We start from the raw sequence: 72089 nt of genomic DNA on the forward strand, positions 1-72089 counted from the left end.
ATTTTTCTTCCCATTTCTACTGCTAATTACAGCAGTCCTTTTAACATTTCTTGCAGTGCTGGTTTGGTGCTAATGTATTCCCTTAGCCTTTTTTTGTCTGGGAAGCTCTTTATTTGATCTTCTATTTTGAATGATAGCCTTGCTGGGTAGAGTAGTCTTGGATTCAGATTCTTGTTTTTCATGACTTTGATTACTTCATGCCATTCTCTTCTGGCCTGTAGTGTTTCTTGTGAGAAGTCAGCTGAGAGCCTTATGGGGTTCCCTTTGTAGGTAACCTGTTGCTTATCTCTTGCTGCTTTTAGGATTCTCTCTTTGTCTTTAATTTGTGGCATTTTAATTACTATGTGTCTTGGTGTGGGCCTGTTTGGGTTCTTCTTACTTGAGACTCTCTGTGCTTCTTGAACTTGAATGCCTTCTTTCTTCACCAAATTAGGGAAGTTTTCTCTCACTATTTTTTTGAATATATTCTCTATCCCTTGCTCATTTTCTTCTTCTTCGGGGACTCCTGTGATGTGAATATTATTACGTTTCCAGTTGTCCCATAGTTCTCTTAAGCTGTCTTCCTGTTTTTCAATAGTTTTTTTCCTTTTGTTTTTCTGATTGGTTGATTTTTTCTACCCTGTCTTCTAATTCACTGATCCGGTCCTCAGCTTCCTCTACTCTGCTTTTTAAACCTTCCAATGTGTTTTTCATTTCTGATATGTCATTTTTTATCTCTTCTTGATGGTTTTTAATTTACAATTGGCTTATTTTCAGTGTCTTTATGTCCTTACTCATGCTGTTCAGCTTCCTCGAGATCATGGCTGTGAATTCTAGCTCTGTTAACATGCCTAATTGCTCCACGTTGATCTCATCTTCGGTGGAGGTGTCTTGCTCTTTCATTTGGCTTCTGTTTCTGTGTTTCACCATTTTGGCTATCACTGTGGGCTTTGGAGCCTGTCAAGTTCTCCCTGTGGGTGTTGGTGTTCTGCTGTTTTTGGCTCCCTCTCTTGTGTTTAGATGAGCGAGGGAGGACCCACTTTGAACACCACTGTCAAGTGTTACTTTCCTGGTTAAAGTTGCCAGCCCAGGAAAGGTACTGTTATCCTCTAGCTTTTTGCCTGGAGGCTAGCAGTCTAGGTTACTTGATGAGTTTTGGGTTGTCAGTTGATTGAAAAGCTCCCTCAGGTGCTTAGCACATGGGGCTTTCACGAGGGTGGGGCAGATGCTGGTTGGTAATGAGCCTCAATTAGCACTTCAATGGCCCACAGGGTGGGGTTGGATCTCCAAGGGAGGGGCTGCTGCCTCTCTCAGAGCCCTTGGAAGGAGCAAGGTGGCCACAGTCCTGAATGGCTGCACTCAGCCAAAGCTCTGAGCGCCCTCCAGATCCCGAGTGTCCCGACACAGCTCCAATCAAGTCTGCCCTCCCTCTGGGGGAGCCCAAAGTGAGTGGCTGTGGCTGTTTTAGCCTCTGTCCCGCTCTGCGCTGTGGAGCTGCCTGGGAGTGTAACAGGAGGGCGCTGCTCCCAGCTAAGGCCGCTGCTGAGCTGCCGACCGTGGGCTCCCAGCCCCCGTCTCGCACCTTCGCAAGCCTACCGGGATGGAGTCAGTGTCCCTCGTTATATGGTCCTCCAAGCTGCTTTTCTGTTGGTTTTTCCTGTCGATTTGTCTGTGTTATAGTTGTAATTCCAGTTTGGATCTGAGAGACGGTCTGTGTAGCTTCCGTTCATTCCACCGCCATTTTTCCTCTCAGTTTTTTATTGTTTTATTAAATTTATTTATATATATTTTATTTCTTTTTTAATTAATTAATTAAGTAATTTTTTATTTTTATCTTTTTATTTAATGAATTCATTTATTTATTTTACAGATGTTTCTCCTTTTTTACCCACTGATTCCCCCCTCACCCTGCCTCCCTGCCCTCTCCCCAGCTTTGTTGTCCTTGTCCGTTGTTCATGCATACATGCATATAAGTTCTGTGGTTTATCTCTCCCCCACCCCCTTTCATGGGGATTGTCAGTCTGTACCCCACTTCCATGTCTCTGGGACTACCCCATTCCTCAGACTGTTCTATTCATTATATTCCACAAATAAGTGAGATCATGTGATATTTGTCTATCTCTGCTTGGCTTGTTTTGCTTAGGATAATACTCTCCAAGTCCCTCCATGTTATCTCAAAGGATAAGAGATGTTTCTTTCTTATAACTGCATAGTACTCCACTGTGTATATGTACCACAGCTTTTTTATCCATTCGTCTACTGATTCACATTTGGGCTGTTTCCAGTTCTTAGCTACTGTAAATAGTGCTGCTATGAACATGGGGGTACATATATTGTATCTGATTGGTGTTTCAGGATTCTTAGGGTATATTCCTAGAAGTGAAATCACTGGGTCAGATGACAGTTCAATTTTTAATTTTTTGAGGTAACACCATTTTGTTTTCCACAGTGGCTGCACCAGTCTGCATTCCCACCAGCAGTGCACTAGAGTCCTCTTTTCTCCACACCCTCGCCAACATTTTGACAAAGGTGGCAAGAGCATACAGTGGAGTAAAGACAGCCTCTTTAATAAATGGTGTTGGGAAAATTGGACAGCTACATGCAAAAAATGAAACTAGACCATCAACTCACACTATACACAAGAATAAACTCAAAATGGATAAAAGACTTAAATGTGACTCATGAATCCATAAAAATCCTAAAAAAGTGTAGGCAACAAAATTTCAGACATCATATGCAGTAGAATTTTCACTGATACATCCCCTTAGGCAACAGAAACAAAGGAGAAAATGAACACAAGGGACTACATCAAACTCAAAACCTTCTGCACAGCAAAAGATACAATCATCAAAATGGAAAGGCAACCCACTGTATGGGAGAGCATAATTTCCAATGATATATCAGATAAGGGGTTAATCTCAAATATATAGAGAGAGTGCTCATACAACTCAACAAAAGGAAGACAAAGAACCCTATTAAAAAATGTGCAGAGGAACTAAATAGACACCTCTCCAAACAGGACATACAAATGGCTAAGAGACATATGAAGAAATGCTCAACATCACTAATCATCAGAGAGATGCAAATTAGAACAACAATGAGGTATCACCTCACACCTGTTTTATTTTTTTAATTAATTATTTTTATTACAGATATCCCTCCTTTTTTTCCCCATTGTCCCACTCCTCCCTGCTTCTGTGCCCCATCTCCATCTGTACCGCGCTGTTGTCTGTGTCCATTGGTTATGCATATATGCAGATAAGTTCTTTTTTTTTTCTCTTTCTGCCCCCCACCTCCCTTTCCCTCTGAGGTTGTTCAGTCTAGTATCATTGACAATACAAAAATTTTTAATTTTGATGAAGTCCAAATTATATATATATTTTGTCAGGTGTTTTTTGTCATGCATCTAAGAAACCATTGCCTTATCCACGATAGTAAAGATTACATCTATATTTTCTTCTTAGATTTTTATAGTCTGAGCTCTTACATGTAGGTCTGTTATCTGTTTCAAATTTATTTTGTTGTATCGTGTGAGGTAGGAGTACAAATGAATTAATTTGCATGTGGATATGTTGTTGTCCCAGCACCATTTGTTGAAAAGACTATTTCTCCCTGTTAAATTGTCCTGACTCTTTTGTAGAAAATCAATTGACCATAAATATATGAGTTTATTTCTAAGTACTAAATTCTATTCCATTGATCTACATGTCTGTCCTCATGCCAATTCTATACTGTCTTAATTACTGTAATTTTGAAAACAGAAAGATTGAATATTTCTATTTTATTCTTCCTTTTTATGTTTGTTTTGGCTATTCTGTGCCCCTTGCATTTCCATATGAATTTTAGTAGTCAATTTCTATAAATAATTTGTCCGAAAATTTGATAGGGATTTGTTGAATCTGTAAACCAATTTTGGGAGTATTTCCCTTTTTTTTTTTTTTTTTTTTAGTATTTTCATCTTAATAATATTTAATCTTCTAATCCATGAAGATGGGAAGATAGAATGTGTTTCCATTTATTTAGGTGTTCTTTAATTTCTTTCAACATTTATAGTTATTTTTTTTGTGTGTACAAGATCTTATACCTTGCCACCTAACTGAACTCATTTATTAGTCCCAAATATGTGTGTGTGTGTGTGTGTGTGTGCACATGTATGTGTGTATGTTTTCCTTTGGGATTTCTATATACAAGTTTATGTCATCTTTAAATAGTTTTACTTCTTCCTTTCAGATATGGATGCCTTTTGTTTTTCTTGCTTATTTGTTCAAACAGAACCTTCAATGAAATGTTAGATAGAAGTAAGGGGAACAGACATTTTTATCTTTCTTGTTTTTGCTCTTAGAGTAAAAGCTTTCTGTCTTCCACCATTAAGTATGATATTAGCTGTGGGTACTTTATAGCTGAGGAGGTGAGGAAATTCCTTTCTATTCCTTGTTTGTTGAGTGTTTTTATAATGAAAGGGTGTTAGATTTTTTCAGATGCTTTTTTCTGCATCTGTTGATACAATCATGTGTTTTCCCCCTTCATTTTATTAATATGATATATTACACTGATTGATTTTCATATCTTGAATGACCCTCTTATTCTTTGGATAAATTGCACTTGATCATTGTGTATAATCCTTTTAATGTGCTCCTAGGTTCAGTTTGCTAGTTTTTTAGTTGAGGACATTTGTAACTGTATTCATAAGGGATATTGGTATGTAGTTTTCTTTTCTTGTGATAGTTTTGCCTGGTTTTGGTATCAAGATAATACTAGCCTAATAAAATCAATTGGGAAGTGTGTCCTCTCATTTGCTTATTAGGAGAGTTTATTAATAATTGGTGTTAATTCTTTAAATGTGGTAGAACTTTCAGTGAAGCCCTCTAGGTTGGGCTTTTCTTAATGGAATTTTTAAAAATTATTAATTCAATCTCTTTATTTTTTTATGAGTCTATGAAGATACGCTATTTTATTTTTAATCTCTTTGAATGCTTTGTATTTTTCTAAGAATTTGTCCATTTTATCTAAATTATCTAATTTGTTGCATATACCTGTTCATAATATTCCCTTATAATTCTGTTAATTTCCCTATGGTTGGTAGTGAAGTTGTCTCTTCTTGGTTTTAATTATTTGAGTCTTCTCTTTGTAACCCTTGATCAGTCTATGTAAAGGTTTATCAATTTTGTTGATACCAAGCTTTGGATTCATTTACTATTTTTTCTAGTCTCTATTTTATTAATTTCTGTTTTAATCCTTACTATATCTCTATTTTATTTCATAAATATGTCACTCTTCACATCTTTGGCCTTTTTTAAATTTTATTTTTGTTACATATGTTTCTCCTTTTTTACCCCATTGACACCCTCCCTCCATCCCCCTGCCCCGTCCCCAGCTTGGTTGTCCATGTCCATTGGTTATGCGCCTTCTTTTCTTTACTGTAAATCATCCTTGTACTGCCCATTGATTTGCCCTTGGCCCTGAAAGTAAGACATTTAGGAAATAAACAAGATAGAGATGTGAAGCCTGTAGCCTGAAGAAGTCACACTTAAGGAAGTGTGTCCTGTGTAAGAGATGATAAGTTTATTGTATTGGATCCTAGGACATAAATTAAAACAAAAGGTGGAGGAAATTACACAGAATTAGATTTCAGATCAATTATAAAGAACTTTGTAACTATTGGAGCTGTATGCTTTTATTGTACCTGTGAGGAAATAGACCCAGAGTGGGGAAGGAAATTTCATAAGGTCATATAATGAGTTAGTAGAATCAAGAACTTTTAAGTGTATAACTACACAAAAGCCTGGATACAGTCTTGCCTCTGAACGTTCTTTGTAAAGATAACTTCTACAATGCTGAAAGTTATGTTTTCTTAGCTTAGACTTGTCATTAAATGATTGTTCAGGGTCACTTTTTATTCATGAATGCACTAATTCTTTGCAGACCAACCACTTGTGCATCTTCCCTAGTCCCTGACTTTGTTGCTCTAATTGTTTTTTTAGTAGATAGAGATGCAGGAGTTTAATTTCTTCAATGAGCTGTATCACACTGTAAAATTATACACAATGATCTCTGTGAGATCTGTTATTAATATTTGGTAACCCTAATGTGATCATATATAATTAATAAACACAGAAATGTATCTTTCTCTTAGATTTTCTGTTTGTTTTTTTTTTCACTCTTTCAGCCAAGCATTTCTCTATTTCTTCTTATATTTTGTTTATTCATATATCTTTAATTTTATATTACAGTCATGAGCCAAATAAGAACATTTTTGTCAATGATGGACTGCATATATGACAGTGGTCCTATAAGATTATAATGGAGCTGAATTTACTGTTAGACATGGAAGGACATGTGGTTCAGGAGAAATTGTTTTCTCTATAACAGTAATACCTGTAGGGCTTGACAATAGATTCCTTCTCACTCACAGCCCCTCAATTTTGAGTATACAGATTACATCCCAGTCAGCCAGCCACAGACCTATTTCAACACAGAAGAGCCTGTCCCCCCAGCATTACATGTTCAGAGGGTGTTACAGCCCTCTCAGATCCAGCTTAATGCTTTTTAGAGGACATTGCTGTAAATTCCCTGTTGAGGACCTAAGATCCTGTGCACACACAGAGGTCTACAGCAGCTATTTTAACAAGTATTAAAGGCCACTGCCACTTAAGTAAAAGCTTTCTGTGGTAGGGTCAAGCCAGCCTGCTCCTATATTTTGGGAATATTTTCAGGTTGCAATGACATAAAACATAGATAAGTTTTATTTTTTCCATCAGTTAAATGCCAGAGACAGAGCCCTTTGTACCAGATGGGGTCAATGGAACAAAAAGACAATTTTTCAAAGTCAAAATATTAAGTCCTCAGTTCTACACTCTTCATGTTAAACACTATTTTTTTTTTTTATGAATAACACAAAGTTCCTTAATCTGACCACTGCTCCAACCTGCAGTAGTCAAGACCAAGTTACCCTGATAAGCCCTATGTTTCTCTATCTCTCCATTTTGATTTTATATTCCTACTGATCCTCAGGCCACCTTTCACTCTCTCCTGATAGTCACTGTTATGGTGATCTACATCTTACCAGTCAGTTTCTCCTTGATATTTCCAGTCTATGCAACCCACATCCCTGTTCACAGAGCAGCATTGACAGATTCAATGTTCTATTTCTGATATGGTAGAAAGGAAGCAGGAAAGGGCCTGTGACATAGTGTTTATAAAGTCTTCAGTAGTTTCCAGTAATGTCCTAGGCCTTCACATTCACTCATCACTTGCTTGCTCACTGACTCACCAAGCAACTTCTAGTCCTGCAAGCTCCATTCATGGTAAGTGCCCTGTACAGCTGTGCTGTGACCTGTACTGCTAGTCAAACCAGACCTGAGGAGGGGCGACGGGATACTAAGAAAAGCACAGAGACATTATAGAGAGAAAAGCTGGGGCCAGATGGGACACTGCTCTCTGATGGAGAAACAGTGACCCTGAGCTAGCTCAGCAAGTTTATTATATAGTCACCTGAAGAGGAGGGTGCAGTTTAAAAGCTTCATTATTTTTAAACATCAAATGTTTCCACCGGCCTCTGAGCTCAAGGTCCAGACTGTCGATACATTCTTGCCCGCAGCTCAGAAAACTTCTGTGTGGGCCTTGCCAGCACACAGGAACAACAAGAGACCTTGGGCAGAATGTTCCTGCGTGGGCCTTGCCAGCATGCAGGATCAACCAGTGGCCTTGGGCAGACAGCTCGTGGGTGAGCCTTGCAAACACCACAGGGCCTTGCCCATAGCACAGAATGCTCCTGGGTGAGCTTTGCAAACATCACAGGAAAAACAAGAGACCTTGGCTCAACTGCCCTCCACACAGGTGTACCATTTTTTATCTTTTATACTGTATTTTTACTGTAACTTTTCTATGTTTAGATACACAAATTCTTACCATTGTATCACAATTACCTACAATATTCAGTACAGTAACATGCTGTACAGGTTTATTGCTTAGGAGCATATAGCCTAGGTACACATGTAGTAGGCTATGTCATCTAGGTTTGTGTAAGTGCAACGTATGATTTTCACACAATGACGTAATCACCTAACCATGCATTTCTCAGAATGCATCCCTATCATTAAGCAATACGCATGACTGTATATTTATATTCCTTCCTTTTCACATTTGAAACAGAAAAACCTGAATTGATTTTGGTTACCTGAAATCTACATTATCCTCTTTTAATCCTGTTGAGTGAAGCTTTTAAGTTTACTCTTTCTGCCTTTGTTTCTGGCCATATGAAAGCAGACTCCCTAGGAAATTTTCTACCTTGATCCTCTTCTGATAGTAGTTATGTTTTTCATCCTTGGGTAGGTTTTTTTTTGTTTGTTTTTTTTCCCTTTATCAAGGTGTGCTTTAGATTTTCAGTAAGTCTTATTTTATTCAACTCAGGAATGGCATCTTCTAATATTTCTTTCATGACGTCTTCATTTTGTTTCACTCCTATCATATATTCTTTCCTGACTATAACAGCCTTCTCAAATTGAGTTGCATCGGTATAATGTTTCATTAAATACAGTTAATAAAATTTTAAAACTTTTTCTAAAATGCTGTTTTACTTTTTGCAATGATCTATTTTATAGGAATATAATTATTTATAAGATCCCTTCTTCTAAATTGTCAAAACTTTTCATGTCTAACATTTCTGTTTTTTGAGCCTTACTAAGGTAACATAGTAAGGCATAGAATTGGGATATAAGACAAGTTTATTCATACATTAAAGGTAGCCCTTTGGAATTTTTCAAACCCAAATGATGAAGAGAGGATATATTTAGGGTTATAGGAGTTTTACATTGCTAGTTCAGAGATCCAGAAACCTGGAGTATGATGAGATAGTTGGAAAGATGGGATGGTCAACTAGAGCTAGAATTGATGGCATCCACAGAAATTTTTTGCTGTGTTTTTTTTTTTTTTTTTTTTTTTTTTATATTTTGTTCAGATAGAGTGGGAGGGGGAGAGAGAGAGAGAAACATCGACGTGAAAGGGACACATCGAGTGGTTGCCACCCACACAACCCAACCAGGGCCGGGGACAAGCTGCAACCGAGGTACATGCCCTTAGCGGGAACCGAACCCGGGTCTCTCGGGACCACAGGCCGATGCTCTAACCGCTGAGCCAAACCGGCCAGGGCTTTTTGCTGTGTTTTAAAATGCTAGGAACATAACCTCTCATTGGGAAGTTGAAGAAGATGTGCTCTCACTCTTTGGTGTTTAAGTCTAGGCAATTTGGATGTAAATCTTCCTTTATAGCATGGCCTCCAGCATATGGAGTACTCTCCAAACGTTCTGATAAGACAGATGGGCCCTCTTGATTACCAATTGGCTAGTCTTCAAATACATCATTTGCTATAAAAGTAGAATTCTAAGGAAAGCTATTATTTTGTACATGGGACCTAACAAGAATATTGGCTTTGCTTTCAGTTTATTTGAAAAACTCCAAAAACTTTCTGGTATGTGAATATCACTTTCCCCCAGTTTCTAACTTTTGTGACCCATTGATCATGTTAATGAGAATTAGTGGGTGTGAGGTATGAGGAGTCAGATTTCTATATTCAAGTTACCATACTACCATTCTTATTTCTAATTTTGAAGGAGTTATTTGCTTAATCAAATTTTCAATTATATTTATTGTATTTAACATTTGTGTTTTTTCTCATTTTACCTGTTAGTAGATTTGTAACATAACTATATTTATTCCCCTGTGATAAAACCAACTTGATTGCCTGGGCCGGTGTGACTCAGTGGTTGAACATCGACCCCTGCACCAAGAGGTTGCCAGTTCAATTCCAAGTCAGGGCACAAGCCCAGGTTGTTGGCCAAATTCCCAGTGATGGGCATGCAGGAGGCAGCCAATTGATGTTCCCTCTCATTGATGTTTCTATCTTACTTTCCTTCTCCCTTCCTATCTAAAAATCAATAAAGAAAAAAAAATTTAAACTCAACTTGATTATAGTACATTATTATTTTTAATATACTGTTCAATGCAACTTGTATTTTATTTATTTATAATTTTATCACATATATTTAGAAGCAAACTAAATTTATAATAACCTTATTGGTAATATATATCTTAGTATTTCATGTCAGGGTTTTGCTAGCTTCATAAAATGAATGATATTTTCTTTAATATTTTCCTGATTTGGGGGATATTTTTATAGGCTTTGAATTAACTGTTACTTTGATCTTTTCTAAAATTTACCCATAAAGTTTGTAGGGCTCAGAACTCCCTTTTTCTTTCTTGGTTATTGCTCTTTATATTTTGTATATTTCTTTACTTAATTTAGGTAATTTATATTTTTACAAGATTATCCCTTTGAAAATTTCAAAAATGCATATTTTATATATTATAATTTTTTTTCTGAACCTACTATTTTATCTGTTCTAATGATTAATATTGTTTTTTACTGAGTACATTTCCCTGAGGTTTCTCCATATAATTACCTTTGTTCTAAGAACACCTTGGAATTATTTAGAAAACAACTATTTTTCTGTTTTTTAAATTTATTTATTTAGCTTTTTTATTTTAAATAATCTTATTTATTTATTTATTTATTTTTGGTACAGATGTTTCTCCTTTTTCCCAAACGGATAACTCCCTCCCCCTCCCTCCCCGCCCTGTCCCCAGCTTTGTTGTCCATGTCCATTGTTCATGCATACATGCATATAAGTTCTGTGGTTTATCTCTCCTCCCCACTCCCTTTTCTGGGAATTGTCAGTCTGTACCCCACTTCCACGTCTCTGGGATTACCCTGTTCCTCAAACGGTTATGTTCATTATATTCCACAAATAAGTGAGATCATGTGATATTTGTCTTTCTCTGCTTGGCTTGCTTCGCTTAGGATAATACTCTCCGGGTCCCTCCATGTCCTCTCAAAGGACACGAGATCTTTCTTTCTTACAGCTGCATAGTACTCCATTGTGTATGTGTACCACAGCTTTTTTATCCATTTGTCTACTGATGGACATTTGGGCTGTTTCCAGAATTTAGCTTTTTTTATTATTTTTTTTTTATTTTTATTTTTTAATCCTCACCCGAGGACATTTTCCCATTTTTTTGTTCAGGTGGAGTGGGAGGGAGAGAGAGGAACAGAGAGAGAGAGAAACATCGATGTGAAAGGAACACATTGAGTGGCTGCCACCTGCACGACCGACCAGGGCCGAGGACAAACTGCAACCGTGGTATGCGCCCTTAGCGGGAACCAAACCCGGGTCTCTCAGGGCCGCAGGTCGACGCTCTAACCGCTGAGCCAAACCGGCCAGGGCGAATTTAGCTTTTTTAAAAAATTATTTTTAATAATTTAATTTTGTTACAGATGTTTCTCCTTTTTCCCCTCTTGACACCCTCCTCCCCATTCCCCTGTCCCCAGCTTTGTTGTATATGTCCATTGGTTATGCATACATTCATATAAGTTCTGTGGTTCATCTCTTCCCTCCCCCCACCCCCTCCTCTGAGGTTTGTCACTCCGTACCCTACTTCTATATCTCTGGGTCTATTTTGTTCATCAGTTTGTTTTGTTCATTATATTCTTCAAATAAGTGAGATCAAATGGTATTTGTCTTTCTCTGCTTGGCTTGTTTTGCTTAGGATAATACTCTCCAGGTCCCTCCATGTCATCTCAAAGAATAAGAGATCTTTATTTCTTACAGCTGCATATTATTCCATTGTGTATATGTACAACTGCTTTTTTCTTTATCCTCACCGAGGACAATTTTGCATTTAACTTCAGATAGAGCAGGGGAAGGAGAGGGAAAAAGAGAGAGAGAGAGAGAAACATTGACGTGAAAGAGAAACATCGAGTGGTTGCCACCCACACGACCCCAGCTGGGGCTGGGGACAAACTGCAACCAAGGTACGTGCCCTTAGCGGGAACCAAACTTGGGACTCTCTGGTCCAAAGGCTGACACTCTAACAGCTGAGCCAAACCAGCCAGGGCACCACAGATTTTTTTATCCACTCGTCTACTGATGAACACTTGGGATGTTTCCAGTTCTTAGCTATTGTAAATAGTGCGGCTATAAATGTGGGGTACATATATTCTTAGTGATTTGTGTTCAGGCTTCTTAAGTTATATTCCTAGAATAGGGATAATTGCGCCAAGCAGCAGTTTAATTTTCAATTTTTGGGGGTAACCCCATAGTGTTTTCCATAATGGCTGTACCAGTCTGCATTCCCATCAGCAGTGTACCTGAGTCCCCTTTTCTCAACACCCTCGCCAATACTTCTTGTTTGATGAGTTGTTGATGGTGACCATTCTGACAGGTGTCAGGTGATACCTCCTTGTTGTTTTAATTTGCATCTCTCTGATGATTAGTGACGTTGAGCATTTCTTCACATGTTTCTTGGCCATTTGTATGTCCTGTTTGGAGAGGTGTCTATTTTTATTTATTTATTTATTTTTTGTGGTACATGCCCCTAGCAGGAACTGAACCTGGGACTCTCTGGTCCACAGGCCGATGCTCAACTGCAGAGCCAAACTGGCCAGGGCCTTTGCCCATTTTTAAATTGGGTTCTCTGTCTTCCTTTTGTTGAGTTGTATGAGCACTCTATAAATTTTGGAAATAAACCCCTTATCTGATGTAACTTTGGTAATTATGGTCTCCCATATAGTGGGTCCCTTTCCATTTTGATGGTTATTTCTTTTGCAGTGCAAGAGCTTTTTAGTTTGATGTAGTCCCATGTGTTCATTTTTTCCTTTCTTTCGCTTGCCTTAGTCGTTGTATCAATGGAAATTCTGCTGTGTATTATGTCCAAAATATTGTTGCCTACATTTTCTTCTAGGATTTATCTGTATTCATGAGTTACATTTAAGTCTTTCATCCATTTTGAGTTTATTCTCGTGTAAGGTGTAAGTTAGTGCTCTAGCTTTCAATTTTTGCACGTTGAGTATGATCTTGGCTGTAGGTCTTTCATACATGGCCCTCACTATGGAGAGATATGATCCTTTTATTCTCAGATTGCTGAGCATTTATATCAGAAATGGGTGCTGGATTTTGTCTAATGCTTTCTCAGCATCTATTGATATGATCATATGATTTTTATCTTTCATTTTGTTTATGTGGTGTATCACATTTACTGATTTGCAAATATTGTACCACCCTTGCATCCCTGGGATGAATCCCATTTGGTCATGGTGAATAATTTCTTGGATGTATTGTTGGATTGGATTTGCTAGTATTTTGTTCAGGATTTTGGCATTGTTGTTCATCAGGGATATTGGTCTGTAGTTTACTTTCTTTGTAATGTCTTTTTCTGGATTTGGAATTAGAATTATGTTGGCCTCATAAAACAAGTTTGGAAGTCTTCCTTCTTCTTGAGCTTTTTTAAATAGTTTGAGGAGAATGGGTATTAGTTCTTCTTTGAATGTTTGGTAAATTCCCCGTGAAGCCATCTCGACCTGGTCTTTTGTTTGCTGGGAGAGTCTTAATTACATCTTCAATTTCTTTTGTTGTTATTGGTTTGTTCCAGTTTTCTATCGCTTCCTGGTTCAGTTTTGGGGGACTATGTGTTTCTATAAATTTGTCCATTTTGATTAGATTGTCAAATTTGTTGCCGTATAACTTCATAATATTTGTTAACAATCCTTTGTATTTCTGTGGTATCAGTTGTTATTTCTCCTTTTTCCTTTCTGATTTTGTGTATTTGGGTTCTCTCTCTTTCTTTCTTGGTTAGTCTAGCGAAGGGTTTATCAATCTTATTTGTCTTTTCAAAGAACCAGCTGTTTGTTTTATTGATTCTTTGAATTGTTGTTGTTGTTGTTGTTGTTTTTGTTCCATGTCATTTATTGCTGCTCTGATCTTTACTATTTCTTTCCTTCTACTTGCTCTGGGGTTTTCTTTTTGTTCGCTCTCTAGTTCTTTAAGTTGTGAAGTTAGATAGTCTATTAGAAATTTTTTTTGCTTCTTGAGGTAGGCCTGCAGTGTTATGATCTTTCCTCTCAGAACTGCTTTTGCTGTATCCCATAGATTTTGTGTTGTTGTGTGTTCATTTTCATTGGTTTCCAGGAAGTGTTTCATTTCTTCCTTGATCTCCTCGGTAACCCATTTGTTGTTTAATAACATGCTATTTAGCTTCGATGTATTCAAATGTCTGTGCTTGTTCTTATTGTAATTGATTTCTAGTTTCATGCCATTGTGGTCTGAGAAGATGCTTGATATGATTTCAATCTTCTTGAACTTGTAGAGACTTAGTTTGTGTCCTAACATGTGGTCTATCTTTGAGAATGTTCCATGTGCACTTGAGAAGAATGTGAATGCTGTAAGTTTGGGGTGTAATTCTCTGTAAATATCTACTAAATCCATTTGGTCAAGTGCTTCATTTAGAGTCTCTCTTTTCTTGCTAATTTTTTGTCTAGAGGATCTATCCAGTGGTGTCAGCGGTGTGTTAAATTCCCCTGCTATGATTGTATTGCTATTGATTTCCCTTAGAAGTCCTCCAGAAGATTTTTAATATATTTTGCTGCTCCTATATTGGGTTCATATATGTTTATCAAGGTTATATCTTCCTGTTGGATAGATCCTTTCAATATTATGTAGTGGCCTTCTTTGTCTCTACTTATGGCCTTCATTTTGAAATCTATTTTATCAGATATGAGTATTGCTACCCCAGGTTTTTTTTCCTTTCCGTTTGCTTGGAAGATTTTTTCCCATCCCTTCACACTCAACCTATGTGCGTCTTTTGATGTGAGGTAGGTCTCTTGTAAACAACATATAAATGAGTCATGCTTTCTTGTCCAATCAGCTTCTCTCTGTCTTTTTATTGGAGCATTCACTCCATTTACATTTGAGGTGATTATTGATATGTAGTTATTTATTGCCATTTTTGTTTAGTGTGGTTATGTTTTTCTTCCTATTTCTTCTGCTAATTACAACAGTCCTTTTAATATTTCTTGCACTGCTGGTTTGGTGCTAATGTATTCCCTTAACCTTTTTTTTTTTTTTTTTTTTTTGTCTGTGAAGCTCTTTATTTGACCTTCTATTTTGAATAATTGGGTAGAGTAGTTTTGGATTCAGATCCTTGTTTTTCATGACCTTGATTACCTCATGCCATTGCCTTCTGGCCTGTAGTGTTTCTGTTGAGAAGTCAGCTGAGAGCCTTATGGGGTTTCCTTTGTAGGTAACCTGTTGCTTATCTCTTGCTGCTTTTAGGATTCTCTTTTTGTATTGAATTTTTGGCACTTAGATTAGTATGTGTCTTGGTGTGGGTCTGTTTGGGTTATTCTTATTTGGGGCTCTCTGTGCTATTTGAATTGGAATACCTTCTTCCTTCACCAAATCAGGGAAGTTTTCTGTCACTATTTTTCAAATATATTCTCTAACACTTGCTCATTTTCTTCTTTTTTGGGGACTCCTATAATGCAAATGTTATTATGTTTTAATTGTTACAAGGTTCTCTTAAGCTTTCTTCCTGGTTTTTAATTTTTTTTTTCCTTTTGGTTGTCTGATAGTTTGAGTATTTTCTGCCCTGTCTTCTAATTCACTGATGTGGTCCTCAGCTTCCTCTACTCTGCTGTTTAGTCTTTCCAATGTGTTCTTTATTTCTGCTATTTCATTCTTCATTTCTTCTTTGTGGATTCATTTCCAAATGGTTGGTTTTCAATGTTTCTATGTGTTTACTTATGGCACTCATGTCCTTACACATGTTGTTGAGCTTCCTCAAGATCATGGCTCTGAATTCTAGCTCTGTTAACTTGCTTAACTGTGTTTCTTTCTTTCTTTTTTTTAAATGAATTTTTATTTATTTTTTTGTTACAGATATTTTACCTTTTTACCCCATTGGCACCCCCCACCCCTTCCCCCCTCCACCCTGTCCCCGATTTAGTTGTCCATGTCCATTGGTCATGCATACATGCATATAAGTTCTGCGGTTCATCTCTTCCCACCCCCCCACCCCCCATCCCCTCTTCTGAGGGATGTCAGTCTGTGCCCTACTTCCATGATTTTGGGTCTACTGTATTCCTCAGACTGTCATGTTCATTATATTCCGTATATAAGTGAGATCATGTGGTATTTGTCTTTTTCTGCTTGGCTTCTTACACTTAGGATAATACTTTCCAGGTCCCTCCATGTCATCTCAAAGGATAAGAGATCTTTCTTTCTTACTGCTGCATAGTACTCCATTGTGTATATGTACCACAGCTTTTTTATCCATTCCTCTACTGGTGGACACTTGGGCTGTTTCCAGATCTTAGCTATTGTAAATAGTGCTGCTATGAACATGGGGGTACATATATACATATATTCTTCCTGATTGGTGTTTCAGGCTTCTTAGGGTATATTCCCAGCAGTGGGATCACTGGGTCAAATGGACGTTCAATTTTTAATTTTTTGAGGTAGCACCATATTGTTTTCCATAGCGGCTGCACCAGTCTGCATTCCCACCAGCAGTGTATTAGAGTCCCCATTTCTCCACACCCTCGCCAACACTTGTTGTTTGATGATTTGTTGATGGCGGCCATTCTGACAGGTATGAGGTGATACCTCACTGTTGTTTTAATTTGCATCTCTCTGATGATTAGTGATGTTGAGCATTTCTTCATATGTCTCTTGGCCATTTGTATGTCCTGTTTGGAGAGGTTTCTATTCAGCTCCTCTGCCCATTTTTTAATTGGGTTCTTTGTCTTCCTTTTGTGGAGTTGTATGAGCACTCTATATATATTGGAAATTAACCCCTTATCTGATACATCATTGGCAATGATGTTCTCCCATACAGTGGGTTGCCTTTCCATTTTGATGATTCTGTCTTTTGCTGTGCAGAAGCTTTTTAGTTTGATGTAGTCCCATGTGTTCAATTTTCTCTTTTATTTCTGTTGCCTTAGGTGATGTATCAGTGAAAATTCTGCTCCGTATGATGCCCAAAATTTTGTTGCCTACATTTTCTTCTAGAATTTTTATGGATTCACGGGTCACATTTAAGTCTTTTATCCATTTTGAGTTTATTTTTCTGTATGGTGTAAGTTGATGGTCTAGTTTCATTTTTTTGCATGTAGCTGTCCAATTTTCCCAACACCATTTATTAAAGAGGCTGTCTTTACTCCACTGTATGCTCTTGCCACCTTTGTCAAATATTAATTGAACATATTGCATTGGGTCCATTTCTGGGTTTTCAGTTCTGTTCCACTGGTCTATATGCCTGTTCTTGTGCCAGTACCAGGCTGTTTTGGTTACAGTCGCTTTGTAGTATAACCTGATATCTAGTATTGTGATCCCACCTACTTTGTTCTTCTTTTTCAAGATTGCTGTGGCTATTCGGGGTCTTTTTTGGTTCCATATGAACTTTTGAAGTATTTGTTCTAGTTCTATGAAATATGTCGTTGGTATTTTGATGGGGATTGCATTGAATCTATAGATTGCTTTGGGTAGTATGGACATTTTAATGATGTTAATTCTTCCAATCCATGAACAGGGTATGTGCTTCCACTTTTTTATATCTTCCTCTATTTCTTTTTTCAATGACCTGTAGTTTTCTGCAAATAGGTCCTTTACTTCTTTGGTTAAGTTTATTCCTAGGTATCGTAATTTTTTTGGCGTGATGGTAAATGGGATTGTTTTTTCAGTTTCTCTTTCTGTGAGTTCATCATTGGTGTACAAGAATGCCGTTGATTTCTTGACGTTAATTTTGTATCCTGCTACTTTGCCAAATTCATTTATTAAGTCTAATAGATTTTTGATGGAGTCTTTAGGGTTTTCTATGTACAATATCATGTCATCTGCAAATAATGACAGTTTCACTTCTTCCTTTCCAATTTGGATCCCTTTTATTTTTTCTTCATGTCTGATTGCTGTGGCTAAGACTTCCAGTACAATGTTAAATAAGAGTGGCGAAAGTAGACATCCCTGTCTTGTTCCTGTTCTTAATGGAAATGTTTTTAGTTTCTGTCCATTGAGTATGATGTTGGCTGTAGGTCTTTCATATATGGCCTTTATTATGTTGAGATATGATCCCTCTATTCCTACATTGCTGAGCGTTTTTATCAGAAATGGATGTTGGATTTTGTCGAATGCTTTTTCAGCATCTATTGATATGATCATGTGGTTTTTATTCTTCATTTAGTTTATGTGGTGTATCACGTTTATTGATTTGCGAATATTGTACCAGCCATGCATCCCTGGAATGAATCCCACTTGGTCATAGTGAATAATTTTTTTGATGTATTTCTGGATCCGATTTGCTAATATTTTGTTCAGGATTTTGGTGTCTATGTTCATCAGGGATATTGGCCTGTAGTTTTCTTTCTTCGTAGTGTCTTTTTCTGGTTTTGGAATTAGAATTATGCTGGCCTCATAGAACGTGTTTGGAAGTCTTCCTTCTTCTTGAATATTCTGAAATAGTTTGAGGAGAATGGGTGTTAGTTCTGTTTTGAATGTTCGGTAAAACTTTCCTGTGAAACCATCTGGGCCTGGGCTTTTGTTTGTTGGGAGAGTCTTGATTACTTCTTCAATTTCCCTGGTTGTTATTGGTCTGTTCAAGTTTTCTATGTCTTCCAGGAATAGTTTTGGGAGACTATGTGTTTCTAGAAATTTGTCCATTTCGCTTAGATTGTCGAATTTGTTGCCATATAGTTGTTCATAGTAGTTGTTAATGATCTTTTGTATTTCCGTGGTGTTCGTTGTTACTTCTCCTCTTTCATTTCTGATTTTGTATATTTGGGTTCTCTCTCTTTGTTTCTTGGTGAGTCTAGCTGAGGGTCCATCAATCTTGTTTATCTTTTTGAAAAACCAGCTCTTTGTTTCTTTGATCCTTTGAATTGTTTTTTTGGTCTCTATGTCATTTATTTCTGCTCCGATCTTTACTATTTTCTTCCTTCTACTTGCTCTGGGGTATTCTTTTTGTTTGCTTTCTAATTCTTTAAGTTGTGAGGTTAGACAGTCAATTAGAAATTTTTCTTCTTTTTAGGTAGGCCTGTAGTGCTATGAACTTCCCTCTCAGAAATGCTTTTGCTGCATCCCTTAGATTTTGTGTTGTTGTGTTTTCATTTTCATTGGTTTCCAGGAAGTGTTTAATTTCTTTTTTGATCTCCTCGGTGACCCATTCATTGTTTAATAACATGCTATTTAGCCTCCATGTGTTCAAATGTCTTTGCATGTTCTTGTTGCAATTGATTTCTAGTTTCATGCCATTGTGATCTGAGAAGATGCTTGATATGATTTCAATCTTCTTGAACTTGTAGAGATTTAGTTTGTGTCCTATCATGTGGTCTATCTTTGAGAATGTCCCATGTGCACTTGAGAAGAATGTGTATTCTGCAGTTTTTGGGTGTAATTCTCTGTAGATATTTAATAAATCCATTTGGTCTAGTGCTTCATTTAGAATCTCTGTTTCCTTGCTAATTTTTTGCCTAGAGGATCTACCCAGTGCTGTCAACGGGGTGTTGAAGTCCCCTGCTATGATTGTATTGTTGTCGATTTCTCCTTGGAAGTCCTCCAGAAGATTTTTAATATATTTTGGTGCTCCTATATTGGGTGCATATATGTTTATCAAGGTTATATCTTCCTGTTGGATAGATCCTTTCAATATTATGTAGTGGCCATCTTTTTCTCTAGTTATGGTCTTCATTTTGAAATCTGTTTTATCAGATATGAGAATTGCTACCCTAGCTTTTTTTTTGGTTTCCATTTGCTTGGAAAATTTTTTTCCATCCCTTCACTTTTAACCTGTGTGAGTCTTTTGTTGAGAGGTGGGTCTCTTGTAAACAACATATAGATGAGTCATGCTTTCTTATCCAATCAGCTACTCTGTGTCTCTTTATGGGAGCATTCAATCCATTTACGTTTAAGGTGATTATTGATATGTACTTATTTATTGCCATTTTTGTTTAGTGTGCTTCTATTTTTCTTCCCATTTCTACTGCTAATTACAGCAGTCCTTTTAACATTTCTTGCAGTGCTGGTTTGGTGCTAATGTAATCCCTTAGCCTTTTTTTGTCTGGGAAGCTCTTCATTTGATCTTCTATTTTGAATGATAGCCTTGCTGGGTAGAGTAGTCTTGGATTCAGATTCTTGTTTTTCATGACTTTGATTACTTCATGCCATTCTCTTCTGGCCTGTAGTGTTTCTTGTGAGAAGTCAGCTGAGAGCCTTATGGGGTTCCCTTTGTAGGTAACCTGTTGCTTATCTCTTGCTGCTTTTAGGATTCTCTCTTTGTCTTTAATTTGTGGCATTTTAATTACTATGTGTCTTGGTGTGGGCCTGTTTGGGTTCTTCTTACTTGGGACTCTCTGTGCTTCTTGAACTTGAATGCCTTCTTCCTTCACCAAATTAGGGAAGTTTTCTCTCACTATTTTTTTGAATATATTCTCTATCCCTTGCTCATTTTCTTCTTCTTCGGGGACTCCTGTGATGTGAATATTATTACGTTTCCAGTTGTCCCATAGTTCTCTTAAGCTGTCTTCCTGTTTTTCAATAGTTTTTTCCTTTTGTTTTTCTGATTGGTTGATTTTTTCTACCCTGTCTTCTAATTCACTGATCCGGTCCTCAGCTTCCCCTACTCTGCTTTTTAAACCTTCCAATGTGTTTTTCATGTCTGATATGTCATTTTTTATCTCTTCTTGTTGGTTTTTAATTTCCAATTGGCTTATTTTCAGTGTCTCTATGTCCTTACTCATGCTGTTCAGCTTTCTCAGGATCATGGCTCTGAATTCTAGCTCTGTTAACATGCCTAATTGCTCCACATTGATCTCATCTTCAGTGGAGGTGTCTTGCTCTTTCATTTGGCTTCTGTTTCTGTGTTTCACCATTTTGGCTATCACTGTGGGCTTTGGAGCCTGTCAAGTTCTCCCTGTGCGTGTTGGTGTTCTGCTATTTGTGGCTCCCTCTCCTGTGTTTAGATGAGCGAGGGAGGACCCACGTTGAACACCACTGTCAAGTCTTACTTTCCTGGTTAAAGTTGCCAGCCCAGGAAACGTACTGTTATCCTCTAGCTTTTTGCCTGGAGGCTAGCAGTCTAGGTTAATTGATGAGTTTTGGGTTGTCAGTTGATTGAAAAACTCCCTCTAGTGCTCAGCCAAGAGGCTTTCACGAGGGTGGGGCAGATGCTGGTTGTTAGTGAGCCTCAATTAGTACTTCAATGGCCCACAGGGTGGGGTTGTATCTCCGAGGGAGGGGCTGCTGCCTCTCCTCAGAGCCCTGGGAAGGAGCAATGTGGCCACCGTCCTGAGTGGCTGCACTCAGCCAAATCTCTGAGCGCCCTCCAAACCCCGAGTGTCCCCACACAGCTCCAGTCCAGTCCGCCCTCCCTCTGCCGGAGCCCAAGGTGAGTGGCTGTGGCTGTTTTAGCCTCTGTCCCGGCCACGCTGTGGAGTCGCCTGGCAGTGTAACCCGAGGGCACAGCTTACAGCTAAGGCCACTGCCGAGCTGCCGACCGTGGTCTCCCAGCCCCGTCTCGCGCCTTCGCAAGCCTACTGGGATGGAGTCAGTGTCCCTTGTTGTATGGTCCTCGCAAGCTGCTTTTCTGTTGGTTTTTCCCATCGATTTGTCTGTGTTATAGTTGTAATTCCAGTTTGGTTCTGGGAGACCGTCTGTGTAGCTCCGTTCACTCTGCCGCCATTTTTCGGTTCCCTCCTTAACCGTGTTTCATTTATCTCTTCTTCGGTAAACATTTTCTGTTCTTTCATTTGGGTTTGTTTCTTTGTTTCACCATTTGTCTATCTCAGTGGGTTTTGGAGCCTGCCAAATTTTCCTTTGGGTGTTGGTGTTCTGCTGTTTGTGGTACCCTCTACTAGGTTTGTAGGAGCGTGGGAGGTTCTACGTTAAATACCACTGTCAAGTATTACTTTCCTGGGTAGAGTTGCAAGCCCAGGAAATGTTCAGTTATTTTTTTGGCTTTTTGCTTGGAGGCTGTTAGTCGTTGTTACTTGAAGAGCCTTGGTTTCTGAGTTGCATGAAAAACTCACTCAGGTGTTCACAGTAAGGGGATTTTCTGAGTGTAAAGCAGATACTGGTTGTTAATGAGCCTCAATTTGCATTTAAATGGCCCACAGGCGGGCTTGAATCTCCAAGAGAGGGGCCACAGCCTCTTCCCAGAGCCCTGGGAAGGAGTAAGATGGCCACCGTCCTATGTGGCCACAACTCAGCTAAAGCTCTGAGACCCTCCAAATCCCGATTGTCTCCACAGAGTTCAAGTCCAGTCCACCCTCCCTCTGCCAGAGCCCAAGGTGAGTGGCTGTGGCTATTTTAGTGCTCTGTCCCAGCTCTGAGATGTGGAGCTGCTTGGGAGTGTAACCTTAAGGACGCTGCTTACAGCTCAGATCTCCTCTGTCTGTAGGCTACCAACCCCCCTCTCATGCCTCCACAACCTACGAGGATGGAGTCAGTGTCCCTAGTTATATGATTCTCCAAGCTGCTTTTCTGTTGCTTTTTCCTGATGATTTGTCTTTATTTTAGTTATAATTCCAGTTTGGTCCTGGGAGATGGTCTGTGTAGCTTTTATTCACTCCACCGCCATTTTGGAATCTTCTGTTCAGTTTTATAAGAAACGTCTAAATTGTCTCCCAAAGCACTGCTACCATTTTGCATTCCCACCAGCAATGAGAGTCTCTATTGCTTTCAGTGTTGTCAGTGTTTTGTATTTTAGCCATTCTAATAGGCATGTAATGGTATCTCATTGTCGTTTTAATTGGCAATTTCCTAAAGACACATGATTTTGAGCATCTTTCCATATGCTTTATTTGCCATCTATATATCTTCTGTGGTGAGTTGTTTGTTCAGATCTTTTGCCCCTTCTGTAATTGGGATGTTTGTTTTCTTTATTGTTTAGTTTTAAGAGTTCTTTGTATATTTTGAATACAAGCCCTTTATAACATATGACGTGTTTTCAAATATTTTCTCCAAGTTCGTGGTTTGTCTTTTTATTCTCTTAACACTATCTTTTGCAGAGCAGAACTTTTTAATTTTAATGAAGCGTGACTTTTTCATTGATTGTGCTTTTGGTGTTGTTGTATCTATAAAGTTATCACCAACCCCAAGGTCACCAAGATTTTCTCCTATGTTATTTTCTAGGAGTTGTAGTTTTACATTTTATGTTAAGGACTATGATGTATTTGGGAATGATTTTTGTGAAAGGTGTATTTTCTGTATAAACTTTATAATCAGTCTGTCAGTATTCACAAAATAACTTACAGGAATTTTTGACTGGTATTGTGTTGAATATATAGATCAAGTTGGGAAAAACTGATATCTTACTAATATTAAGTCTTTCTATCCATAAGCATGGACTATCTTTCCACTTATTTAGATCCTTTTTTTATTTTTCATTAGAATTTTGTAGTTTTCCTTCTTCTCCAGACTTATTGAGATATAGTTGATAAATAAAAATTATATATATTTTAGGTGTACAAAATTTGTTTTGATATTCATATACATTGTAAAATGATTAGCATATTCAAGCTAATTAATATATCCATCACCTCACATAGTTACATTTTGTGTGTGTGATGAGATCACTTAAGATCTCTCAGCAAATTTCAAGTATATAATACAGTATTTTTAAGTGTAATCATTATTCTCTACATTCAATCTCCAGGACTTATTCACATTGCATAATTAAAACTTTATATCCTTTAACTACCATCCCCTCTTTTCTCTCACTCCCCGCCCCTGGCAACCGCCATTTTCTTCTCTGCTTGTGAAGTTTTACTTTTTTAGATTTCACATGTAAGCGAAATCATACAATATTTGTCTTTCTGTGTTCTTGTACAGATATTGTACATATTTTATAATGTTTATGCATACCTAAGTATTTCATTTTTTGTGTTAATGTAAATGGTGTTTTAAATTTCAAATGACAAGTGTTTGTTACTGGTATATAGAAATCATTTGACTTTTATATATTAACCTTGTATACTGCAACTCTTTTATAATTAATTGCTTGTTAGTTCCAGGAGCGTTTTTTTAAGCATTTTTTTTCTATATAGATAGGCATGTCATCTACAAAGAAGACAGTTTTATTTCTTATTCCCAATCTTTATACCTTTTATTTCCTTTTTATTTCTTTATTTATTTATTTGGCTTATTACATTAGCTATGACTTTCAGTAAAATGTTGAATAGGAATGGTGAGAAGGAACATCCCAATCTTAGAAGTAAAGCACCTAGTTTCTGACCATTAAGTATGATGTTAACTGGGGTATTTAAAGATGTTTTATGAAGTTAAGGGAGTTCCCTTCTATTCCTAGTTTGTTGAGAGCTCTTCTCATGAATGGGTGCTGAGACTTTCTCAACTGCTTTCTCTGCATTTACTGATATGATTATATATTTTTTCTTTTTTTTTTTTTTAGCCTGTTGATGAATAACATTAATTGATTTTTGAATGTTGAATCAGACTTGCATACAGGAATAAATCCCACTTGTTTGTAGTATATAATACTTTGTATACATTGTAAGATTCAATATTTAATTTGGTAATATCTTATTGAGGATTTTTTATCTATGTTTATGAGAGGTTTTGGTTTGTAACTATTCTTCCTAGCAGTGTCTTTGTCTGGTTTAGTGTTCAGATAATGCTGGCCTTATAGAATAAGTTAGGAAACGTTATTTTAGCAACTATCTTTTTCTTTTTTTGGAAGACATTGTGAAACACTGAGATTAGTTTTTCTTTATTTTCTTTATTTTCTTATTTTAAAATTTTAATTTTTTATTTAATTTATTTTCTATTGATTTAACAGGGAGAGAGAGAGAGATAAAAACATTGATGAGAGAGAACATCGATCAGTCACCTCCTGCATGCCCCCACTGGGGATTTGGCCCACAACCTGGCACTGTGGCCTGCCTGGGAATCAAACCAACAACCTTTTGGTGCATGGGTTGATGCTCAACCAGTGAGCCACACCAGCCAGGCTTTAAATTTTTTTATCATTATTATTTTATTTTATTTTTGTTACAACTATTTCTCCTTTTTTACCCCATTGGCACCTTCTTCCCCATCCCCGCTGCTCAGTCCCCGGCTTTGTTGCCCAGGCTATAAATTTTTATTTTTAAATTACAGTTTACATTCAATATTGTTTTGTATTAGTTTCAGGTGTACACCATGGTGGTTAGACAATTATATATTTTACAAAGTGGTCCCCTCAATATTTTAATTACACACCTGGCACCATCATAGTTATTACAATATTATTGACTATATTCCCTATGCTGCAATTTACATCCTCGTGACTATTTTGTAACTACCATTTTATACTTCTTTTTTTGAATTTATTTTTTTATTAATTTATTTTTGTTACAGATGTTTCTCCTCCCCCCCGACCGATTCCCTCTCCCACTCCCTCCCTCACCTGTCCCCAGCTTTGTTGTCCATGTCCATTGTTCATGCAAACATGCATATAAGTTCTGTGGTTTGTCTCTCCCCCCATCCCCTCTTCTGGGGATTGTCAGTCTGTACCCCACTTCCATGCCTCTGGGACTACACCATTACTCAGACTGTTATGTTCATTATATTCCACAAATGAGTGAGATAATATGATACTTGTCTTTCTCTATTTGGCTTGTTTTGCTTAGGATAATACTTTCCAGGTCCGTCCATGTAGTCCCAAAGGATAAGAGATTTTTCTTTCTTATAGCTGCATAGTACTCCATTGTGTATATGTACCACAACTTTTTTATCCAATCGTCTACTGATGGACACTTGGGCTATTTCTAGATCTTAGCTACTGTAAATAGTGCTGCTACAAACATGGGGGATACATATATTCTTTCTGATTGGTGTTTCAGGCTTCTTAGGGTATATTTCTAGAAGGGGGATCACTGGGTCAAATGGAAGTTCAATTTTTAATTTTTTGAGGTAACACCATAGTGTTTCCCATAGTTGCCACACCAGTCTGCATTCCCACCAGCAGTGTACTAGAGTCCCCTTTTCTCCATAGCCTCACCAACACTTGTTGTTTGATGATTTGTTGATGGCAACCATTCTGACAAGTGTGAGGTGATACCTCATTGTTGTTTTAATTTGCATCTCTCTGATGATTAGTGGTGTTGAGCATTTCTTCATGTCTCTTAGCCATTTGTATGTCATTTGGAGTGGTGTCTATTTAGTTGCGCTGCCCATTTTTAATTGCATTCTTTGTCTTCCTTCTGTTGAACTGTATGAGCACTCTATATATATTAGAAATTAACCCCTTATCTGATATATCATTGGTAATTATGCTCTCCCATACAGTGGGTAGCCTTTGCATTTTGATGATAGTATCTTTTGCTGTGCAGAAGCTTTTGAGTTTGATGTAGTCCCATGTGTTCATTTTCTCCTTTGTTTCTATTGCCTTAGGTGATGTATCAGTGAAAATTCTGCTGCGTATGATGTCTGAAATTTTGTTTCCTACACTTTCTTCCAGGATTTTTTTGGATACATGAGTCACATGTAAGTCTTTTATCCATTTTGAGTTTACTCTTGTGTAGGGTGTAAGTTGATGATCTAATGTCATTTTTTTTGCATGTAGCTGTCAAATTTTCCCAGCACCATTTATGAAAGTGGCTGTCATTACTCCACTGTATGATCTTGCCATCTTTGTCAAATATTAATTGAGCGTATTGCCTTGGGTCCATTTATGGGTTCTCTGTTCTGTTCCACGGGTCTATGTGCCTGTTCTTGTTCCAGTACCAGGCTGTTTTGATTACAGTGGCTTTGTGGTATAACCTGAAATCTGGTACTGTGATCCCTCCAACTTTGTTCTACTTTTTCAAGATTGCTGTGGCTATTCGAGGTCTTTTTGGTTCCATATGAACTTTTGAAGTATTTGTTTTAGTTCTGTGAAGGATGTCATTGGTATTTTGATGGGGATTGCATTGAATCTATAAATTGCTTTGGGTAGTATGAACATTTTAATGATGTTAATTATCCCAATCCATGAACAGGGTATGTACTTCCACTTTTTTATATCTTCCTCTATTTCTTTTCCCAATGACCTGTAGTTTTCTGCGAATAGGTCCTTTATTTTTTTGGTTAAGTTTATTCCTAGGTATCTTAATTTTTTTTTTTTTTTTGCTGCAATGGTAAATGGGATTGTCTTCTTAGTTTCTCTTTGTGTGAATTCATCATTGGTGTATAAGAATGCCATCAATTTCTTGACATTAATTTTGTATACTCCTAGTTTTCCAAATTCATTTATTAAGTCTAGCAACTTTTTGATGGAGTCTTTGGGGTTTTCTACGCATAGTATCATGTCATCTGCTGATAATGACAGTTTCACTTTCTCCTTTCCAATTTGGATCCCTTTTATTTTTTCTCCGTGTCTCATTGCTGTTGCTAAGGCTTCCAGTACTATGTTAAATAAGAGTGGCAAAAGTGGGCATCCTTGCCTTGTTTCTGTTCTTAAGGGAAATGCTTTTAGTTTTTTCCCATTGAATATGATGTTAGCTTTAGGTGTTTCCTATATGGCCTTTATTATGTCGAGATATGATCCCTCTATTCCCACATTACTGACTGCTTTTATCAGAAATGGATGCTGGATTTTGTCAAAAGCATTTTCGGCATCTATTGACATGATCATGTGGTTTTTATTCTTCATTTTATTTATGTGGTGTATCACATTTATTGATTTGTGAATATTGTACTATCCTTGCATCCCTGGAATGAATCCCACTTGGTCATGGTGGATAATTTTTTTGGTGTATTGCTGGATCCGATTTGCTAGTATTTTGTGTAGGATTTTGGCATCTATGTTCATCAGGGATATTAGCCTGTAGTTTTCTTTCTTTGTAGTGTCTTTTTCTGGTTTTGGAATTAGAATTATGCTGGCTTCATAAAACAAGTTTGGACTCTTTCTTCTTCTTGAATTTTTGAAATCATTTGAGGAGAATGGGTGTTAGTTCTTTCAATGTTCAGTAAAACTCCCCCAATGAAGCCATCCGAGCCTAAGCTTTTGTTTGCTGGGAGAGTCTTGATTACATCTTCAATTTCTTCTGTTGTTATTGGTCTGTTCAAGTTTTCTATCTCTTCCTGGTCCAGTGTTGGGAAACTGTTTCTAGAAATTTGTCCATTTTGCTTAGTTGTCAAATTTGTTGCCATATAATTGTTTATAGTACTTGTTAACGATCTTTTGTATTTCTGTGGTGTCAGTTGTTACTTCTCCTCTTTCATTTTTGATTTTGTGTATTTGGGTTCTCTCTTTTCATTTCTTGGTGAGTCTAGCTAAAGGTCGGTCCATCAGTCTGGTTTATCTTTTCGAAAAACCAGCTCTTTGTTTCATTGATCCTTTGAATTGTTTTTTTTTTTTTTTTTTTTTTTTTTTGGACTCTATGTTGTTCATTTCTGCTCTGATCTTTTCTATTTCTATTTCCTTCCTTCTACTGGCTCTGGGGTTTTCTTTTTGTTTGCACTTTAAAGATCTTTAAGTTGTGAGATTAAATAGTCTATTAGAGATTTTTCTTGTTTTTTTGAGGTAGGACTGTAGTACTATGAACTTCCCTCTCAGAAGTGCTTTCGCTGCATTCCATAGATTTTGTGTTGTGTCTTCATTTTCATTGGTTTCCAAGAAGTTTTTAATTTTTCTCCTTGATCCCCTCGGTAACCCATTCATTGTTTAATAACATTCTGTTTAGCTTCCATGTGTTCTAATGTCTTAGCATGTTCTTGTTGCAATTAATTTCTCGTTTCATGCCATTGTAATCTGAGAAGTTGCTTGATATGATTTTAGTCTTCTTGAACTTGTAGAAACTTTGTTTGTGTCCTAACATGTGATATATCTTTGACAATGTCCCATGTGCACTTGAGAAGAATGTGAATTCTGTAGTTTTGGGGTGTAATTCTCTTAAATATCCATTAAATCCATTTAGTCTAGTGCTTTATTTAGAGTTTCTGTTTCCTTGCTAATTTTTTGTCTAGAGGATCTATGCAGTGATCTCAGCAGGGTGTTGAAGTCCCCTGCTATGATTGTATTTCTATCGATTTCTCCTTTGAAGTCCTCCAGAAGATTTTTAATATATTTTTGTGCTCCTATATTGGGTGCATATATGTTTATCAAGGTTATATCTTCCTGTTGGATAGATCCTTTCAATATTATGTAGTGGCCTTCCTTGTCTCTCTAGTTATGGCCTTCATTTTGAAATCTATTTCATCAGATATGTGCATTGCTACCCCAGCTTTCTTTTTCTGTCTGTTTGCTTGGAAGATTTTTTTCTATCTCTTCACTTTCAACCTATGTGAGTCTTTTGTTGTGAGGTGGGTCTCTTGGAAACAACATAGATGAGTCATGCTTTCTTGTCCAATCAGCTACTCTGTGTCTTTTTATGGGAGCATTCAATCCTTTTACATTTAAGGTGATTATTGATGTGCACTTAATTATTGCCATTTTTGTTTAGTATTGTTCTCTTTTTTTTTTCCTATTTCTCCTGCCAATTACTGCAGTCCTTTTAACATTTCTTGCAGTACTGATTTGGTGCTAATGTATTCCCTTAGCTTTTTCTTTTTTGTCTGGGAAGCTTTTTATTTCACGTTCTATTTTGAATAACAGCCTTGCTGGGTAGAGTAGTCTAAGATTCAGATTGTTGTTTTTCATGACCTTGATTACCTCATGCCATTCTCTTGTGGCCTGTAGTGTTTCTGTTGAGAAGTCAGCTGAGAGCCTTATGGGATTTCCTTTGTAGGTAACCTGTTGCTTCTCTCTTGCTGCTTTTAGGATTCTCTCTTTGTCTTGAATTTTTGGCACTTTGATTACTCTGTTTCTTGGTGTGGGCCAATTTGGGTTCTTCTTACTTGGGCTCTCTGTGCTTTTTTGAATTGGAATGCCTTCTTCCTTCACCAAATTAGGGACGTTTTCTGTCACTATTTCTTTAAATATATTCTCTTACCCTTGCTCATTTTCTTCTTCTTTGGGGACTCCTAGAATGCGAATGTTATTACATTTCCAGTTGTCCCATAGTTCTCTTAAGCTGTTTTCCTGTTTTTTAATTATTTTTTCCTTTTGGTTTTTTGATTGGTTGATTTTTTCTACCCTATCTTCTAATTCACTGATCTGGTCCTCAGCTTCCTTTACTCTGTTATTTAGACTTTTCAATGTGTTCTTTATTTCTGATATGTCATTCTTCATTTCTTCTTTGTGGTTTTTAATTTCCAACTGGTTGATTTTCAACATTTCTATGTCTTTACTCATGGTGCTCATGTCCTTACACATGCTGTTGAGCTTTCTCAAGATCATGGCTCTGAAATCTAGTTCTGTTAACTTGCTTAACTGCACCTCATTTATCTCATTTCGGTAGAACTCTCTTGTTCTTTCATTTGGCTTTGTTTCTGTGTTTCACCATTTTGGCCGTCACAGTGGGCTTTGGAGCCTGCCAAATTTTCCCTGTGGGTGTTGGTGTTCTGCTGTTTGTGGCTCCCTCTCCTGGGTTTGGATGAGGCAGGGAGGACCCACTTTAACCACCACTGTCAATTCTTAACTTTCCTGGTTAGAGTTGCTTGCCCAGGGAATGGTAGTTATCCTCTAGCTTTTTTGCCTAGAGTCTATTAGCAGTCACCTGAAGAACCTTGGTTTCTGAGTTGACTGAAAAACTCCCTCAGGTGCTCAGTGTAAGAGGATTTCCTGAGGGTGGGGCAGATGATGGTTGTTAATGGGCCTCAATTTGCATTTCAATGGCCACCAAGTGGGGTTGAATCTCTGAGAGAGGGGCCGCTGGCTCTCTCTAGGGCCCTGGGAAGGAGTAAGATGACCACAGTCCTGCATGGCTGCAACTCAGCAAAAGCTCTGAGCGCCCTCCAAATCTCAAGTGTCCCCACACAATTCCACTCCAGTCTGTCCTCCCTCTGCCGGAGCCCAAGGTGAGTGGCTGCTGCTAATTCAGCCTCTGTCCTGGCTCTGTGCTGTGGAGCTGCCTGGGACTTTAACCTGAGCGCACCGCTCTTAGCCAAGGCTGTCGCTCCAGGCTGAGGCTGTGGCAGCTCCCAGCCGAGGGCATAGCTCCTAGCCAAGGGCACAGCATCCAACTGAGGTCACAGGTCTCAGCTGAGGGTGCAGCTCTCAGCCAAGGTGGCAGGTCCCAGCCGAGGTCACTGCAGCTCCCAGCCCAGGCCGCTGTGGACCTTGGGCTCCCGGCCACCTCTCGAGTCTTCACAAGCCCACCAGGATTGAGTCTGTGTCCCTGGTTATGTGGTCCTCCAAGCTGTTTTTCGGTTGCCTTTTCCTGATTATTTGTCTTTATTTTCGTTGTAATTCCAGTTTGGTCCTGGGGGATGGTCTGTGTAGCTTCCATTCACTCTGCTGCCATTTTCAGTCATTAAGTCTTTAATCAATTTTTACTTTATTCTTGTTTATAATGTAGGAAGGTGGTCTACTCCAATTTTTGGCATGTATCTGTCCAATTTTCCCAACATCATTTATTGAATAGACTTTCTTTACCTCATTGTATGCTCTTGCCCCCTGTCATTTATTAATCGACCATATAGGCATGAGTTTATTCTGGGCTCTCTATTCTGTCTATTGATCTATGTGTCTGTTTTTATGCCAGTATTATTCTGTTTGGTTTACTATAGCCTTGTAATATAGTTTGATATCAGGTAGCATGATACCTCCAACTTTGTTCTTTGTCAAGATTACTGTGGGCATTTGGAGTCTTTTGTGGATCATATAAAATTTTGGATTATTTATTCTAGTTCTATAAATTATGCATTGGTATTTTGATAGGAATTGCGTTGAATCTGTAGATTATTTTGGAGAGTATGGACATTTTATGATGTTAATTCTTCCTTCTATTATTATAGTATATGCTTCCATTTATTTTTTTTAGTGCAAAATGGTAAAGCCACTATGGAAAACATTGTTGCTGGGTTATTTTGTTTTTGTTTTTATAAAACTAAACGTGCAATTACAATAAAACCAAGCATTTACACTTTTGGACACTTATTCAGAGAAATAAAGACTTATGTTTATATAAAAACCAGTACATGAATGTTAACAGCAGCTTTATTGATAATAGAAAAATATTTGCAACAACTCAGATGCTCTTCCACAGGTGAATGGTTGAATAAACTGTATTACATCCAAACCATGGAATACTATTTGTCAACAAGAGGGAATAAACTATTAATATATGCAGCAATTTAGATGGACTTGAAGGGTATTATGCTTAATGAAAATAAAAAGGCAATTTCCAAAAGTTTCACAAGGTGTGGTTCCACTTGTATAACATTATCAAAATAAAAAAACTATAGAAATTAAGAACAGATTAGTGTTTTCCGTGGAACAAGGATGGGGGTAGGGTGTGGTAGGGTTGAATGAGAATATAAAGAAGTCACATGAGGGTTTTCTTAATTTACAGTGATGGCATAGCACTGTCTCTTGATTGTGGTGATGATTACACAAACTATACATGGGATGAAATTGCAGGAACCAGCACACAAACACACGTTAAAAATGGTAAAAACTGAATAAAGTATGTGGTCTACTTAACAAAAATATACCAATGTCAAATTCCTGGTTTTGTACTACACAATGTAAGAGGTCACCATTGGAAAAGGGTTCGCAGGATTTTATGGACTATTTTTGCAACTTTCTATTTTAAAACAATAAGTATTTTTAAAAAAGAATTTAGACATTACAGATAAGTCTAAAATCTCCTATGGTCACTATCCTTGATTTTATTCACATCTTCCCCAACCCAATAGTCACTACTGCTATGAATTTAGTATGTATACTTCCATAACTGTTTTCTTATTTTATACATGCATATGTGTACTCATAAAAATATATGTAAATATATAGTGTTATTTTTGTGTGCCTCTTTCTTCATAAGGATTATCATGTGTAGTGTGGGTCATTATATAACTTCCTTTTTTTACTCTATGTTATAGTCTGAAGATATATTTATATTGATACCTATTGCTTTGACTAATTTATCATGACTGATCTATTGCATTTCATTGAATATACCATTTTTAAATTAAATTTATTGAGGTACATTGAGTAATAACATTATATAAATTTCAGGTGTTCAACCTTATAATTTGATATCTGTATGATGTATTTTGTGCTAGCAATCAAAAATCTAGTTTCCTGTTGTTAGCATATATTTGACCTCCTTTATGGAATTTACCCTCCTCCCACCATACTTCCCTTTTGGTAATCATCATTCTGTTGTCAATATACATGAGTTTGTTTTTGTTTTCTTATTTTTTGTTACATTTTTGTTTTGTATTCCACATATGAGTAAAATCATAATTCTTTTTCCTTTACAATGTGACATTTCACTTAACATAGTACCCGCAAGGTCTATCAATATAGTTGCTAATGGCAACATTTAATTTTTTATGGCTGACTAGTATTCATATATATATATATATATATATATATATATATATATATATAAATATATCTCACATCTTCCTTATCCACTCATCCACTGATCTATTACAAATAGTGCTACAATGAACATAAGTACATATGAATTAGTGTTTTCATATTTTTTATGAAAATATCCAGAAGAATTGCTATATCATATGGTAGTTCTATTATTAAGTTTTAAAGGAAACTCCATAGTGTTTTCCATAATGGCTGTACCAGTTTATATTTTCACCAACAGTGAGGATGTTTACACCCTCTCTAACAATAGCTTTTCTTGTATTTTTGATAGTAGCTATTCTAACAGTTATGATGTCATATCTCATTGTAATTTTGATTTGCATTTACCTAAAAACTAGTGATTGTGAGCATCTTTCCATCTGTTGGCCATCTGTATGTCTTCCTTGGAAAATTGTATATTCAGATCCTCTACCAATGATTTTTTAATTTGTATTTATTTATTTTTGTTACAGATGTTTCTCCATTTTTCCCCATGGACACCATTCTCCCTATACCCCCAACCCGTCCCCAGCACTGTTGTCCATGTCCATCGGTTATGCGTACATGCATACAAGTTCTGTGGCTTATTTCTTCCCTCCCTCCCTCTTCTGAGGGTTGTCAGTCTGTGCCCTACTTCCACGTCTCTGGGTTTACCCCATTCGTCAGACTGTTATGTTCATTATACTTCACAAATAAGTGAAATCATGTGATATTTATCTTTCTCTGCTTGGCTTATTTTGCTTAGGATAATACTCTCCAGGTCCCTCCATGTAGTCTCAAAGGATAAGAGATCTTTCTTATTTACAGCTGCTTAGTACTCCATCGTGTATATGTACCACTGTTTTTTACCCATTCGTCTACTGATGGACACTTGGGCTGTTTCCAGATCTTAGCTATTGTAAATAGTGCTGTCATGAACATGGGGGTACATATATTCTTTCTGATTGGTGTTTCAGGCTTCTTAGGGTATATTCCTAGAAGTGGGATCACTGGGTCCAATGGCAATTCAATTTTTAATTTTTTCAGGTAACACCATAATGTTTCCCATAGTTGCTGCACCAGTCTGCATTCCCACCAGCAGTGTACTAGAGTCCCCTTTTCTCCACACCCTCACCAACACTTCTTGTTTAATGATTTGTTGATGGAGGCCATTCTGACAAGTGTGAGGTGATAACTCATTGTTGTTTTAATTTGCATCTCTCTGATGATTAGTGATGTTGAGCATTTCTTCATATGTCGCTTGGCCATTTGTATGTCCTGTTTGGAGAGGTGTCTATTTAGTTCCTCTGCCCATTTTTTAATTGGGTGCTTTGTCTTCCTTTTATTGAGTTGTATGAGCACTCTATATATTGCAAATTAACCCTTTATATGATGTATCATTGGCAATTATGCTCTCCAAATGAGCGGGTTTCCTTTCCATTTTGATGGTTGTTTCTTTTGCTGTGCAGAAGCATTTTAGGTTGATGTAGTCCCATGTGTTCATTTTTTCCTTTGATTCTGTTGCCTTAAGTGATGTATCAGTGAAAATTCTGCTGCGCATGATGTACAAAATTTTGTTGTCTACATTTTCTTCTAGGATTTAAATAGTTTCACAAGTCACATTTAAATCTTTTATTCATTTTGAGATTATTATTGTGCATGGTGTGAGTTGATGGTCTAGTTTCATTTTTTGCATGTAGCTGTCCAATTTTTCCAACACCATTTATTAAAAAGGCTGTCTTTACTCCATTGTATGCTCTTGCCAACTTTGTCAAATATTAATTGAGCATAATGTCTCAGGTCAATATCTGGATTCTCTGTTTTGTTCCACTGGTCTATATGCCTGTCTTGTGCCAATACTAGGCCGTTTTGATTACAGTAGCTTTGAGGTATAACCTGAAATCTGGTAATATGATCCCTCCTACTTCGTCCTTCTTTTTCAAGATTGCTGTGGCTATTCAAGGTCTTTGTTGTTTCCATATGAACTTTTTTTTTTTTTATCCTCACCCGAGGACACTTTTCCATTTTTTGTTCAGGTAGAGTGGGAGGGAGAGAGAGGAACAGAGAGAGAGAGAGAGAAACATCAATGTGAAAGGGACACATCGAGTGGCTGCCACCCGCATGACTGACCAGAGCCGGGGACAAACTGCCACCAAGGTACATGCCCCTAGCAGGAACCGAACCCGGGTCTCTCAGGACTGCAGGCTGGTGCTCTAACCGCTGAGCCAAACCGGCCAGGGCTCCATATGAACTTTTGAAGTATTTGTTCTAGTTCTGTAAAATATGTCATTGGTATTTTGATAGGGATTGCATTGAATCTATAGATTGCTTTAGGTAATATGGACATTTAAATGATGTTAATTCTTCCAATTGATGAACATGGTATGTGCTTCCACTTTTTTATATCTTGCTCTATTTCTTTTTTTAAGGTCCTGTAGTTTTCTGCAAATAGATCCTTTACATCTTTGGTTAAGTTTATTCCTAGGTTTCTTAAATTTTTTTTTGCCGTGGTGGTAAATGAGATGTTTTTTTTTTTAGTTTCTCTGTATGTGACTTAATCATTGGTGTATAAGAATTCCATGGGAGCCCTGGTCAGTTTGTCTCAGTGGTTAGAGCGTCAGCCTGTGGTCCAGAGAGACCTGGGTTTGGTTCCCACTACCTCAGTTGCAGTTTGTCCCCAGCCCTGATTGGTCATATAGGTGGCAGCCACTCGAAGTGTCCCTTTCACGTCTATGTTTCTCTCTCTATCTCTGTTCCTCTCTTTCCCTCCCACTCTACGTGAACAAAAAATGGAAAAATATACTCGGTTGAGGATAAAAAATAAAAAAAGAATGCCGTCAGTTTCTTGACATTAATTTTGTATCCTGCTACTTTGCCAAATTCAGTTATTAAGTCTAGTAGATTTTTGATTGAGTCTTTAGGGTTTTCTATATATAATATTATTTCGTCTATGAATAGTGACAGTTTCATTTCCTCCTTTCCAATTTGGATCCCCTTTATTTTTTCTTCCTGTCTGATTGTTGTGACTAACACTTCCTGTACTATGTTAAATAAGAGTGCTAAAAGTGGGCATCCCTGTCTTATTCCTGTTCTTAAGGGAAATGCTTTTAGTTTTTGCCCATTGAGTATGATGTTGGCTGTAAGTCTTTCATATATGACCTTTATTATGTTGAGATATGATTCCTCTATTCCCACATTGCTGAGTGTTTTTATCAGAAATGGATGCTGGACTTTGTCAAAAGCTTTTTCGGCGTCTATTGATATGATCATATGATTTTTATCTTTCATTTTGTTTATGTGGTGTATCACATTTATTGATTTGAGAATATTGTATCAACCTTGCATCCCTGGGTTGAATGTCACTTGATCATGGTGAATACTTTTTTTGACGTATTGCTGGTTTTGATTTGCTAGTATTTTGTTCAGGATTTTGGCATCTATGTTCATCAGGAATATTAGCCTTTTGTTTTCTTTCTTTGTAGTGTCTTTTTCTTGTTTGGGTATTAGAATTATGCTGGCCTCATAAAGTGAGTTTGGAAGTCATCCTTCTTCTTGAATTTTTTGAAAAAGTTTGAAGAGAATGGGTATTAGTTCTTCTTTGAATGTTCGGTAAAACTCCCCCATGAAGCAGTCTGGGCCTGGGCTTTTGTTTCTTGGGAAAGTCTTGATGACATCTTCAATTTTCTTAGTTGTTATTGGTCTGTTCAAGTTTTTTTATTTCTTCCTGGTCCAGTTTTGGGAGACTATGTCTTTCTATAAATTTGCCCATTTTGCATAGATTGTCGAATTTGTTGCTATATAATTATTCATAGTAGTTGTTAACAATCCTCTGTATTTTTATAGTGTCAATTGTTTTGTCTTGTCTTTCATATCTGATTTTGTGTATTTGGGATCTTTTTGTTTCTTGGTGAGTCTGGCTAAGTAAAGATCCTTTAATCTTGTTTATGTTTAAGGAAAACCAGCTTTTTGCTTCATTGATCCCTTTCAATTGTTTGTTTAGTCCCTATGTCATTTATTTCTGCTCTGATCTATACTATTTCCTTTTTTCCACTTGCTCTTGGGTTTTCTTTTTGTTTCATTTCTAGGTTTTTAAGATGTGGGGTTAGATAGTTATTAAAATTTTTTCTTGTTTCTTGAGGTATGCCTGTAGTGGTATGAACTTCCCTCTCAGAACTATTTTTGCTGCATCCATTAGATTTTGTATTGTTGTGTGTTCATTTGCATTGGTCTCCAGGAAGTTTTTAATCTCTTCTTTGATCTCCTTGTTAACACATTCATTGTTTAATAACATGCTATTTAGGCTAAATGTGTTCCAATGTTTTGCATGTTCTTGTTGCAATTGATTTCTACTTTCATGCCATTGTAGTCTGAGAAGATGCTTTATATAATTTCAATCTTCGTGAACTTGTAGAGTCTTAGTTTGTGTCTTAACATGTAGTCTATCTTTGAGAACGTCCCATGTGCACTTGAGAAGAATTTGAATTCTGTAGTTTTGGGGTGTAATTCTTTGTAGATATCTATTAAATTCATTTGGTGTAGTGCTTCATTTAGAGTGTGTTTCCTTGTTAATTTTTTGTCTAGAGGATCTATCCAGTGATGTCAGTGGAGTGTTGAAGTCCCCTGCTATGATTGTATTGCTGTAGATTTTTCCTTTGAAGTTCTCCAGATTTTTAATATATTTTGGTGCTCCTATATTGGATGCATATATGTTTACCAAGGTTATATCTTTCTTTTGGATAGATCCTTTCAATATTATGTAGTGACCTCCTTTGTCTCTAGTTATAGCCTTCATTTTGAAATCTATTTTATCAGATATGAGTATTGCTATTCTAGCTTTTTTTCCCTCTCCATTTTCTTGGAAGATTTTTTTCCATCCCTTCACTTTCAATCCATGTGATTCTTTTGTTGTGAGGTGGGTGTCTTGTAAACAACATATAGGTGAGTCATGCTTTCTTATCCAAGCAGCTACTCTGTGTCTCTTTATGGGAGAATTCAATCCATTTACATTTAAGGTGATTATTGATATGTACTTATTTATTGCCATTTTTCTTTAGTGTGGTTCTATTTTTCTTCCTAGTCCTTCTACTAATTACAGTAGTCCTTTTAACATTTCTTGCAGTGCTTCTTTGGTGCTAATATATTCTCTTAGCCTTTTTTTTTTTTTTTTTTTTTTTTTTGTCTGGGAAGCTCTTTATTTGACCTATTTTGAAAGATAGCCTTGCTGGGTATAGTAGTCTTGGATTCAGATCCTTATTTTTCATGACCTTGATTACTTTCTGCTATTCCCTTCTGGCCTGTAATGTTTCTGTTGAGAAGTCAGCTTATAGCCTTATGGGGGTTTCTTTGTAGGTAACTCGTTGCTTATCTCTTACTGCCTTTAGTATTCTCTCTTTGTCTTTAATTTTTGGCATTTTAATTATGTTGTGTCTTGTTGTGGACCTGTTTGGGTTCTTCTTACTTGGGGCTCTCTGTGTTTCTTGAACCTTAATGCCTTCTTCCTTCACTAAATTAAGGGAGTTTTCTATCACTATTTCTTCAAATATATTCTCTAACCCTTGCTCATTTTCTTCTTCTTCAGGGACTCCTATGATGTGAATAGTATTGTTTTCAGTTGTCCCACAGTTGTCTTAAGCTGTCTTCCTTTTATTTTAAAATTGTTTTTTCCTTTTGGTTTTCTGTTTGATTTTTTTCTACCCCATCTTCTAATTCACTGATCCGGTCCTCAGCTTCCTCTATTCTGCTGTTTAGTCCTTCCAATGTGTTCTTTATTTCTGCTGTCATTCTTCATTTCTTCTTGGTGGTTTTTCCTTTTTAATTGGTTGATTTTCAATTGTTTTGTGTCTTTACTCATGGTATCGATGTCTTACTTATGCTGTTGAGTTTCCTCGACATCATGGCTCTGAATTTTAGCTCTATTAACTTGCTTAACTTCATTTTATTTATCTCATATTTGGTAGAGGTCTCTTGTTCTTTCATTTGGGATTTGTTTTTTTGTTTCACCATTTTGGCTATCTCAGTGGGTTTTGGAGCCTGCCAAATTTTCCCTGTGGGTGTTGGTGGTCTTCTATTTGTGGCTTCCTCTACTGGGTTTGGATGAGTGTGGGAGGTCCCACTTTAAACACCACTGTCAAGTCTTATTTTCCTGGGTAGATTTGCATGACCAGGAATGGTTCGGTTACCCTCCAGCTTTTTGCCTGGAGACTATTAGTCACAGTTACTTGAAGAGCCTTGGTTTCTCAATTGAACAAAAAGCTTCCTCAGGTGCTCCTCATAAGAGCATTTCCCAAGTGTGGGGCAGATACTGGTTGTTAATGAGCCTCAGTTTGCATTTTAATGGCCCACCTGAGTGGGGTAGAATCTCTGAGGGAGGGGCTACCGTCTCTCCCCAGAGCCCTGGGAAGGAGTAAGATGGCCACCGTTCTCCATGGCCACAACTCAGCGAAAGCTCTGAGCATCCTCCAAATCCTGATTGTCCCCACACAGTTCCAGTCCTGTCTGCCCTTCCTCTGCCAGAGCCCAAGGTGAGTGGCTGTGGCTATTTTAGCACTCTGTTCTTGTTCTCCTTGCTATGGAACTGTTTGTGAGAGGGAGGGAGAGGGAGAGAAAGAGAGAAAGAGAACCATCAATATGAGAGTGACACATCAATTGGTTGCCTCCTGCACACCTTGACCAGGGCCGGGGATCAAACCTGCAACCCAGGTACATGACCTTGACTGAGAATCAAACCCATAACCCTTTGGTGCATGGGCCAACACTCTAACCACTGAGCCACACCAGCCAGGACATCATTGTGATTTCTGTAAGGATTGCTTTGAATTTGTACATTGCTGTAGATAATATGGACATTGTAACAATGTCAGTTCTTCCAATTCATGAACACATAATATCTTTCCATTTCTTTGTATCTTCAATTTGTTTAAACAATGTCTTATAGTTTTCAGCATGCAAATCTTTTACTTCCTTCGTTAAGTATATTCCTAGGTATTTTACTTTTCTGTTTCAATTATAAATGGATTGTTTTCTTCATTTCTCTTTCTGATATTTTGTTGTTAATATATAGAAGCACAACATATTTTTATATTGATTTTGTATCCTGCAACTTTACTGTATTTGTTTATTATTTCTAATCATTTTTTGAAAGTCATTAGAGTTTTCTCTATATAAAATTATGTCACCCAAAAATATTGACAGCTTTACTTCTACCTTTCCACTTTAAATGCCTCTTTCTCTTTTTCTTGCCATGCTATAGCTATGATTTCTAGTACTGTGTTAAATAACTATGGTGAGAGTGGGCATTATTGTCTTGTTCTCGATTTTAGAGGAAAAGAGTTTAGTTTCTCACCATTGAGTATGATATTAATTGAGGGTTGTCATATATCGTCTTTATTATGTTGAGGTAATTTCCTTCTATACCAATTTTATTGGGAGTTTTTAATGTCATAGATGGATGTTGAATCTTGTCAAATGCTTTTATGCATCTATTGAGATATTTGTGTGATTTTTACCTTTCATTTTGTTAATCTGGTTATCACATTGATCAATTTCAGGATATTGAAACATCTTTGTGTCACTGAAACCAATCCCACTTGATCATGGTGTAAGATCCTCTTGATGTGTTGTTTCATTAAGTTAACTAGTATTTTCTTGAGAATTTTTTTCATCCATTTTTATCAGGAATATTGGCCTGTAATTACCTTTTTTTTTTGTAATGTGCTTGCCTGGTTTTGATATCAGGGTAATGGTGGCCTCATAACAATGAGTTAGGAAGCATTTTCATATCTTCAATTTTTTTGGAAAAATTTGAGCAGGACAAACACTAAATCTTCTTTGAATGTTTTGTATAATTCACCAGTGAAACCATCTTGTCCTGGACTTTTGTTTTTTTATTTATTTTTTATTACTGTTTCAATTTTCTTAATAGTGATTGCCCTATAAATCAAAATTAATTTTAGACTATAATGAATAATAAAAAGCATTTATTTGAGCAAAAGAGGCTGCCGACTTAGAGACAGATTCAGGTAGCAACCTTAATTGTGTTTCTGCAAGGCAAAGGGAAGGCTGACTTTTATAGTAAAAGTTCTCACTGAGATTCTCAATTAGGTCCATTTAAAGTAAATGAGGTATCCAAATTTTGCAGTTCTGATTGGATGGAGTAGGTCTCGGTCTGTTGGTAGACAGATGAAATCAGGGTTTCCCTGCAGTAATTGACTCAGAGAGCATACCCAAAATGGGGCATAATGTAGAAAGCCAAGAGTTCAGTCTGAGGTTCTTCTGGGTATACAGAATATGTAAAGAGCCACTGTGAGCAACTGGAGACAGGGCTCTTATTATTTACAAAATTTGGGCCCTCAGTTGACCATTCCAGCAGATAAATTCCTTCTCGGTGTACACATCCAATAAATCTTTCTTCTTGGGGTCCACAGCTCTGTTCAGGATTTATAATTCTGCATGATTCAATCTATGAAAGATGTATGCATCTAAGAACTTGTCCACTTCTTATAGGTTGTCCAATTTGGTGACGTATGGCCTTTCATAGTATTCTTTTTATTTTTTTTTACACTGGTTGTATTATTGACTGAATTACTGATGTCACCCATTTTCTCCCTTTTTGCCCCCCTCCACTCAACCTCAGCCCTACACCAGGCCTTCCCCATACTAGTGTCTGTCTCCATGGGTTATGCATGGGGAAAACACATATGCACATATGTTCTTTGTTTATTCTCTTTCTGTCCTCTCCCATCCCAATGAGATGTGTTATTCTGTTTCATGCATCCATAACTCTGGCTCTATTTTCTTCATCAGTTTGTTTTGTTCTTTATATTCCACATATAAATAAAATCATGTAATATTTATTTTTCTCTAACTGACTTATTTTACTCAACATAATGGTCTCCAGATCCATTCATACTGTCTCAAAGGAAAAGAGCTCCATCTTTTTTTTTTTTATTTAATTTTGATTATTGAGAGTATTGCAGATGTTTCCCCTGTTTTCCCCATGCCCCTACCCACCCAGTTCCTGCCCTGCCCCAGGCCTTCACCACTCTATTATCTGTGTCCATGAACAATGCATATATGCATGTAAGTTCTTTGGTTAATCCTCCCCCCCTTCCCTCTGAGATTCATCAGTCTGTTTCATGTTGCCGTGCCTCTGGTTCTATTTTATTTGTCAGTTTACTTTGTTCATTAGATACCACATATAAGTGAAATTATATAATATTTGTCTTTCTCTGACTGGCTTATTTTACTTAGCATAATACTCTCCAGGTCCCTCCATGTCATCTCAAAGGATAAGAGATCTTTCTTTCTTACAGCTGCATAGTATTCCATAGTGTAAATATACCACATATTTTTAATCGAGTCATCTCTGATAGGCACTTTGGCTGTTTCCAGATCTTAGCTATTGTAAATAATCCTGCAATGAACATAGGGGTGCATATATTTGTTCTGATTGGTGTTTCAGTCTTCTTAGAATACATTCCTAGAAGTGAGGTCAATGGGTCAAATGGCAGTTTAATTTTTAATTTTTGAGGAACTTCCATACTGTTTTCCATAGTGACTGAACCAATCTGCATTCCCACCAGCAGTGTAGTATGGTTCCTGTTTCTCCATATCCTGACCAGCAGTTTTCATTTGTTGATTTGTTGATGGCAGCCATTCTGGCAGGTGTGAGGTGATAACTTTCTGTTCTTTTAATTTGCATCTCTCTGATGATTTGTGATGTTGAGTTTGTTTTTTTTTTACATGTCCAGTGGTCATTTGTATGTCCTCTTTGAAAAAGTGTCTATTCAGGTAGGTCCTTTGCCCATTTTTAAAGTAAAGTTGTTTGTATTTCTGTTGTTGAGTTGTATGAGTTATATATATATTTTGGAAATTAACTCCTTATCAGATATATTGGTGAATATGTTCTCCCATAGAGTAGGTTTCTTTGTCATTTTGTGGATGGTTTCTTTAGCTGTGCAAAAGCTTTTTGTTTTGATATAGTTCCATTTCTTTATTTTTTCCTTTGTTACCTTGCCCTATAGCCAGGGGTGGAGAATATTCACCCTGTGGACCATACGAAGCTTGAAAAATCATTTGGTCTGGTCCTGCCAAGGCAACTGCAAGAGAGACTTGAAATTCAATAAATCTAGGAGATTTTTTCATAGCAACATAAATTTATATTAAGTGAATTATAATAATGTAAATTTTGAGAGACAAGCAAGGAATGTCCATTAAGAGATAAACATAACACATATGTGTACATGATGGGACAGACACATAATCTTCTTGTCAGCTGCCTGTAACCCCTCTGCCTGTATTGCAATGACTCAGAGGACAGTCAGTACCAGGCAGGCTGGGAGTATACATGTTGTAAAAGTGTTAACATACTATGGCGAAACTACAGCGATCCAGTGATGATGAGATGAGATGCAATGAGATCTTTTAAGACATTGATGAACTTGCCTCCAATGATTGACAATGATAGTGTTCACTTCTTTATCGACACAGATAATAACTCCAATCCAACCTTTATCCACATGTTTATGATCAACAATACAAAAACTGAATCTCAGATGAAGATTAAGGAAATTACAGTACACAGAGAAGTCCTCAAGGGTCAATGATACAAACATCGGATGTTCTAAATCTAAAATGCAGGATTGGAACAGCATTAAAAGCAAAATAATCATGTCACTGGAAACACACACACTTAATAGTTATTAAAAGAAGTGGTGTGACATTCTACAGATGGCAACTACACAGAAAAGAAAAGTTAATGCAAAGTGTCAATCTTTCCAAGAGAAGTGGACAAATGATTATTTTTTTTGTTGGAGTCAAGGGCAAACCTGTGTGTCTAGTTTGTGGTAATGTGTCAGCAGTAATCAAAAAAGCCGATTTGGAGCATCATTACAGCTCAAAACATGCTAAATTTAATAAATTGGGAGACCAAATGCATCTGGATAAACTCAATGCTCTTCAGTGGAGTTTGGAATCACAATAAGCTGCTTTCAGTAGGCCTCCTTGTGAGAGAGACAATGTTATTCAGATGAATTATGTAGTGAGCCAGCTAATGGCCAAGAAGATGAGGCCTCATGTAGAGGGACAGTTTGGGAAAGAGTGCATGGTGGCTGCTACAAAGTTGTTAACACAAGACAAAGTAAAATTGTTTCAGAGTTTTAGTTTGTCTCCAGGAAGAGTATCAGATCAGATTACTGACTTAACACAAGATATTGAAAAAACACTGAAGGATTATGTAGATTTCCAGTGTTTCTCTCTGGCATTTGACAAGACAACGGACATAAAGACTGCCCAACTGGCCTTTTTCATTTGTGGGATAACTGCAGTTTGAAATGCAAGAGGAACTGCTGTCACTGGGAGCCATGCATGACACTACAACAGGTGAGGACTTGTTTGAGAGACTTGTTTCATCAATAAAAAATACTTGAGCTAAGATTTAAAAAGTTAAGTGAACTTACTACAGATGGAACTCCAGCCATGTTTGGCTCACAAAAAAGGTTAATTGCATTTGTCAAGAAAGAACTGAATTGTCTCAGTCTTGATTCAAGTTATTTTATTATATGCCAGTGCATCATCATACACCAAGAAGCCTCTGTGCACAGTCGTTGCAGTTCAACAATGTGATATTAACAGTAATATTATGCATAAATTTTGTCAAAAGCAGAGGGTTTTATAGCCACAAGTTTAAGGAGTTACTGAATGATCTCCACTCTGAGTCTGGTGATCTTGTTTATCACTGTGAAGTGCTGTGGCTGAGTCAAGGGAACATGCTCATGAGGTTTTATGAACTGTGGGATGAAGTCAAGCAGTTCGTGGAGATGAAGGGAAAACCTGTCAGGGAACTAAATGATAGCAAGAGGCTGTGTGATTTAGCATTCATGGTGAACATTACCAAGTACCTCTCAGAACTGATCATCAAGCAGCAGGGCCCTAACCAGCTTCTCAGCGCACTGATTTCAAATGTGAAATCATTTGAAGCTAAATTAAGGCTGTGGAAAGTGCAACTTGAAAGGAATAACATGGTACATTTCTTCACTCTGTAAGGACAAAAGCCATCTATGACATTTAAATATGCTGGTGTATGTGCAGAACTAATTAAGGCATTTAATGAAAGATTCAAAGAATTGAAAAGTAAACTAATGGAATTGAACATCTTTGCTACACTGTTCAGTGTGGAACCAGCTGATGTTCCTGATAACCTACAATATCAACTCATTCAAATGAAAGTGAAGATGAGCTGAAAGGTAGGTACAACAACCTCTCACTGCTTGAGTTCAATAAACACTACATAATCAATGATAAATTTCCCACTATGAGGAGACATGCATAGAAATATGCATCTGTGTCTGGAACAACTTACTGCTGCAAGCAGTTCTTTTCAAAATTTACCATCACAAAGAGTTGACTGTGCTCCAGGTTAACTGATACAAACCTAGAAAAGCATTTGCGAGTAGCACCGTCATCAATACCAGCTAACGTCACATGCCTCACCAAAGAGAAGCAGTATCAGCTATCACATTAGAGGTGAGCTAATTAAATGTTTGACCAAATAGGCCCTGGCTGGTTTGGCTCAGTGGTTAGATTGTTGGCCCACAGACCAAAGAGCTGCAGGTTTGATTCTGGTAAAGAGCATGTACTTCAGTTTCTCTTTGGTTTCTATTTGGTTCCCAGACCTGGTTGGGATCGTGCAGGAGGCAAACAATCGATGTTTCCCTTTCACATTGATGTTTCTCTCCCTCTCTCTCCCTCCCTTCTTCCCTCTCTCTCTCGCTCCCTCCCACTATATCTGAAAATTAATGAAAAAATATCCTTGGGTGAGGATTTTAAATAAATAAATAAATAAATATTTGACCAAATATACTAGGCTAACTTTCAAGTTGATGATTTTGTATGGCCTGTGAATGATGTTATAATTTTCCAAATGGCCCTTGGCAGTAAAATAAGGTTCCTGGAAATTCCAAAATGGTGGCGGAATGAATGGAAGCTACACAGACCATCTCCCAGAACCAAACTGGAATTACAATGAAAATAAAGACAAATCGTCAGGAAAAAGCAGTTTAGAGGACCACATAACCAGGGACACTGACTCAATCCTGGTAGGCTTGCAGAGATGTGAGAGGGGGGGCTGATAGCCCACAGTCAGCAGCGGCCTTAGATGTGAGCAGTGGCCTAAGCTGTGAGCAGCACCCTCAGGTTAAACTCCCAAGTGGCTCCACAGCACAGAGTCGGGACAGAGGCTAAAATAGCCACAACCACTTACCTTGGACTCCGGCAGAGGGAGGGCAGACTGGACTGGAACTGTATGGGGGCACTCGGGATTTGGAGGGTGCTCAGAGCTTTTGCTGAGTTGTGGACATACAGGACCTTGGTCATCTTACTCCTTCCCAGGGCTCTGGAGAGGTGTCAGCCCCTCCCTCAGAGATTCAACCAAACCCAGTAGCCATTGAAATGCAAATTGAGGCCCATTAACAACCAGCACCTGCCCCACCCTCAGGAAATACCCTTACACTGAGCACCTAAGGGAGTTTTTCATTCAACTGAGAAGCCAAGGCTCTTCAGGTAACCTCTACTGATAGCCCCCAGGCAATAAGCTAGAATAACTGTACCATCCCTGGGCTAGCAACTCTAACAAAGAAAGTAAGACTTGACAGTGCTGTTTAACGTGGATCCTCCCTGGCTCAACCAAATCCAGAAGAGAGAGCTATAAACAGCACAACACTCACAGAAAAAATTTAGCGGACTCCAAAGCCCACTGTGATAGCCAAATTGGTGAAACATAGAAACAAAAGCCAAATGAAAGAACAAGAGACCTCTACTGAAGATGAGATAAAAGAGGTACAGTTAAGCAAGTTAAGAGAACTAGAATTCAGAGCCATGATCTGGAGGAAGCTCAACAGCATGTATAAGAACATGAGGACCATGAATAAAGACATAGAAATGTTGAAAATTAAGCAGTTGGAAATTAAAAAACACCAAAAATAAATAAAGAATGACATATCAAAAATAAAGAACACATTGGAAAGTCCTAATAGCAGAGTAGAGGAAGCTGAGGACCAGACCAGTGAATTAGAAAATAGGGTAGAAAAAATCAACCTATCAGAAAACAAACAGGAAAAAAATAATTAAAAAACAGGAAGACAGCTTAAGAGAACTATGGGACATCTGAAAACGTACTGATATTTGCATCATAGGAGTCCTCAAAGAAGAAGAAAATGAGCAAGGGTTAGAGAATATATTTCAAAAAATTGTGACAGAAAATGTCCCTAATTTGGTGAAGGAAAAAGGCATTCAAGTTCAAGAACCACACAGAGTCCCAAGTAGGAAGAACTCAAACAGGCCCACACCAAGACACATAGTAATCAAATGTCAAAAATTAAAGACAAAGAAAGAATTCTAAAAGCAGCAAGAAATAAGCAACAGGTTACCGACAAAGGAAACCCGATAAGGCTCTCAGCTGACATCTCAACAAAAACACTACAGGCTAGAAGGGAATGGCAGGAGGTAACCAAGGTCATGAAAAACAAGGATTTGAATCCAAGACTACTCAACCCGGCAAGGCTATCATTCAAAATAGAAGGTCAAATAAAGAGTTTTCCAGACCAAATCAAAAAAAAAAAAAAAAAAAAGGCTAAGGGAATACATTAGCAACAAACCAGCACTGCAAGAAATGTTAAAAGAATTCTTGTAATTAGCAGGAGATATAAGGAGAAAAATATAACCACACTAAACAAAAATGGCAATAAATAAATGCATATCAATAATCACCTTAATTTTAAATGGATTCAATGCTCTAATAAAAAGACACAGAGTAGCTCATTGGATAAAAAAAGGATGACTCATCTATATGTTTACAAGAGACCCACCTCACAATAAAAGAATCACATGGGTTGAAAGTGAAGGGATGGAAAAAAATCTTCTAAGTAAACAAAAAACAAAAAAAGCTGGGGTAGCAATACGCATATCTGATCAAATAGATTTCATAATGAAGGCCATAAGTAGAGACAAAAAAGGCCACTACATAATTTTGAAAGGATCTATGCAAAAGGAAGATAATAACCTTGGTAAACATATGTGCACCCAATATAGGAGCACCAAAATATATTAAAAATCTTCTGGAGGACTTCCAAGGAGAAATGGACAGCAATACAATCATAGCAGGGGACTTCAACACCCCGTTGACATCACAGGATAGATCCTCTGGACTAAAAATTAGCAAGGAAACAGAGACTCTGAATGAAGGACTAGACAAAATGGATTTAATAGATATATACAGAGAATTACACCCCAAAACTATAGAATTCACATTCTTCTCAAGTGCACATGGGACATTTTCAAAGATAGACCACATGATAGGACACAAACTAAATCTCTACAAGTTCAAGAAGATTGAAATCATATCAAGCATCTTCTCAGATCACAAAGGCACGACACTAGAAATCAATTGCAACAAGAACATGCAAAGACATTTGAAAACATGGAGGCTAAATAGCATGTTATTAAACAATGAATGAGTTACCAAGGAAATCAAGGAAGAAATTAAAAACTTTTTGGAAACCAATGTAAATGAACACACAACAACACAAAATCTATGGGATGCAGCAAAAGCAGTTCAGAGAGGGAAGTTCATAGGACTACAGGCATACCTCAAGAAAGAAGAAAAATTTCTAATTGACTGTCTAACCTCACAACATAAAGAATTAGAAAGCAAACAAAAAGAAAACCCCAGAGCAAGTAGAAGGAAGGAAATAGTAAAGATCAGAGCAGAAATAAATGACATAGAGACCAAAAAAAAAAAAAAATTCAAAGAATCAATGAAACAAAGAGCTGGTTTTTGAAAAGATAAACAAGATTGATGGACCCTTAGCTGGACTCATCAAGAAACAGAGAGAACCCAAATACACAAAATCAGAAATGAAAGGGAAGAAGTAACAACCGACACCACAGAAATACAAAAGATCGTTAACAGCTACTATGAACGACTATATGGCAACAAATTCGACAATCTAAGCGAAATGAACAAATTTCCAGAAACACACAGTCTCCCAAACCTGGACCGGGAAGAGATAGAAAACTTGAACAGACCAATAACAACTAAGGAAATTGAAGAGTTAATCAACACTCTCCCAGCAAACAAAAGCCCAGGTCCAGATGGCTTCACGGGGGAGTTTTACCGAACATTCAAAACAGAACTAGCATCCATTATCCTCAAACTATTTCAGAAAATTCAAGAATAAGGAAGACTTCCAAACACGTTCTATGAGGCCAGCATAATTCTAATTCCAAAACCAGAAAAAGACACAACAAAGAAAGAAAACTACAGGCCAATATCCCTGATGAACATAGATGCCAAAATCCTGAACAAAATACTAGCAAATCGGATGCAGCAGTACATCCAAAAAATTATTCACCATGACCAAGTGGGATTCATTCCAGGGATGCAAGGCTGGTACAATATTCACAAATCAATAAATGTGATACACCACATAAACAAAATGAAGAATAAAAACCACATGATCATATCAATAGATGCTGAAAAGGCCTTCAACAAAATCCAGTACCCATTTCTGATAAAAAGGCTCAACAATGAAGGAATACAGGGATCATATCTCGAAATAATAAGGCCATATATGAGAGACCTACAGCCAACATCATACTCAATGGGCAGAAACTAAAAACATTGCCATTAAGAACCAGAACAAGACAGGGATGTCCACTTTCACCACTCTTATTTAACATAGTATTGGAAGTCTTAGCCACAGCAATCAGACATAAGGAAAAAATAAAAGGGATCCAAATTGGAAAGGAGGAAGTGAAACTGTCATTATTCGCAGATGACATGATATTATACATAGAAAACCCTAAAGTCTCCATCAAAAATCTATTAGACTTAATAAATGAATTTGGCAAAGTAGCAGGATACAAAATTAACATCAAGAAATTGATGGCGCTTGGGGAAAATGGCGGCCAAGTGAATGGAGCGACACAGACCATCTCCCAAGACCAAACTGGATTTACAACGAAAATAAAGGCAAATCATCAGGAAAGGGCAGCCAAAAGACATTTTGGAGGACCACTTAACCAGAAACACCCACTCAATCCTGGTAGGCTTGCGAGGACGTGAGAGGGGACCAAGAGCCCAGGGTCTGCAGCAGCCTGGGCAGGGGCCAGGGAACTCGGCTGGAAGTTACTCCTACCGTCTCCCTTACCACCCTGCATGGGCCCTGGGAACTCTGCAGCCTGCTAAACTCTCCGCTGGAGCCGCACAGACTCGCGTAGACCAGGGAACTCGGCGGGATCAGGGAACCTGAAGGGAAGTTACTCCTACCGCCTCCCTTGCCACCCTGCATGGGCCCTGGGAACTCTGTAGCCTGCTAAGCTCTCGGCTGAGGCCCACAGAATCGCGGGCACCAGGGGACTCGGCAGAACCAGGGAACTCGGCGGGAAGTTACTCCCACCGCCTCCCTTGCCACCCTGCATGGGTCCTGGGAACGCTGTAGCCTGCTAAGCTCTCGGCTGGAGCCACACAGACTCCCGGAGACCAGGGGACTCAGTGGGATTCTGCTACCAAGGCTGAGTCCTGCGAACTCTGCATGCTAAGCCCCTGGCGGGCGCCGCGCAAACTCACGTGGTCCAGGGGACTGTGCTAGACGCTACTGCCACCTCTGCAGTGTCCCGCTACCGCGGCTCAGTCCTGGGGCTTCTGCTGAGTGCAACCCTCTCAGCTGGTGCCACAGGCGCTGCCGCCCTTGGCTGGAAGCAGCGCCCTCGGATTAAAAGTCCCAGGTGGCTCCAGGACGCAGAGTCCGGACAGAGGCTAAATTGGCAGCAGCCACTCACCTTGGGCTCCAGCGGAGGGAAGGCAGACTGGGCTGGAACTGTGTGGGGACACTCGGGTTTTGGAGGGTGCAAAGAGCTTTAGCTGAGTGCAGCCACGCAGGACTGTGGTCATCTTACTTTTTCTCAGGGCCCTGGGGAGAGGCGGTGGCCCCTCCCTCAGAGATTCAACCCCACCTGGTGGCCATTGAAATGCTAATTGAGGTCCATTAACAACGAACACCTGCCTCACTCTCAGGAAATCCTCATACACTGAGCACCTGTGGAGTTTTCCTGGCAACTCAGAAACAAAGGGTCTGCAGGTGACCTCTACTAATAGCCTCCAGGCAAAAAAAAGCTAGAGGATAACTACCATTCCCTGGGTGTGTAACACTAACCAGGAAGGCTAAGACTTGATGGTAGTGTTTAAAGTGGGTCCTCCCTGGTGCATCCAAACCCAGGAGAGGGAGCCACAAACAACAGAACACCAGCACCCACTGGGAAAACTTGGCAGACTCCAAAGCCCACTGTGATAACCAAAATGGTGAGAAACAGAAACAAAAGCCAAATGAAAGAACAAGAGACCTCTACAGAAGATGAAATAAATGAGGTGGAGTTAAGCAAGTTAACAGAACTAGAATTTAGAGCCATGATGTTGCAGAAGCTCAACAGCATGTGTAAGGACATGAGCAACATGAGTAAAGACATAGAAATGTTGAAAATAAACCAGCTGGAAATGAAAAACGAACAGGAAGAAATGAAGAATGACATATCAGAAATGAAAAACACACTGGAAGGTCTAAAAAGCAGAGTAGGGGAAGCTGAGGACCGGATCAGTCAATTAGAAGACAGGCTAGAATAAATCAACCAATCAGAAAACCAAAAGGAAAAAACGATTAAAAAACAGGAAGAGAGCTTAAGAGAACTGTGGGACAACTGGAAACGGAATAATATTCGCATCATAGGACTCCCTGAAGAAGAAGAAAGTAAGCGAGGGATAGAGAATATATTCAAAGCAATAGTGACAGAAAACTTCCCTAATTTGGTGAAGGAAGAAGGCATTCACGTTCAAGAAGCTCAGAGAGCCCCAAGTAAGAAGAACCCGAACAGGCCCACACCAAGACACATAGTAATCAAACTGCCAAAAATTCAAGACAAAGAGAGAATCCTAAAAGCAGCAAGAGATAAGAAACAGGTTACCTACAAAGGAAACCCCATAAGGCTCTCGGCTGACTTTTCACAACAAACACTACAGGCTAGAAGGGAATGGCATGAAGTAATCAAGGTCATGAAAAACAAGGATCTGAATCCAAGACTACTCTACCCAGCAAGGCTATCATTCAAAATAGAAGGTCAAATAAAGAGTTTTTCAGACCAAAAAAAAGGCTAAGGGAATATATTAGCACCAAACCAGCACTGCAAGAAATGTTAAAAGGACTGCTGTAATTACTAGGAGAAATGGGAAGGAAAATAGAACCACACTAAAGAAAAATGGCAATAAATAAGTACATATCAATAACCACCTTAAATGTAAATGCACTGAATGCTCCCATAAAAAGACACAGAGTAGCTGATTAGATAAGAAAGCATGACTCATCTATCTGTTGTTTACAAGAGACCCACCTCACAACAAAAGACTCGCATAGATTGAAAGTGAAGGGATAGAAAAAAATCTTTCAAGCAAATGGAAAAGAAAAAAAAGCTGGGGTAGCAATACTTATATCTGATAAAATACACTTCAGATTAAAGGCCATAACTAGAGACAAAGAAGGCCACTACGTAATATTGAAAGGATCTATCCAACAGGAAGATATAACCTTGATAAACATATATGCACCCAATATAGGAGCACCAAAATATATTTAAAAACTATTGGAGGACTTCAAAGGAGAAATCGATAGCAATACAATCATAGCAGGGGACTTCAACACCCCGCTCATATCACTGGATAGATCCTCTAGACAAAAAATTAGCAAGGAAACAGAGACTCTAAATGAAGCACTAGACCAAATGAATTTAATAGATATCTACAGAGAACTACACCCCAAAACTACAGAATTCACATTCTTCTCAAGTGCACATGGAACATTCTCAAAGATAGACCACATGTTAGGGCACTAACTAAGTCTCTACAAGTTCAAGAAGATTGAAAATATATCAAGCATCTTCTCATACCACGATGGTATGAAACTAGAAATCAATTGCAAGAAGAACATACAAAGACATTTTAACACATGGAAGCTAAATAGAATGTTGTTAAACAACGAATGAGTCACCAAGGAGATCAAGGAAGAAATCAAAAACTTCCTGGAAACCAATGAAAATGAAGACACAACAATACAAAATCTATGGGATGCAGCGAAAGCAGTTCTGAGAGGGAAGTTCATAGCACTACAGGCCTACTTCAAAAAAGAAGAAAAATCTCTAATAGACTACCTAACCTCACAACGTAAAGAACTAGAGAGTAAACAAAATGAAATCCCCAGAACAAGTAGAAGGAAGGAAATAGTAAGGATCAGAGCAGAAATAAATGACATAGAGACTAAAAAACAATTCAGAGGATCAATGAAACAAAGAGCTGATTTCTCGAAAAGATAAACAAGATTGATGGACCCTTAGCTAGACTCACCAAGAAACAAAGAGAGAGAACCCAAATACATAAAATCAGAAATGAAAGAGGAGAGATAACAACTGACACCACAGGAATACAAAAGATAGTTAACAACTACTATGAACAACTATACGGAAACAAATTCGAAAATCTAAGCAAAATGGACAAATTTCTAGAAACACATAGTCTCCCAAAACTGGATCAGTAATAGATTGAAAACTTGAACAGAACAATAACAACAGAAGAAATTGAAGATGTAATCAAGACTCTTCCAGTAAACAAAAGCCCAGGCCCAGATGGCTTCACGGGGGAGTTTTACCGAACATTCAAAGAAGAACTAAAGCCCATTCTCCTCAAACTATTTCAAAAAATTCACGAAGAAGGAAGTCTTCCAAACTTGTTTTATGAAGCCAGCGTAATTCTAATTCCAAAACCTGAAAAAGACACTACGAAGAAAGAAAACTACAGGCCAATATCCCTGATGAACATAGATGCCAAAATCCTGAACAAAATACTAGCAAATCGACTCCAGCAATACACCAAAAAAATTATGCACCATGACCAAGTGGGATTCATCCCAGGGATGCAAGGCTGGTACAATATTCGCAAATCCATAAATGTGATACACCACATAAATAAAATGAAGAAAAAAAAACACATGATCATATCAATAGATGCTGAAAAAGCCTTCGACAAAATCCAGCATCCATTTCTGATAAAAACGCTCAGCAGTGTGGGAATAGAGGGATCATATCTAGACATAATAAAGGCCATATATGAAAGATCTACAGCCAACATCATACTCAATGGGCAAAAACCAAAAGCATTTCCCTTAAGAACAGGAACAATGCAAGGATGCCCACTTTCGCCACTCCTATTTAACATAGTACTGGAAGTCTTAGCCACAGCAATCAGACAGGAAGAAAAAATAAAAGGGATCCAAATTGGAAAGGAGGAAGTGAAATTGTCATTATTTGCAGATGACATGATACTGTACATAGAAAACCCCAAAGACTCCACCAAGCATTTACTAGACTTAATAAATGAATTTGGCAAAGTAGCAGGATACAAAATTAAGGTCAAGAAATCGATGGCATTCTTATACACCAATGATGAACTCACAGAAAGAGAAACTAAGCAAACAATCCCATTTACCATTGTGGCAAAAAAATTAAGATACCTAGGAATAAACTTAACCAAAGAAATAAAGGACCTATTCGCAGAAAACTACAGGTCTTTGAAAAAAGAAATAAAGGAAGATATAAAAAAGTTGAAGCACATACCCTATTCATGGATTGGGAGAATTATCATCATTAAAATGTCCATATTACGCAAAGGAATCTATAGATTCAACGCAATCCCCATCAAAATACCAACGGCATACTTCACAGAATTAGAACAATTACTTCAAAAGTTCATATGGAAACAAAAGAGGCTTCGAATAGCCACAGCAATCTTGAAAAGGAAGAACAAAGTTGGAGGGATCACAATACCATATTTCTGGTTATACTAGAAAGCCACTATAATCAAAACAGCCTGGTACTGGCACAAGAACAGGTATATAGACTAGTGGAACAGAATAGAGAACCCAGAAATGGACCCAAGGCATTATGCTCAATTAATATTTGACAAAGGTGGCAAGAGCATACAGTGGAGTAAGGACAGCCTTTTTAATAAATGGTGCTGGGAAAATTGGACAGCTACTTGCAGAAAAATGAAACTAGACCATGAACTTACACCCTACACCAAAATAAACTCAAAATGAATAAAAGACTTAAATGTAACTCATAAATCCATAAAAATCCTAGAGGAGACTGTGGGCAACAAAATCTCAGACATCATACACAGCAGAATTTTTACTGACACATCACCTAAGGCAATAGAAACAAAGGAGAAAATGAACATATGGGACTACATCAAACTCAAAAGCTTCTGCACAGCAAAAGATACAATCATCAAAACGGAAAGGCTACCCACTGTATGGGAGAGCATAATTTCCAATGATATATCAGATAAGAGGTTAATTTCCAATACATATAGAGTGCTCATACAACTCACCAAAAGGAAGACAAAGAATACAATTAAAAAATGGGCAGAGGAACTAAATAGACACCTCTCCAAACAGGACATACAAATGGCTAAGAAACATATGAAGAAATGTTCATCATCACTAATCATAAGAGAGATGCAAATCGAAACAACAATGAGGTATCACCTCACACCTGTCAGAATGGCCGCCATCAACAAATCAAACAACAAGTGTTGGCGAGGGTGTGGAGAAAAGGGGACCCTAGTACACTGCTGGTGGGAATGCAGACTGGTGCAGCCACTATGGAAAACAATATGGTGTCACCTCAAAAAATTAAAAATTGATCTTCCATTTGACCCAGTGATCCCACTTCTAGGAATATACCCTAAGAAGCATAAAACACCAATCAGAAAGAATATATGTACCCCCATGTTTGTAGCAGCACTATTTACAATCGCTAAGATCTGGAAACAGCCCAAGTGCCCATCAGTAAACGAATGGATCAAAAAGCAGTGGTACATATACACAATGGAGTACTACGCAGCGGTAAGAAAGAAAGATCTCTTATCCTTTGAGACTACATGGAGGGACCTGGAAAGTATCATCCTAAGTGAAACAAGCCAAACAGAGAAAGACAAATTTCATATGATCTCACTTATTGGTGGAATATAATGAACATAACAGTTTGAGGAATGGGGTAGTCCCAGAGATGCGGAAGCGGGGTACAGACTGACAATCCCCTAAGGAGTGGGGAGGTGGGGGAGGGATGAACCACAGAACTTATACACATGTATGCATGAACAGTGGACATGGACAACAATCTGGGGAAGGGGGCAGGGAGCGGTGGGGGAGGGGGGAATCAGTGGGGGAAAAAAGAACAATCATCTGTAACAAAAATTAATCAATAAAAAATAAATTAAAAAAAAATTGATGGCATTCTTATACACCAATGATGAACTCACAGAAAGAGAAACCGAAAAAACAATTCTATTTACCATTGTGGCAAAAAATTAAGATACCTAGGAATAAACTTATCCAAAGAAGTAAAGGACCTATTCGCAGAAAAGTACAGGACATTGAAAAAAGAAATAGAGGAAGATATAAAAAAAGTGGAGGTACATACCTTGTTCATGTATTGGAAGAATTAACATCATTAAAATGTCCATACTACCCAAAGCAATCTATAGATTCATTGCAATCCCCATCAAAATACCAATGACATATTTCACAGAACTAGAACAAATACTTCAAAAGTTCATATGGAACCAAAAAAAGTCCCTGAATAGCCACAGCAATTTTGAAAAAGAAGGACAAAGTAGGTGGGATCACAATACCAGATATCAGGTTATACAGCAAAGCGACTGTAATTAAAACAGCCTGGTACTGGAACAAGTACAGGCATATTGACCAGTGATACAGAACTGAAAACCCAGAAATGGACCCAAGGCAATATGCTCAATTAATATTTCACAAAGGTGGCAAAGGCATACAATGAAGTAAAGACAGCCTCTTTAATAAATGGTGTTGGGAAAATTGGACAGCTACATGCAAAAAAAACCTTAAACTACACCATCAACTTACACCCTACACAAAAATAAACTCAAAATGGATAAAAGACTTAAATGTGACCCGTGAATCCATAAAAATTCTGGAAGAAAATGTAGGCAACAAAATTTCAGACATCATACGGAGCAGAATTTTCACTGATACATCACCTAAGGCAACAGAAACAAAGGAGAAAATGAACACATGAGACTACATTAAACTCAAAAGCTTTTGCACAGCAAAAGATACATCATGGAATGGCAAGGCAACCCTCTGTATGGGAGAGCATAATTGCCAGTGATGTATCAGATAAGGGGTTAATTTCCAATATATATAGAGTGCTCATACAACTCAACAAAAGGAAGACAAAGAACCCAATTAAAAATTGGGCAGAGGAAATAAACACCTCTTCAAAGAGGAAATACATATGGCTAAGAGACATATGAGGAAATGCTCAACATCACTAATCATCAGAGAGATGCAACTTAAAACAACAACGAGGTATCACCTCACACCTGTCAGAATGGCCTCCATCAATAAATCATCAAACAACAAGTGTTGGCGAGGGTGTGGAGAAAAGGGGACTCTAGTACACTGCTGGTGGGAATGCAGACTGGTGCAACCATTATGGAAATCAATATGGTGTTACCTCAAAAAATTAAAAATTGAACTGCCATTGGACCCAGTGATCGCACTTCTAGGAATATATCCTAAGAAGCCTGAAACATCAATCAGAAAGAATATATGTACCCCCATGTTTGTAGCAGCACTATGTACAATAGCTAAGATCTGCGAACAGCCCAAATGTCCATCAGTAAATGAATAGATAAAAAAAGCTGTGGTACATATACACAATGGAGTACTATGAGCTGTAAGAAAAAAAAAAGATCTCTTATCCTTTGAGATGACCTGGAAAGTGTCATCCGAAGCGAAACAAGCCAGAGAAAGGCAAGTATCATATGATCTCACTTATTTGTGGAATATAATGAACAGAACAGTCTGAGGAATGGGTAGTCCTAGGGACATGGAAATGGGATACAGACTGACAATTCCCAGAAGAGAGGGTCTTGCGGGAGAGATAGACCACAGAACTTATATACATGTATGAATGAACAATGGATATGGACAACAATGCTGGGGACAGGGTTGGGAGGGGAGGGGAGGGGGAATCAGTTGCGGGAAAGGAGAAACATCTGTAACAAAAATGAATTAATTAATACATTTTTAAAAAAAGTTCCCCACTTCTGCACAAGATGATATATACGAAAATACTGCTGCATCAGATGTCTGATATTATACTGCCTATGTTTTCTAGGATTTTTGTGATTTCATGACTTATGTTTAAATCTTTCATCTATTTTTTGTTTATTCTTACATATTGTGTGAGTTGGTTGTCTATATATTTTTTTACATCTATCTGTCCAATTTTTCCCAAACCATTTATTGAAGAGACTTTCTTTACTCCATTTTATGCTTTTGCCACCTTTGTCAAATATTAATTGTCCATATTGTTGTGGCTCAATTTCTGAGGTCTCTGTTCTGTTCCATTGTTCTATATGCCTGTTCTTGTGCCACTACCAGCCTGTTTCAATTACAATCCTATTTAGTATATTTTGATATTTGGTTGTATAATCCCTCCAGCTTTGTTCTTCTTTCACAAGATTCCTGTGACTATTTGGAGTCTTTTTTGGTTCTATATAAATTTTTGGAATATTTTTTCTATATCTATGAAATATTCTGTTGGTATTTTAATAGAGGTTTGCATTGAATCTGTAGGTTGCTTTGTGTACCATGCACACTTTAATATGTTAATTCTCACAATCCATGAACACAATATATACTTTCCCTTATTTGTATCTTCTCTTTCTTTTTTCAATGTCCTACAGTTCTCCAAGTACAGGTCTTTTATCTTTTTGGTTCAGTCTATTCCCAGGTATCTTATTATTTTTGTTGTAATAGTAAATGGTATTTTCTTTCTTTCTTTTCTTTTTTTTTTTTTTTTTTAGTTTCTCTTTCTGAGAGTTTGTTATTGATGTATAATAATGCCATCAATTTCTGGATGTTAATTTTGTCAAATTCATTTATTAAATCTTGCAGTGTTTTTTTGATTGAGTCTTTAGGGTTTTCTATGTACAATATCATGTCATTAGCAAATAATGACAGTTTTACTTCCTCCTTTCCAATTTGGATGCATTTTATTTCTTCTTGTCTGATTGCTATGGCTAGGACTTTCAGTCCTATGTTGAATAAGAGTGGTAAAAGCAGATATCTTTGTCTTGTTCATGATCTTAATTTTTGACCATTAAGTATTATACTGGCTATAGGTTTGTCATATATGACCTTATTATGTTGAGATATGATCTATTTCCACTTTGCTGAGAGTTTTTACTATAAATGGGTGCTGGATTGTGTCAACAGCTTTTTCTGCACCTATTGCTATGATCATATGGTTTTTATCCTTCATTTTGTTTATGTGGTACATCACGTTCATTGATTTGTAAATACTGACCCATCCCTGCATCCCCAGAATAAATCTCACTTGGTCATGGTGTATAATCATTTTAATGTACTACTGGATTCGATTTGGTAATATTTTTGTTGGAGATTTTAGCATCTATGTTTATCAGAAATATTGGCCTATAATTTTATTTCTTTGTCATGTCTTTATCTGGTGTGGAGTTAGGATAATGCTGGCCTCATAACAAGAGCATGGAAGTCTTCCTTCCTCTTGAATTTTTAGTAATATTTTGAGGAAGGTAGGTGTTAATTCTTCTTTGAATATTTGGCAAAACTCACCTGTGAAACCATCCAGTCCAGGGCTTTTGTTTGCTGGGAGTTTTTTTGTTTGTTTGTTTTGGTTTTTTGGTTTTTTATCCTCACCCGAGGACATTTTTCCATTTTTTGTTTGTTTATTTGTTTTTCAGATAGAGTGGGAGGGAGAGAGAGGAAGAGAGAGAGAGAAACATTGACATAAAAGGGACACATCAAGTGGCTGCCACCCGCATGACCAACCAGGGCTACATCGAGTGGCTGCCACCCGCACGACCAACCAGGGCCGGGGCCAAACTGCAACCAAGGTATGCGCCCTTAGCAGAAACCGAACCCGGGTTTCTCTGGACTGCAGGCTGACACTCTAACCGCTGAGCCAAACCGGCCAGGGCATTTTTTTTATTATTATTACTGCTTCAATTTCATTAGTTGTTATTAGCCTATTCCAGTTTTATGATTCTTCCTGATTGAGTTTTGGCTGATTGTTTCTAGGAATTTGTCCATTTCACCTAGGTTGTCCAATTTGTTGGCATATAGTTGTTTAAACTATTTTCTTAAAATTCATTGTATTTCTGTGGTGTCAGTTGTTACTTTACCTCTTTCGTTTCTGATTTTATTTATTTAGGTCCTCTCTCTTTGTTTTTTCATGAGTCTGGCTAAAGGTTCATCAATCTTGTTTATCTTTTCATAGAACCACCTCTTGATTTCATTGATCTGTTTTATTTTTTATTTTTAGTCTCTATGTCATTTATTTCCACTCTGATCTTTTTATTTCCTTTCTTCTACTTACTCTGGGCTTTTCTTGTTGTTCTCTTTCTAATTCTTTAAGTTGTAGGGTTAGATAGTTTATTAGAAATTTTTCTTGTTTCTTGAAGTAGGCCTGTAATACTATAAACTTCCCTCTCAAGACTGCTTTCACTGTGTCCCATAGATTTTGGATTGTTGTGTATTCATTTCATTAGTTTCTAGGAATTATTTTTATTTCATCTTTGATTTAATTGGTAACCTATTCATTGTTTAATAACATGCCCTTTAGTCTCCTTGTGTTTGAATGTTTTGAGTTTTTTAAATTGTAGTTTATTTCTAGTTTCATGCCATTGTGATCCAAGAATATGCTTGATATGATTTCAGTCTTCTTCAACTTGTAGGGACTTAGTTGGTGTCCTAACATGTGGTGTATCGTTGAGATTGATCTGTGTGCACTTGAGAAGAATGTGTATTTAGCTACTTCAGAATGAAATATTCTATAAATATTACTTAAATTCATGTGATCTAGTGTGTTGTTTATGGATTCTGTTTTCTTGTTGATTTCTTGTCTGGAAGACCCATACAGTGATGTTAGTGAGGGGTTAAATTACCCTACTATGACTGTATTGTTATCAATCTCTTTCTTAAAGTCTTCCAAGAGGTTTTGAATATATGTAGGTGCTCCTATCTTGGATGTGTATATGTTTACAAGGCATATATTTTCTTGCTGGAATGATCCCTTTAGCATTATGTAGTGTCCTCTGTATATTGTTATGGTCTTTGTTTTGAGGTCTATTTTGTCAGATATGAGTATTGCTACCTCAGCTTTTCTTCATTTCCATTTGCATGAAACATTTTTTTTTTTATTATTATTCTACTTTGTCAGTGTGAATCTTTTGTTTTGAGGTGGGTCTCTTGTAGACAGCATATATATGGCTCATGTTTTCTTATCCATTCAGCTACCTTATGTCCTTTTATTGGAACATTTAGTACATTTACATGAGGTTATTTTTGATAGGTGCTTATTTTTTGCCATTTTTTTTCTGTATAGCTATGTTCCTCTCTCTATATATTTATTATTCTTTTTAAAGCACTCCCTTTAACATTTTTTGCAATGCTGCTTTGGTATTAATGTACTCCTTTAGTGTTTTGCCAGGGCAGGGGGAGGTTCTGTGAACCTCTTCATTTCACCTTCGATTTTAAATGATAGCCTTGCTCGATAGAGTAGTATTGGGTTCAGGACCTTGCTTTTCCTTATTTTGAATACTTCATGCCCATATTTTCTGGTCTGAAGTGTTTCTGTTGAGAAATCAGCTGACATTCTAATGGGTACTCCCTTGTAGGTATCTTTCTGTTTCTTACTGCCTTTAAGATTCTCCCTTTGTCTTTAACATTTGTCATTTTGAATATGTGTCTTGCAGTGGTTCTCTTTGGGTTCATCTTGATTGGAACTCTCTGTGCCTCCTGAACTTGTGTGACTTTTCTTCACCAGGTTAGGGAAGTTTTTTCTCATTATTTCTTTAAACGTGTTCTCTATTCCTTGCTCACTTTTTTCTTCTGGTATTCATATGATGAGGATGTTGTTACATTTCATATTGCCCCAAAGTTCCATTAAACTGCCTTTTTATACTTTTTTCTTTTTGCTACTCCAATTGGTTGTTTTGTTCTACATTGTGTTCCAAATCACTGATTCAATCTTCTGCCTCATTCAATCTCCTTTTACTCCTTCCAGTGTACTCTTGATGTCAGCTATGTTATTTTTCATTTCTGCTTGGTTTTTGTTTATATTTGCTATTTCATGTTTCATGCTGTTGTAGTATCCACTAAGTTCCTTGTAATTCTCACTAAGTTCCTTGAGCATCCTTATAACCATTACTTTGAACTCTATATCTGATCAATTTCTTGCCTTCATTACATTTAGTTCTCTTTCTGGAGGTTCCTCCTTTTCTTTCATTTGAGAGTTTTTCAGTGTCTCCCCATATCTTCTATCCTTTTGTATTTGTTTTTATGTATTCAATCAAACTGTTATTCCTTCCAGTTTTCATGGTGTTATGTTATGTGGTAATTGTTCTGTGGGACCCAGTGGTACAGTCTCTGTGATCTCCTGAGCTGGACACTCTAGGAATGTATCTTGTTGGGTTATTTGGGCTCTCCTGTTGTAATTGGGTCTTGATTATTGTTGTCCCATTCATGGGTGGGATCTTCTCTCTGGCTGGCTGACTGTGAGGCTCACCCCTAGCCATGCCATGTGAGCTGATCTACAAGTGCTGACAGAGCAAAATAGAACACAACACAACAAAACATACAAAAGACCCATACAACAACAACAAAAGCAACCACAGAAGAAAAGAGAATTGGAAAAGAGAAGAGAGGACAAGAATAATAAAATAATGAGAAGGTAGAAAAGGGGATATGAAAGGGTAGAAGGGAAAGAAAGAAAATAAGAATAAAGAATGGGGAAGGAAAACTGTATAAAAGAAAAGAGGAAGAAAAATTATGAAAAGAAGAGAAAGAAGAAAGACAAATAATAAAAAAAAGGAAAGAAAGCAGGAGAAAAAAGAGAAAAATAGAATAAGAAAAGGAAAGAGAAAGTGTTATGAAAGAAAAAAGAGAGACAAAAATAATAACAAAAAAATAAAGAAGATAATGCAAAAAAAAACAAACAAACAAAAAAAAAAGTGAAGTTGTGTTTGTCTCAGCAGAGGTTAGTTCCTGCTGGGAGCTCCCTTTAAATCCTGCTCTTCTATTGACTGAGGCTGACTGTTTTGTCTGCCATTTTTGAGCCTCCCACAAGGTACTTGGGTGCTAGCTACTGTCAGAAGTTGTCCATGTTTGGCTTTCAGCAACCTGTTAGAAGCTTCAAGCAATCCATACTTTGTATCTGTCTCCACTGGATTTGACTCTAAGGCCAGTTTGTTAGCAGCATGGGGCCCAGGGATGGATTAGCAAATGTCTCCAGGTTCCCCATGATCTACTTCCACTGGCTTTCACCTGCTTGCCAGCTGTGATTCTTAATCACTGAAAAGTCTGTTTCTTAAAGGGCTTTAGGCCATATCGAGAGTGTAAGATCTCTGGGTCTCCCAAGACAGGAAGATGCTGTTTAGATTTCATGGATAATGGTGGGTGTGTTTTCCCATCTCAGAGCGACTCCTATGACAGTGTCCCAGAATATTTCCCTGTCCTCGGCTTGGTGGAAATCCTCACATGCAGTCCAGTGGGATCTGCTGGGAACCGGGAGTTAAATCAGCTCTACTGTGAAGGGGAAACAGTAGTCAGAATCCCAGGACAGTGGGACAGATAACCCTACCCCCAAGCCAATCACTGACACTCCCTGAGACAACTGTTCAAACCCAAGGGTTGGCCTTTGCTGCTGTCTCTTCTGCACAGGTCAAAATGCAGGGTGTGACAAGCAGGCATCCTGAGGGTGGGATAAACTGTATCCTCTAGGGCAGGGTTTTTACCTTATCCTGAACTGTGGCTTCAGGGAGGAGCTCTTGCCTTTCAGGATAAATGGCCCCTTCAGTTTGGGGTAGGTATTAATGATCGCAGGTCTTCTGGCTGCTACTTTTTTTTATTTCATTAATTAATTTTTTTTTACAGATGTTTCTCCTTTCCCCCCAACTGATACCCCCCTTTCCCTCCCTCCCCACCCTGTCCCCAGCTTTGTTGTCCATGTCCATTGTTCATGCATACATGCATATAAGTTCTGTGGTTTATCTTTCCCCCCCACCCCCTCATCTGGGAATTGGCAGTCTGTACCCCACTTCCATGTCTCTGGGACTACCCCGTTCCTCAGACAGTTATGTTCATTATATTCCAGAAATAAGTGAGATCATGTGATATTTACCTTTCTCTGCTTGGTTTGTTTCACTTAAGATAATACTCTCCAGGTCCCTCCATGTCATCTCAAAGGATAAGAGGTCTTTCTTTCTTACAGCTGCATAGTACTCCATTGTGTATATGTACCACAGCTTTTTTAAATTTATTTAATTAATTTATTTATTTTTGTGACAGATGTTTCTCCTTTTCTCACCACTGAATACCACCTACCCCTCCCACCCCACCCTGTCCCAGCTTTGTTGCCCATGTCCATTGTTCATGCACACACAGATGCATATAGTTCTGTGGTTTCTTTCCCACCATCCCCTCTTCTAGAGATAGTCAGTCTGTACCCCATTTCCACCTCTCGGGGACTACCCCATTCCTCAGACTGTTATGTTCATTATATTCTACAAATAAGTGAGATCATATTATACTTGCCTTTCTCTTTTTGGGTTATTTCACTTAGTATGATGCTTTCCAGGTCACTCCATGTCATCTAAAAGGATAAGAGATCTTTCATACAGCTACATAGTACTCCATTGTGTATATGTACCACAACGTTTTTATCCATTCATCTATTGATGGACACTTGGGCTATTTCCAGATCTTAGCTATTGTAAATAGTGCTGCTACAAACATGAGGGTACATATATTCTTTTTGATTGGTGTTTCAGGCTTCTTAGTGTATATTCCTAGAAGTGGGATCACTAGGTCAAATGGAAGTTCAATTTTTTTTTTTATTGATTAATTTTTGTTACAGATGCTTCTCCTTTTTCCCCCACTGATTCCCACCTCCCCCTACCTCCCTGCCCTTTCCCCAGATTGTTGTCCATGTCCACTGTTCATGCATACATGCATATAAGTTCTGTGGTTCATCTCTCCCCCACCTCCCCCCTCTTTAGGGGATTGTCAGTCTGTACCCTGCTTCCGCGTCTCTGGGACTACCCCATTCCTCAGACTGTTATGTTCATTATATTCCACAAATAAGTGAGATCATATGAAACTTGTCTTTCTCTGTTTGGCTTGTTTCACTTAGGATGATACTTTCAAGGTCCCTCCATGTAGTCTCAAAGGATAAGAGATCTTTCTTTCTTACAGCTGCGTAGTACTCCATTGTGTATATGTACCACAGCTTTTTTATCCATTCGTCTACTGATGGACACTTGGGCTGTTTCCAGATCTTAGCGATTGTAAATAGTGCTGCTACAAACATGGGGGTACAGACATTCTTTCTGATTGGTGTTTTATGCTTCTTAGGGTGTATTCCTAGAAGTGGGATCACTGGGTCAAATGGAAGAACAATTTTTATTTTTTTGAGGTGACACCATATTGTTTTCCATAGTGGCTGCATTCCCACCAGCAGTACACTAAAGTCCCCTTTTCTCCACACCCTCGCCAACACTTGTTGTTTGATGATTGTTGATGGCGGCCATTCTGACAGGTGTGAGGTGATACCTCATTGTTCTTTTAATTAGGATCTCTCTGATGATTAGTGATGTTGAGCATTTCTTCATATGTCTCTTGTCCATTCATATGTCCTGTTTGGAGAGGTGTCTATTTAGTTCCTCTGCCCATTTTTTAATTGGGTTCTTTGTCTTCCTTTCCTTGAGTTGTATGAGCACTCTATATATATTGAAAATTAACCCCTTATCTAATATATCATTAGCAATTATGCTCTCTCTTACCATGGATTGTCTTTCCATTTTGATGATTGTGCCTTTTGCTCTGCAGAAGCTTTGAGTTTGATGTAGTCTCATGTGTTTATTTTATACTTTTTTTCTAATGCCTTAGATGATGTATCAGTGAAAATTCTGCTGCGTATGATGTCTGAAATTTTGTTGCCTATAGTTTCTTGTAGGATTTTTGGATACATGATTCACATTTTAGTCTTTCATCCTTTTTGAATTTATTCTTGTTTATGGTGTAGGTTGATGGCCTAGTTTCATTTTTTTGCATGTAACTGTCCAATTTTCCCAACACCATGTATTAAAGAGGGTGTCTTTACTCCACTGTATGCTCTTGCCACCTTTGTCAAATATTAATTGAGCATATTGCCTTGGGTCCATTTCTGGGTTCTCTGTTCTGTTACACTGGTCCATATGCTTGTTCTTGTGCCAGTACCAGGATGTTTTGATTACAGTGGCTTTGTAGTATAACCTGAAATCTGGTAATGTGATCCCTCCTACTTTGTTCTTCATTTGCAATACTGCTGTGGCTATTCAAGGTCTTTTTTGGATCCATATGAACTTTTGAAGTATTTGTTCTAGTTCTGTGAAGGATATCGTTGGTATTTTGATGGGGATTGCATTGAATCTGTAGATTGATTTGGGTAGTATGGACATTTTAAAGATGTTAACTCTTTGAATCCATGAACAAGGTATGTGCTTCTACTTTTTTATATCTTCCTCTATTTCTTTTCTCAATGACCTCTAGTTTTCTGCAAATAGGTCCTTTATTTCTTTGGTTAAGTTTATTCCTTGATATCTTAATTTTTTTTTCTCACAATGGTAAGTGGGATTGTTTTCTTAGTTTCTCTTTCTGTAAGTTTATCATTGACGTATAAGAATGCCATCGATTTCTTGATGTTAATGTTGTATCCTGCTACTTTGCCAAATTCATTTATTAAGTGTAGTAAATTTTTTATGGAGTCTTTGGGGTTTTCTACGTATAGTATCTTGTCATCTGTGAATAATGACAGTTTCACTTCCTCCTTTCCAATTTGGATCCCTTTTATTTTTTATTCCTGTCTGATTGCTGTGCCTAAGACTTCCAGTACTATGTTAAATAGGAGTGGCGAAAGTGGGCATCCTTGTGTTTTTACTGTTCTTAAGAGAAGTGCTCTTAGTTTTTGCCCATTGAGTATGATGTTGGCTGTAGGTCTTTCATATGTGGCCTTTATTATGTTGAGATATGATCCCGCTATTCTCACACTGCTGAGCACTTTTATCAGAAATGGGTGCTGGATTTTGTCAAACGCTTTTTCAGCTTGTATTGATATGATAATGTGGTTTTTATTCTTCATTTTATTTATGTTGTGTATCACATTTATTGATTTGTGAATATTGTACCAGCCTTGCATCTCTGGGATAAATCCCACTTGGTCATGGTGAATAACTTTTTTGATGTATTGCTGGATCCGATTTGCTAGTATTTTGTTCAAGATTTTGGCGTCTATGCTCATCAGGAATATTTGCCTGCAGGTTTCTTTCTTTTTAGTGTCTTTTTCTGATTTTGGAATTATAATTATGCTGCCTTCATCAAATGAGTTTGGACGTCTTCCTTCTTCTTGAGTTTTTTGAAATAATTTCAGGAGAATGGGTGTTAGTTCTTTATTGAATGTTCGGTAAAACTCCCCTGTGAAGCCTTCCGGGCCTGGACTTTTGTTTGCTGGGAGAGTCTTGACTACATCTTCAACTTCCTTAGTTGTTATTGGTTTGTTTAAGTTTTCTATGTCTTCCCGGTCCAGTTTTGAGAGACTATGTATTTCTAGAAATTTGTCCATTTGGCGTAGATTGTCGATTTTTTTGCCATATAATTGTTCATAGTAGTTGTTATCGATCCTTTGTATTTCTGTGGTGTCAGTTGTTACTTCTCCTCTTTCATTTCTGATTTTGTATATTTGGGTTCTCTGTTTGGTTCTTGGTGAGTCTAGCTAAGGGTCCATCAATACTGTTTATCTTTTCAAAAAACAGCTCTTTGTTTCATTGAATCTTTGAATTGTTTTTATGGACTCTATGTCATTTATTTCTGCTCTGATCTTTACTATTTCCTTCCTTCTACTTGCTCTAGGGTTTTCTATTTGTTGCTCTCTAGTTCTTTAAGTTGTGAGGTTAGTTTATTAGAAATTTTCTTGCTTCTTTAGGTATGCCTGTAGTGCCATGAACTTTCCTCTCAGAACTGCTTTTGCAGCATTCCATACATTTTGTGTTGTGTGTAAATTTTCATTGGTTTCCAGAAAGTTTTTAATTTCTTCTTTGATCTTCATGGTAACCTTTTATTGTTCATAACATGCGATTTTGCCTCCATGTTTTCAATCAGTTTGCATGTTCTTGTTGCAATTGATTTCTACTTGCATGCCATCATTATCTGCAAAGATGCTTGATATGATTTCAGTCTTCTTGAACTTGTAGAGACCTTGTTTGTGCCCTAACATGTGATCTATCTTTGAGAATGTTTTATGTGCACTTGCTTGAAAGGCTTTTTCCATCCCTTCACTTTCAACCTATGTGAGTCTTCTGTTGTGAGGTGGGTCTCTTTTATAGAACATATATGTGCGTCTTGCTTTCTTATCCAGTCAGCTACTCTGTGTCTTTTTATCAGAGCATTCAAACCATTCACATTTAAGATGATAATTTATATGTACTTATTTATTGCCATTTTTGTTTAATGTGGGTACATTTTTCTTCCTATTTCTTCTACTAATTACAGCAGTCCTTTTAGCATATCTTGCAGTGCAGGTTTGGTGTTAATATAATCCTTTAGCCTTTTTCTTTGTATGGGAAACTCTTTATTTGACCTTCTATTCTGAATGATAGCCTTGCTGGATAGAGTCATCTTGGATTCAGATCCTTGTTTTTCATGACCTTGATTACTTCATGCCACTCCCTTCTTGCCTTAGTATTTCTGATAAGAAGTCAGGTGAGAGCCTTATGGGGTTTCCTTTGTAGGTAACCTGTTGCTTATCTTTTGCTGCCTTTAAGATTTTTTGTCTTTAATTTTTGGCATTTTTATTACTATGTGTCTTGGTGTGGACCTGTTTGGGTTCTTCTTACTTGGGGCTCTCTGTGCTTCTTGAACTTGAATGCCTTCTTCCTTTACCAAGTTAGGAAAGTTTCTGTCACTATTTCTTCAAAAATATTCTCTATCCCTTGCCCATTTTCTTCCTCTTTGGGGACTGCTATGATGCAAATGTTATTATGTTTTCAGTTGTCCCACAGTTCTCTTAAGCTGTCTTCATGTTTTTTAATTGTTTTTTTCTTTTGGTTTTCTGATTGGTTGATTTTTTTTCTACCCTGTCTCCTAATTCACTGATCCAGTCCTCAGCTTTTTTTACTCTGCTAGTTAGTCTTTCCAATGTGTTCTTAATTTCTGCTATGTCATTCTTCATTTCCACTTGGTTGGTTTTCAATGTTTCTATATCTTTACTCATGGTGCTGAGGTCCTTACTCATGTTGTTGAGCCTCTTCACAATCATGGCTCTGAACTCTACCTCTGATAGTTTGCTTAGCTGCCTTTCATTGATCTCATCTTCGATAGAGTTCTCTTGTTCTTTCATTTGGGATTTGTTTCTCTGTTTCACCATATTGCTGTCTCAGTGGGTTTTGGACCCTGCCCAATTTTTCCTGTGGATGTTGGTGTTCTGCTGTTTGTGGCTCTCTCTATTGGGTTTGCATGAGCCTAGGTGGGCCCATGTTAAACACCACTGTCAAGTCTTACTTCCCTGGGTAGATATGCAAGCCCAGGAAAGGTTCAGTTATCCTTTGGCTTTTTCCTGGTGTCTAGTATACTCAGTTATTCTGTGCCTTGGAATGTTGCCCTGGTGTTCTGCATAAGAGGATTTCCAGAGGGTGGGATAGATTCTGGTTGTTAATGAGCCTCAATGTGCATTTCTTTGTTTCACCTGGAAAGGCTGAATTTCCTAACAGGAAGGAGAAGGCGGGCCTGCTGCTTTTCCCCACAGCTCTGGGAAGGAGCACACTGGCCACAGTCCTTTGTGGCTACAACTCAGTAAAAACTCTGAGTGCCCTCCAAATCCTGAGTGTCCCCACTGAGTTCCAGCCCAGTCTGCTTCCCTCTGCCATAGCCCCCAGGTGAATGGTTCTGGCTATTTTAGCACTGTGTCCCAGCTCTCTGTGCTGTGGAGCGGGCTTGGTCTTTATTCCCCAAGGGTGCTGCTCACATCTAAGACTGCGGCTGTCAGTGGGCTCCAAGGTTGCCACCCTCTTGCGCCTCCCCACATCCTACCAGTATCCCTGGTTATATGGTCCTGTCCTGCAGCTTTTCTGTTGCTTTTTTTCTGGGGATTTGTCTTTATTTTAGTTGTAATTCCCATTTGGTCCTGGGAGATCATCTGCATACCTTGTATTCACTCTGCCTCCATTTTCACATCCTCTATACCTATCTTGTGCACAGCTGGGTAGCACAGACCTTCCTGGTGCTTCAGCATCCTGCAGGTTTTGTGGGTAACTGGATGGCACTGTCCCTGCTGCATCGCACAGGCCTTTCTCATGCTTCAGCATCCCACAGGCCCCTTGGGTAACTAGATGGCACAGTCCCTTCTGGGTTGCACAGTCCTCTCTGGATCTTCAGCACCCACAGGTCCAGCTTGTAATTGGATGGCACAGTCCCTGCTGGGTAGCACAGGCCTGTTTGGTGCTTCAGCACCTTACAGGTACTACTGTAACTAGACCACACACTCCCTGCTGGGTTGCACAGGCCTCTCTGGTGTTTCAGCACCTTGCATGTCTCGTGGATAATTAGATGGCACAGTCCCTGCTGGGTTCCACAGGCCTCTCTGGTGCTTCAGCACCTTGCAGGTCTCTCAGGAAACTGGATCGCACAGTTCCTGCTGGGTCATACAGGCCTCTCTGGTGCCCCCGCACTCTGCAGTTTTTGCAGGCAGGCAGCTGGATCATGCCAGTCTCTTTGAGGGTCTGTCTTCCCACTGTTCTTGTGAGCTGCTGGACCAAACAGGTTTCTGTGGAGCCCCAGGTCCCTCCACTGGCAGCTGGGGAGTGCTGCTGCCCTGTGGGGCTCAAATCCTGCTCAGCCTTTGCTGTAGTTTTTGGGATCGATCTCATCTGCTGGTCTTTGCTTCTGTTGCCTGGGGAAGGATGTCTGCTCCCCAGCCTCTGTTGCTGGAGGTATATCTGGACTGTGATCGGGCTGCTACTATCAGGGATGTTGCTGGGCTCTGGGCTGTCTCCGGCTTCCACAACCAGCACCTTGGTAGCTCCTCTACTGTGCACTGGTCTGTGTTGACACAGTGTGTCCACTGGTTTGATGGTGCCAGGTGCACCGGTGGGCTTGGGTTGCTGGGCCCTTGCTTCTCCCACTGCCTCCTCCCCCAAAAGACCAGGAATATTCTAAAATGGTGGGACCTCTCCATGGTACAGGACTAAGCACCCTGAAGGGCCACTTACTGCTGTATCCTGCTGCTCCAGTCCACAGCACAGGAACTTTCTGCTCTGGGGATTTGCACTGCTTGGGTTTGGTCCTCCACCTTCATGTCCACTCACACTCTCTCACACACTTGCTCACTCTCTCACACATTCACCCTCCCTCTAGTGCTGCTCACTGCCATCTCAGGATTGTTTTTAGTTTCTCTTTCTGTGAGTTCATTGTTGGTGTATAAAAATGTTGTCAATTACTTGACATTAATTTTGTATCCTGCTACTTTGCCAAATTCATTTATTAAGTCTAGTAGATTTTTGATGGAGTTTTTGGAATTTTCTATGTATAGTATCATTTCATCTGTGAATAATGACAGTTTCACTTCCTCCTTTCCAATTTGGATCCCTTTTATTT

The sequence above is a fragment of the Molossus molossus genome, unplaced genomic scaffold (genome assembly GCF_014108415.1).
Source record: "Molossus molossus isolate mMolMol1 unplaced genomic scaffold, mMolMol1.p scaffold_m16_p_2, whole genome shotgun sequence".
NCBI classification, from domain to species: domain Eukaryota; kingdom Metazoa; phylum Chordata; class Mammalia; order Chiroptera; family Molossidae; genus Molossus; species Molossus molossus.